This window comes from Arachis hypogaea, chromosome 7 (assembly GCF_003086295.3).
Source record: "Arachis hypogaea cultivar Tifrunner chromosome 7, arahy.Tifrunner.gnm2.J5K5, whole genome shotgun sequence".
NCBI lineage: Eukaryota > Viridiplantae > Streptophyta > Magnoliopsida > Fabales > Fabaceae > Arachis > Arachis hypogaea.
In genome coordinates this window covers 2634169-2701033 of record NC_092042.1, presented here as the reverse complement: position 1 = coordinate 2701033, position 66865 = coordinate 2634169, and the positions used below count along the sequence as shown (strand labels likewise).

At 31.5% G+C, this 66865-nt stretch overlaps 9 protein-coding genes and 1 non-coding gene across 12 annotated transcripts in view; 6 read left to right on the top strand and 4 right to left on the bottom strand.

Moving 5' to 3' along the window:
* Positions 1-1716, top strand: part of LOC112701952 (uncharacterized) — a 1740-nt gene extending 24 nt beyond the window's left edge. The window contains exons 1-3 of the mRNA XM_025752777.3: positions 1-123; positions 280-345; positions 795-1716. The exon at positions 1-123 is cut by the window's left edge and continues 24 nt beyond it. Of these exons, the coding sequence (XP_025608562.1) occupies positions 838-1434 (597 nt within the window). The 5' untranslated portion in view covers positions 1-123; positions 280-345; positions 795-837 and the 3' untranslated portion in view covers positions 1435-1716. The remainder of the gene's footprint in view (positions 124-279; positions 346-794) is intronic.
* A 7154-nt stretch (positions 1717-8870) lies between these two features.
* Positions 8871-10085, bottom strand: LOC112701951 (heterodimeric geranylgeranyl pyrophosphate synthase small subunit 2, chloroplastic). Its single transcript, XM_025752776.3, has one exon. It carries the CDS (start codon positions 9927-9929, stop codon positions 8982-8984), a length of 948 nt encoding a protein of 315 aa, XP_025608561.1. The 5' UTR covers positions 9930-10085; the 3' UTR covers positions 8871-8981.
* A 9263-nt stretch (positions 10086-19348) lies between these two features.
* LOC112701950 (uncharacterized) lies at positions 19349-22395 on the top strand. Its single transcript, XM_025752775.3, has 6 exons — positions 19349-19693; positions 20283-20410; positions 20710-20879; positions 21010-21087; positions 21493-21637; positions 21747-22395. Exons 1-6 carry the CDS (start codon positions 19576-19578, stop codon positions 22161-22163), a joined length of 1056 nt encoding a protein of 351 aa, XP_025608560.1. The 5' UTR covers positions 19349-19575; the 3' UTR covers positions 22164-22395.
* Positions 22396-23356: 961 nt separating this feature from the next.
* On the top strand, positions 23357-25406 carry LOC112701944 (uncharacterized protein At2g39795, mitochondrial). The gene is made up of 3 exons (XM_025752768.3): positions 23357-23609; positions 23692-24035; positions 25125-25406. Exons 1-3 carry the CDS (start codon positions 23424-23426, stop codon positions 25306-25308), a joined length of 714 nt encoding a protein of 237 aa, XP_025608553.1. The 5' UTR covers positions 23357-23423; the 3' UTR covers positions 25309-25406.
* A 535-nt stretch (positions 25407-25941) lies between these two features.
* Positions 25942-27053, bottom strand: LOC112701947 (LOB domain-containing protein 23-like). Its single transcript, XM_025752773.2, has 2 exons — positions 26901-27053; positions 25942-26229 (listed from the first exon to the last, which is right to left on the bottom strand). Exons 1-2 carry the CDS (start codon positions 27051-27053, stop codon positions 25942-25944), a joined length of 441 nt encoding a protein of 146 aa, XP_025608558.1.
* Positions 27054-28588: 1535 nt separating this feature from the next.
* LOC112701939 (pentatricopeptide repeat-containing protein At2g37310) lies at positions 28589-33404 on the top strand. Of its 2 annotated transcripts, none has more exons than XM_025752762.3 (2): positions 28589-28962; positions 30716-33404. In XM_025752762.3, exon 2 carries the CDS (start codon positions 31087-31089, stop codon positions 33061-33063), a length of 1977 nt encoding a protein of 658 aa, XP_025608547.1. In that variant the 5' UTR covers positions 28589-28962; positions 30716-31086; the 3' UTR covers positions 33064-33404. The 2 variants fall into 2 exon arrangements, with proteins under 2 accessions (XP_025608547.1, XP_072055061.1); XM_072198960.1 differs by having other exon boundaries at positions 28590-28962; positions 30679-33404.
* A 13569-nt stretch (positions 33405-46973) lies between these two features.
* LOC112701943 (GDSL esterase/lipase At5g55050) lies at positions 46974-49714 on the top strand. The gene is made up of 5 exons (XM_025752767.3): positions 46974-47699; positions 48044-48186; positions 48397-48630; positions 48718-48964; positions 49068-49714. The coding sequence occupies exons 1-5, from the start codon at positions 47456-47458 to the stop codon at positions 49286-49288; spliced, it is 1089 nt and encodes a 362-aa protein (XP_025608552.1). The 5' UTR covers positions 46974-47455; the 3' UTR covers positions 49289-49714.
* On the bottom strand, positions 48284-48356 carry TRNAF-GAA (transfer RNA phenylalanine (anticodon GAA)). The gene has a single exon. It is a non-coding gene; the product is annotated as a tRNA-Phe (tRNA).
* On the bottom strand, positions 49330-58261 carry LOC112701937 (DNA mismatch repair protein MSH5). The gene is made up of 33 exons (XM_025752758.3): positions 58143-58261; positions 57791-57822; positions 57333-57427; positions 57055-57135; positions 56907-56979; positions 56528-56591; positions 56116-56270; positions 55842-55943; positions 55736-55763; positions 55628-55659; positions 55482-55539; positions 55207-55293; positions 54748-54804; positions 54374-54475; positions 54243-54287; positions 53799-53876; positions 53485-53535; positions 53321-53402; positions 52831-52904; positions 52650-52749; positions 52450-52546; positions 52206-52295; positions 52056-52120; positions 51813-51948; positions 51404-51490; positions 51097-51158; positions 50928-50989; positions 50551-50604; positions 50379-50464; positions 49997-50028; positions 49896-49919; positions 49705-49820; positions 49330-49585 (listed from the first exon to the last, which is right to left on the bottom strand). The coding sequence occupies exons 1-33, from the start codon at positions 58182-58184 to the stop codon at positions 49493-49495; spliced, it is 2442 nt and encodes an 813-aa protein (XP_025608543.1). The 5' UTR covers positions 58185-58261; the 3' UTR covers positions 49330-49492.
* Positions 58262-59182: 921 nt separating this feature from the next.
* On the top strand, positions 59183-65059 carry LOC112701938 (uncharacterized). Of its 2 annotated transcripts, none has more exons than XM_025752759.3 (14): positions 59183-59490; positions 59663-59724; positions 59925-60125; positions 60317-60414; positions 60659-60834; positions 60932-61110; positions 61437-61781; positions 61863-61927; positions 62089-62137; positions 62247-62403; positions 63118-63202; positions 63284-63353; positions 63940-64080; positions 64528-65059. In XM_025752759.3, the coding sequence occupies exons 1-14, from the start codon at positions 59391-59393 to the stop codon at positions 64861-64863; spliced, it is 2064 nt and encodes a 687-aa protein (XP_025608544.1). In that variant the 5' UTR covers positions 59183-59390; the 3' UTR covers positions 64864-65059. The 2 variants fall into 2 exon arrangements, with proteins under 2 accessions (XP_025608544.1, XP_025608546.1); XM_025752761.3 differs by having other exon boundaries at positions 59237-59490; positions 59928-60125.
* Positions 65060-66865: the final 1806 nt, after the last annotated feature.

The following is a 66865-nucleotide window of genomic DNA, read 5'->3' as shown; positions in this document are numbered from 1 at the left end:
ATAAATGGTGTCTTATTATTGGAGCTTGGGAACTTGTGCTGCCATTTATTTCATTCATTCACTCCCTCTTCTTCTTCTTCTTTTCCACCATTTTCTTCTGCCAACACTCTCTCATCTACTAAGGTAAGAACTAAGAACAACCTTTTTCTACTCAAAATATATATAGCATCATGATCCTTAATTAATAATTATCAGTTTCAATTTATTATTTTCGATATATAGTTACTTATATACCTCTAAATTAATTTTCTTAATTTTTCTTTGCTTTGCATATTCCAGAAAGGAAATTAAATTAAAACACCAATTTGGAGAAGCTTCTGAGTCCCCCCTCCCACCCCAAAAAAGGTAGATTTAAGAAGATTCTTGCTTTCCTTATAAAATTTCTCCATTATTTTTTATCTGATTTTTTTTAAAATTTTGTGGTTTCAAAAAAAAGTCACAATATCTGAATCAAGATCAATAGAGAAAAATAGATTTGGATTCTCTAAAGTTTGAATTTCACTTTAGAGAGTAAAATGTGAATCTTTTACCTTTGAATAATTTCTCTTTCATATTTATTATTGGTCTTACCTATGAAATTAATGGTAAGAGATCACACTTTACTCTCTAAAATAAAATTCAAATTTTAGAGGATCTAAATCCAAGAAAAATATTGATGTTCCAGTAATTTTAGCTGGTGATCTTAATCATATACATGATTAAAATTAACGTTAAAATTACTGAAATATAGAATATCATACTTTAAAATTTTCCAAAAGTTAGATTCTGATTTTAGATTTGTGTGGTGTTTGTAGGAAAATACTAAGGTTTTTTGTGTTGGTGACTTAACTAAGAAAGATGGAAGGAAAGTATGGATTAGTTAGGGAACATAGTGGGATATGGAAATCATTGAGAGATGGTGACTTTGATGAAGAAGATGTTTGGTGTGTCCTTAACAAGGACACACATAACTCTGATGCCCTTAAAATTAAGGAGTCTTCTCCTATTCCTGTCCCTAGATCAAGAATGATTCCAAGGCCTAATAGCACAAATAACATTAATAATAATAATAATAATAATAATAATAATAATAATAATAATAATAATAATAAAAATAATAATTCCTCTAGTGAAGCAAAATTTCATCAATTTCTTCAGCAATCAGCACCGGTCAACATTCCTGATTGGTTAAAGATGTATAATTCAGGTGATTATGTTGAAGATTATGGTAGTGATGAGGATTTATTAGATGAAGATTATGATGAATATGATGTTAATAATAAGAATAATAAAATGTTGCTACCACCACATGAGTTTATTGCTAGGAGGCTAGCAAGGAGTCAAATATCATCATTCTCAGTGTTGGAAGGTGTTGGAAGAACACTCAAAGGTAGAGATCTTAGCAAAGTGAGGAATGCTGTTCTTACAAAAACTGGTTTTCTTGAATCACTATGAATATTTAATTAATAACATTATTATTATTATTGTTGTTGTTATTGTTAAATATTGTTATAGATACTAGTATAGACTATATTATTATTATTATTATTATTAGTCATTATAGCTAGTATAGTGGTTTTTAATAGGGGATGGAGAATTTTTTTTTTTCATGATTAATTATTGGGTTGTGATTGTGAAGGATTTGTTGTTCTAGCCATTTACCATGTAGAAACTTAAAAAAAAATATCAATGAATTAGATTTTGGTTTTCATCACAATATCTAGTGATGATTATTTATGTCTTTTATTTTATTTATCTGTTTAATTTTCTTTGTAATTTCCTGATTGAGTTTAATTTCCTTAGTCTAGCAGCATTTTATTTTAAAAAATACAGATAGTATGGTGAAAAGTTAATTTATGTATTAGCTTTTATTGAAGTTGTTTTAGATATAAAAATATATTATTTGTACTTGCAATTTTGGCATTGTTGAGAGATAGCACATGAACTACAAAGTGGGAAAGCACCCACATCTCTTTTTTTTTTTTCAATTTGTTTTTTTTTTAATCTAATATAATTTCAGATCCAAGTGATGGGCATCAATCTTATGTTAAGCTTTTTTTTTATGTGAAACAAACTTTATTCTTACATGAATTAATTCTTTAGTAGTGGGGAAAAAATTACTTAATTGTTGATTAGATCACGAGTGCTTTGTTTGTATCCTCCACCTAATTAAAAAAAAAATAGCTAGTACTATTATTTGGATGAGTTGATTGCTTATCTGAAGTATAAATTAAATGATTTAATATGGAATAAATTACTTCCAATTGGGTTATTATTAAACTAAAACAACACTTTAGTGTTAATCCCAATTAAGAAGAGACAAGAATTTGTGAATATTGAAATAAGGTGACTCTAGTGTTGGACCTAAGCAATATAGTACCAAAATTATTAAATAATGGTGGGAGAAATTGAAAATGACATTCCACCGACTTCACCTCTTTGTCTTTAAGTTATAGAAAAATAACCACTTAAAAAAATATAGGAAATTTTTTGTCTTTAAATTTTATTTTAAAAAATTTTATTTATATTAAATATATTTTTAACGACTAATTTTTTAAAAAATTTAAGATAAATTTGACAACAATGTTATAAAAACAACCTTTAACACAAGCAAATCAAGCATAATTTTATGCATTATTATTAGATTTGTCTTAATTTTTTTGAAAATTTAACCGTCGAAAGTATATTTGATGCAAATAAAAAATTTTTGAAATAAAATTGAAATAAAATAAAATTTAATAATATTTTAAAATTTTTTGTCAAACTTTAGTAAGAAAAATATACTTTACCTAATAATATTTAATAATGCATGACACTATGAATAAAAAATTACTTGTTAATCTAAAAGGGTGTGTATTACTTGAATTTAATCATATAAATCAATTTTACTGTGAGCAAAAGAAATCATGTTAAATGATTATTTTATCTCTATATTAAATATCCGTTAGATATATACTTGGGTGTTGAAACAAACAAAAAAAAATCCTTGTAGGCTGCTTTGAGAGCTCATAACTTTGGATTTAATAAAAATAAAGCTTAATTATTTTATTAATCTTTATAATTTAAAGTTTTTATCAAATTTTTATGATTGAGTTTTATATTAGATAAAAATTTATAATTATATTTTTATTAATTATTATTTTTCATAAAATATAATAATATTCTAGAATATTTATTTTTAAAGTATTTTATAATTTATCTTATATAAAACAAAAAAAGTTTATACTTTTTAATAAAATAATTAGAAAAAATTAAATTACAATTTTTTACCTAATATAATGATTTAATTATTAAACTATAAAAACATGATTAAAAAAATTAATTAAACTATAAAGACATACTAATTAAGCCTAAAAACAACATTATTCAAGATCTAAAATATTACTAAAGGCTTATTCCTCCAAAGAGTTTTATTCAATAAATTTGTTGAGTCAAAATTGTTGGAGTAATATATAATACAAAGAAAAATAAAATAATAGTATTTAGGTTTTTTTTTTTTTTTTTGTCATGGGTCAAGGACTCAAGGCTGATAGTATTTAGTTTGTTTCATAAATCATACCCATAGATTATTGAGAATTACTTCTCTCACACCTTTTTTTTTGGACGAATAAACTTCCCTCTAACGTTTTATTATATATTCATTTTTTTTTTGGACTTGATTATATATTCGTTTATCGTATTAGGATATGGGCTTTGGGAGAAACCTATCACAAGGGCCCAACAAAAAGATTATATCATTAATAACCAGAAATTTCTTGACAAAAAAAAAACCAGAAATTTAATATTTTAATTTAATACTTATCCTCCATTCATTTGTATTTGTCATTTTGACTAAAATAATACTTGAAGTCAAGAGCAATAACAAATATTATAAGAATTTTCAATAAATACTTGTATAGATTAACAGTATAATTGATAATTTGGACAGATGAAACAATCAACCTAGCAAGGTCCTATAATAATTAATAAGTGGGAACTAATCACAATCAAGAAGAATTTTGGGGTTAAGCATGGTCCATAAAAAAGATGGCTAGGATGGCAAATAGGTTTCCACCGTGTGTGTCATATAATTTTATGCCTCTAATATTTATAATTACAAATTTATTCTATCTAAAATTATTTAATTATTTCAAAAATAATTAAAAAATATAAAAAATTAATTTGAGTTTATCAAATAGTTAGTTCACATTGTCACATGTCTATTTAAACAAATTTTAGAGTTTAAATTTTATTTTGTATATATAATAATGTACTGATCATTAATATAAATTCTTAAATAATAAAATTTAGATCTACAACGAATTTATTATTTTTTAATTAAGTAAGAGGATATCGTAAAAAATTAAAAAATAAAAATAAAATAACATTAAATTATTTTAGACTAATTTTTTATTCCCAAACATCTATGAAATACAATTATAATTTATAAATATATATGCCAATGTAATGCAAAGAAAAAATGAGATAGCCATAAAACAAACATATATGTACTTTTTCCTCTGATGATAATCCTCTAATTGCTAGATTTATTAAAATTCTGAATCCTTTATATATTTTTAAGTGGAGTCTTTCACTTTATTAATGTATGTGTATAATATTATTGTAAAAAAATCATCAATAACCGAAATAATCTATTTTTTGAAGAAGAAAACGTTTCGGATCTCAGTGCGTGGCAGGGATAAAGGATGAAATATGGAGGTATGAGTCATGCATGGATACAAATAGTACATGCATCAAATATATATAATAATATCTGATATATAATCTTATTATAAAATGGTGTAAATAAATTATTGAACTGATCGTGCATGTGTTACTGATCAGTACTACATATATACATACATATACACACATGAATATGAATCACATGTATATGTTTAATTTGTGTACCCTTTCTATAGTTTGATATACAGACTTTTTAAGTAAACTACCTTATTTTAGTCAAGTAAATTAGAAGAAAACGATGAATTAATAATATATTAATTAACGATAAAATTTTAAATAAAATTTATATTTATGACAAATTAATCATTAGTAAATTAGAAGAAAATAAAATACTGATAAAAAAATGTATATATATGAATTAATACTCAATTTAATTCTTGAAATTTAAGGTTAAATTTAAATTGATTCTTAAAAATACAATCGACTTATTATTTCGATCTCCAAAATTTGTAATAATAACTCATGTTAGTTGCTGAGTTGATTTTATAAATTGTGTGTTAATTTTGTACGTTAACTTATTAAGATTTGGACTCATCATATAAATTTTATATGCCTAAAACTTATTAGACTTCCTAGAAACTTGATTCACTGTCCAATATTCTCATAAAGACGATAATTATAAGTTTAATTTAAAAATTTTGTAATTCTAGAAGCAACAATCAAATTTCTAGAGTTCTAATAATCTTGATCGCGTAGAATCTAAGTGAGAAATTTAAATCACAATAAATTGATACATTAAATCAATACGTCGTTAAAAAAGATTAGTTCAAAGCTTAATATGAGTTATAATTATATATTTTAGAATCTAATTTGAATCCATTAAAATTTAAAAAATTTAATTAAATGCGATAAAAAGTATATAGAATCGAAAGGTTATCAGACAAAAATTAAACAAAACCACATTAATTTATATTAATAATTAATTTTAATTTTTTTAAATTTAAAATTTAAAAAATTTAAAATTAATTAAATAAACCTAATTAAAACCTATAAAAGCCTTCTTCTACTCTCTCACGTTTACCTACCCACCTAACAATCACACACACAAACCTCTCTCTCTCACCAATGCTGCTGGAAGCGCCGACGACTTCCATGCTCTCCGCGACGCCTTCAACAAGCGCATCCAAAACAATTGCGCCGTCACTCGCAAGAATGCGTTCGATTCCCTTATCACCCTCAACTTTCGGTGTTGCCGAGTGTTTCTGTTTTCTGTCATGGATCCAAACTGCGTTAGGAACACCGATTACATAACGCATACGGATTCGGCGACGATGGTGGTGCTTTGCTTTCAGATTTCAACGATTAGGATCTACACGGACAATACAATCACCCTTTCGATTTAACTCCAAGTAATGCTTTTGATTGGTTTGACGCCGACACATTTAACTTGCATGCACATGCGGTTTCGAATTCCGGAAGCTCGGAGCCGTTTGTTCCACCCTCTTCTGCGAGCCGTGTGGAAAAATCCATGCTGGGTTCAGCTTTTGGGGCTGTGGCTTCTATGCCGGATCCTTCCGTGGAAGACACGGACTTTTTTTGAGAATTATAGCACATGCAAGGCTTATCCTCAAAATTCTCTTCCAAGGATTATTAAAAAAAAATATTTATTTAATATAAAAAAAATATTCTAATACTTAACAAAAGAAATATCCAATTATATTTTAATAAAAATAATTAAATATCTATAAAATTTAAAAATAATATGAAATTCTTAAAGAAATAGAGACATTCACATTTGCAATACAAAAAAATTTGAAAAATATATAAAAGAACATCTATTTAGTACGAAAAAGAAATACTCTGATACTTAACAGAAGAAACATCTATATATATTAACTCGTAGAGATTTTAGATTCATCCAAAAATATTTGATTAATTTTTGACTAGTACTCTTTTGATTCTCTAATTTTCAAAAGATAAATTAAGTATTAACTCGTACATATTAAGTTAATAATGTAAGTATATCCATGTACTGTTTGCACGTGAATCACAAGGTACCATAAAACTAGTAGTTTATATACATAGTGCAACACCTAACACTCCACTAAAATTGCTTTTTATTTGGATGGATCGAGAGAGATGAATAATGATGGAGAAACAGTGTAAGACCTAATAAACTTTTCCTGGAAAAAGATTGAGAATTACTACTTTATCCGTTCAACAATCAATTTTTTTTTCCTTTTAAAATTTTGTTTATATGTCTCTGCTCCCACAACTCACTTTCCTTTGTCAGACATATCCGATGATGTAGTATGAATTAGGATGCTCCCGGTGTTGTTTAGATCGGTTTGAGGGAATAAAAATTTAATTTAAATACTAATTTGATTTGTGGTGTGATTTAAATTTAATATTTTTTTTAGAGAATTTGATTTAATTTTAAGTAATTTGAATTAGATTAAATTTGTGGTTTTATAAATTAAAAAAATAAAGTATATTTTTTATTTTTGATGTTTGACAAAAAATTTTAAAATATTTTTAATTTTTATTTTATTTTAATTTTGTCTTATAAATTTTTTATTTGTATCAAATATATTTCCAATAGTTAATTTAAAAAAAATTAAAACTAATTTAATAATAATTTCATAACAACAACCTTTAACATAAGTAAATTAAGTATAATTTTTATGTATTATTATTAGATTGGTTTTAAATTTTTTAAAAATTTTGTTGCCAAGAGTATATTTGATGCAAATAAAATTTTTTTTAGACAAAATTAAAACAAAATAAAACTTAAGAGTATTTTTAAAATTTCAAAGATAAAAAATATACTTTACTCTTAAAAAATCAAATATATAACAAATTTCAATATCAATTTTTAAATAACCAATAATATCATAACAAGTCTCGGTAATATTTTAAAAAATTAATAATAACATAATAATAGAAATAAAATTATAAATTAATTAAAATAAATAAATAAATTTTAAATTCATAAAAATTTACTAAATAATAATAATACATGATAACATAAATATTTATAACAGATTGAACATATTATGTTATAACAAAAATTTTAAATATAATAATACAATAATAATAATATTATAGTATATTATAAAATTTAGATTGAATTGGATCGATTTTGATAAATAAATTTAAAATTTAATTAATTTAATTTATATAATTTGTCAAAAAAATTTATTTAAATTTAAATTAATACAATTTTAATGGATTATCGATTTATATTAAATTACATAAACGATTTAGTTTGAATCGATTTGGATTTGGATAGGAATACCTGAAATAAATTAATCCCATAAGATTAATTATATTACCTCGTTCTCATCATCAAATAGAGTTGATTTGCTCTCCTACTACTTAATTAAGCATATATCTAATTTTATATAAAGCACATATATGCGCATATATAATTATACACTTTATTTTCTCATACAAAACATAGATTCTTATTATTAGTACTATGGATTAAAAGATGATTGAAACGGAATAACCAAATTTAAATTGCGGTTAATATAATTTCTAGTTACAACTGATAGACCACGTTTACAAAGGTAATTCATGTACTTCGTTCAAAAAATAATATATAAGGCTGCGTTTGTTTCTGAGAACAGGACAGGACAAGACATTAAGAATATGATAGAACAAGACATTGATGGACAGAGACACAAAATTTTGTGTTCTTGTATTTTGTTTGGTGATAAACTAGAACAAATTATGAGAATCTAATTTATTCTCATCTTTTTCATTCAAAAAATTTGAGATGAAAAATATAGTAATAAAAAAATACAATTATAAAAAGTTAACAAAAAATAATGAAAAAAGAATGAAAATAAGTTGTGTCTCTTGTTAGTGTCTCTGTGTCCTTCCTGTCAGGATGAACACAAAATACACTAATTCAGTGTCTCTGGACACACTGTCTCTGTCCATGTCTCTTCTGCCAAACATAATTTTGTGTCTCTGTGTTCATGTCTCAGTGTCCTGTCTCTGTAAACAAACGCAGCCTAATGGATATGAAAATTTCTTGCATGCTGTGAGAGAAACAAATATTGTTGCTATATATTATTTATTTTGCTTCATTTTAATTTTTATTTTATATATTAACATATATTTTTTTATTAAATCTAAATTTGAGAATAATATAGTGAATCTATATTACTAATAACCTGAAAAGTAATTAAAGTATGAACGAGAACCTACAAATTGAGTTGTTTTCGAAAAACCTAAAATTATATAGTAAATACATCTTAATATATCTTACATCTTACATAATTATAACACCACCTAAAATACAATTAAGATAATATACATATTTTTTTCTAAACATGAATAATGAAGCTAGAAATTGCATCAACATCTCTATTATTATCCTTGAAATATTGCAATTCCTTGAATGCCAAATCTTTTACCACTTCCACTTCTTCCCAAAATCCCTCATTAACCATTCCTTGGATCATTCCAACATAAAATCCAAATTTTCTTAACCTTTCAATTTCCTCTTCACTCCCACCACCCAACACTGCTCCACATGAAGCCCCACATGCATGCAACCCACCCTCATTTTTCTCCATAATGTCCATGATTCTCTCCACGTGGCATGACTCCCCACCGTCCGATTCACTCAATAATTTTTTTTTGTACTGGGCATCTATCAGTCCTTTTGATCCCACGGCGCGTGATATCTCAATCATCACGCGCAAGACCCGGTCCGAATTTTCTTGAACCGAGTCACAGGATCTAGACAACAACTCGAACCCAAAAGGTATTAGACCATCTCCCGTCATAAGTTCAATGCCAGGACTAAAAGCCCGAAAACTCATAGTATTGGATTTGGGCCTGGACATGGGCTTGGGCTTGGGCTTGCTTGGAATTTGCTCATGTGTGTGATTAGCTGCAAGGAGGAGTACCAAAGCAGAAGCCGCCGCCATGGCTTGGTGGCGATCACCACTGAGAAGCTCGCCAGCGGCGAGGCAAAGAGCCGGCACGGTGGTTCGAGGGGCCGAGAAGACGAGATGGTGCATGGGCTCGAATACCACAAGTGGATCTTTATAGGGCATGACATGTTTGAGATGGGCTTCAATGTCGGCCTGCAAAGAAGCCCAATAAGGTTGAAGGATAGAGGGAGCAGTAGTAATAGTAGTAGTAGTAATTGTTGTCATTTTAACCGCCGTGGGCTTAGGTATGTATGATGGACGATCATGATTTGATTTGCATGAAAAATGGACGGTTGGCTTGCCATTTATGTGGAGCATAGAACCAACTACCATGGTAGAATGAAGAAGAAAAAAGAGAAATTGAAAGAGCTTATAGGCCTAGGGAGAATTAATAGGAAGAAAAGCTATGAAGAGAGAGTGGAGGGCCTATGCTATATTTAGATATGCTTCCTTAAATCATTAAATGAGTGACTGCTGCCAACCAGCCTTAGCTTAGACGGCATTCCACTCTTTTTCTATTTCAAATATCTCGAGTTTAATCAATAATGTTTAATAGTATGAGATTGATGTGAGATTTTATTCAATAATTTAATTTTTTTTTTGATTATATACTGACTAAAATTTAATAAAATTGTTGTCCATAAACTTTTACATTTCTACCAATTACAACCAAAAAGAAAAAAAACTTATACTTTATTTTATTCTAAACTTATATTCATAAAAAAAACTTTTATTTTATTCTTTTATGATAATTTATTTCGATTATAATTTTATTTTAAGAGTTATATTTTATATTCTATAAAAATACAAATATTTTTGTGATCATTAATAATTTATGATTTGTTTTCGAGTTTTTGAAATTAAAAATATATAACAACTTTTTAATTAAATATACCAAAAAATATTGGTATCTTATAATTTTATAAAATATTATTAATATTGTTATATTTTTTTATATAATTCTCATACCAAAAATAAAATTACTAAAAAAATCTATGTTTTATATATATTGATAAAATCATAAAAAAATTCAGTAATTACATATCATACATAAATTATTTGTATGTAATAAAAAAATAATACAAAAAAATTAAAAAATTATATAAAATTCAACTTCTACATATCAAAATTTTTAGATTTGTCTATGTTTACCAACATATTCTTTTTCTTTTAAAATAAGTGTTTCTTCTTAAAAGTTATTAACGAAAACTTTTATGTGTATTTAATTAATATATTACATGTATTTTTGTATTTTTAAATATATTTTTACTTTTAATATTAAAAGTGATGCATGAGAAATGAATAAAAATAGAAGTTTAGCTTTCACATCATAAAAATCTACACAAAAGTGTAAAAAATGTTATAAACATGATTTTTTTTATTAGATTGAGATATGCTAGTTTTTAATATTTTTCAAAAGAAATTCAAAAAGACATCTCTCTTAAGAGGAAAAAAGTATATAGATAATGATGGTAGTAGACATAAATGGCCAAATGGGGCCACTGATGGGTCATAGTGACAGGAGTAGTTGAAGCCACATAAATATAGGTGACTGCTAATTACTAGCTAGTGCTCAATTATTTATTAAAAATACTATTCATACATTAATATTAAAATTAGTTGCTATCATTAATTATTAATATATTTATATATAAATATTTATATAATTTAATTTATTTTTTATATATTTTATATTAATAACTAATTTTAGTATATATTTAATATAATCGATTATTCATGTAGGTAATATTAATGGATATTTGTCTTTGCGATGCGAATTTTTTAAGTTTTTATTTTTAGTTGTGGACCATTATCAAAAGAGGGAAAACATGGATAAATTAAAATAACACACGTGAGTCCATAATAATACTATAACAATCATGATATTTTGTCTTTTTTTTTTCGTGCCTAATACAACATGACAATCTCATGTTTGTTAACCTATATATTTAGTTGGATCTTGATTATATTATAAGTTTTTTTAATATGATAAATTTGAAAATTAGATATGGGAGGATGTAGTAGTATTCCTTAACCGAATCCTCTAGTAATTTGAAGTTTCGTAAAAAAAAAATAACGAATCTCGTTTTTCTATTAAAGAAGGCACTCTAGTTATTTTGACTAATTCAAGAAGATAGTAGCAGCCTAGCAGGTGAAAAATAATAAAAATTTCAGTTCAATTCAATGAATTTTAAGTTGGGTCAAGTCATTTGGGAAAAACTGAAACAAAGAAAACTGTTTAGAGTTCGTAGAATTAAATATGATAGAGAATTAGAGATGGATACACACATACATACATACATCTGATTCTTATCAAGTTGTTTTTGTTTATAGTTTCTGTTAGCATGATTTTAATTTTATATTTAATTTTTTTTGTTTTTTATAAGGATCAGTTATTTTGCAAAATATTTCAACTATTAATCCCAATTTCATATTCTCAGATATGACTTTATTCTTTTAGATTTTATAAACTCTTTCTCAACTTAAAAAATATAGTCATCGTTTACATTATTTTATCGATTATTTTAAAATATAAAAAAAGTTTTTTTAAATCAGTTTTATCATATTTATAATTTTTTAATATTTATTTTAGTCTTTTATATTTTAATATTGATTTAATTTTTTTATATTTTTTTCATATCGTTTGTAATGCATGTTCTAATTAACAAATTCATAATTCATGATTTTTTGTTTAAATAATTATTAGTAATAGTGGTTAGCTTTCTCAAACTTCTGAACATTATAATTAGGATTAATAGAAATTCAATTTACTAGAATACATAACAATTTTTTTGTTTATCTATTTCTTCTTTTGTTTATGAACCGTCGCTGCTCCTTCTTTATTTGTTCTTTATGTTTCTGGAATCAATTTTATCACTTGTTTTTCTTGAATTTGTTAAAATCTCCTATTAAGGTTTACTTTATTATAATACTCTCTTTTGCAGTAAGAGACAAGATATTTTCTTTGTTCTTGAATTTTTATACGAAGTCTCTATATCTGACAAGGCTGAATGGCAATGGATGCCGATAGAGAAGATCCAAATAGGTATGTTGCTGAGTATTAGAGAAGATGTTTTCTTTGCTACATTTTCAATTCTATTGAAATCTCATCTACTTTTCCATTCAATATATTCCATATTAACTTGTGAAAATTTTAATGTCAATTAAATATCGATGTTATGCCGTCTATAGTTTTTTTAAATTCTTTCTCATATATTTTTCATGTTGTAATTTTAATTTTATTGACTTTTCATTTATATGTAGGTCAGATTTCATAAGTTGTGGTAATCTGTAAAATATGTTGTATAGTAATTTTTCAAAGTGATTTTTTGAGTATTTTTCATATATATGCTTTTAATTTGTTACTTTTTTTTGTATATTTAGTTAGTTGGTTTCTTGGTTAAAATCCCCAGTCTTAGATTCTAATCATACCATTATATGCTAATAGGAGGTTTTTAGCAACCCAGCATTATTGGCCCAACGAAAAAGAACGGATTTTTAGATTTCGTCTTTTTAGTAACCAGGTAACCAAATATATTATGGAGTATTATATCATGCATGTTAACCGATTAAAGAAGTGGGCTAAATCTTTAACTTTGAATGGTTTGTTTTTAATTTATATTCAGTTAGTGGTCTTTTTTACTTTCCTCCTCCTGATAGTTTCTATTCCCTGTTAGATAAGTTTGATTACCTAACTCTGAGTTTCTGATCTTTCTAATCTGAAATGGGTGTAGAGTACAACAACTCTAAAAAGATTAGTTTTGATAAATTATCAATGTCTATTCAAAATAAATAATATAATGTTTACTAATCATACATATAATGATAGTAACTTTAAAAATTAAGCATTTATTAATATGTGAAAAGATGATTCGATGTTTATGTACATGATTTGGTTTTAGAATCCATCGAGATAACAACAATTTCTTTTTCATTCTTTCTTTCAAAATTTCAGTATTTTTTTCTGGACATTCAAAAAGACCTTATACGTGTTTCTTACTTAGTTACCTATTTTTGTCATGCTCATTATAAGTAGAGTTCATTTACGTGATTATTGTTCTCTTGTGTTGTTCAGTTGATAATAATGGTAGATTTAAATGTATATATATCTCTCTTTGCTAAATAATTACATAATATTATGTGATACATTTTTACCATGTTTTGTTAGACATGAATTAACTTTAGGAAGAAATTTGAATATAGGGTGAGAGAGCTCTTCCCCTAACTTTTGTTGAGACTCATGGTGAAGAATTAGAAACAATGTTCTATGTCATTGACGAGCTAGATAATTGTTTAGTGTTGAAATTGACAAAAAACAATCATCAGTTGCTCATAACTAACTACTCATTTAAACAGATTAGAACTTTCTATTTAATCAATAGAGGGGCATCTGTTCAATTTAGGTATGTCGGTTTTGGAATTTTTTTTATTTTATCGTGGAATCATGACAACCAACCCATCCAAGTTCACCTTGATCCTCACTCATATGTGCATGAGTTAATGGATCCAGAGACACTTAATAATGTATCAAGAGTGTTTCACATAAAGTATACCAGAATTGATGAGGACTCATCACCTGATGTGATGGTTCTATCTGGGTCTGAACCATCTGATAAGGAGTTTTCATCAGACGGTGATGAAAACAATGATCAAGATGGGATACTGGTAGGGGATAATCTGCATAATCCGATAGATTTATCTGGTGGAAGCAGTTTATCAATGGAGCGCAACGAACAAAGTAACAAGACAAATGAATTGTCTGATCATAGGTAATGCTAAATATAACTTTTTTTCCTTGTGTTTTGGATTTTAATTTCATGGTATAGATCGACATTTTTTAATGTGGTAACTAACATGTTTAAATTATCTTGAACTAGATATACTCCAGAGATTTATTATGAAAAGACCATCACATCTTCGGATTTGGGTCAATCTATACTAGTAAGTTGATCTCAAAAGAGTGATTTCTTTTATGTTTTTTTTCTTGTAAGCTTATTAAATATTTTTCCTAAATCTATCATTCATCGTGTATGAAAATATTATGTTTATCTTAACTATGAATTATTCATTGCAGTATTTGTCTTCTAAATTTGATGCGTATCTTATTCTATCTGGAGATGGTTCAATTTGGACGATCACTGGTCCATGTTCCAATGTAGAGAATAATGCGTTCTTTTTCCACTTACTGAAGAGTGGAGGAAGAGGTGGAGAATGGAAGTTTGGGGTCGGGTGAAATGAATGTTGTAAAGTATACAATTTAAAGGAGGGGGATATCATTACCTTGAAACTCGACTCGATACCTAACCGCCAGATAGAGTTGTCGATTCAGCGATGTTAGGCTTCCTATGTATAACTCTATTTGATAGATATTTTGAACTATATGTTAAGTTGTTTTGGACATATTTTATTTTTTTTATTAATGAACAAATTTATATATGCTGTAAATATTTTATTTTGTTATCAATAGGTATCTTGACAATCTATGTTTTTAAGATTATGCAAAATAAAAAATTACATCTTTGTTGGACTTTTTTTTTCTATTTTTTAGTGTCTAATAATTTTTTATTATATTTTATTATCTTACAAAACATGTTATACTGTTCATTGACATATTAAATAATTGTTGTATTCTATTGTTTTATTTTAATATAATAATAATTTTATTATTATCCAAATTTAATACAACATATTTATTTTTATAGAATATATTTTAGTTATATTTTTAATATTTTTTAAAAAATTTTAGATTACATAAAGTCCGTGCATTACATGGATTATCACGTTAATTTTGACTAATTCAAAAAGATAGTAGCAGCCTAGCATTAAAAATAATAAAAATTTCAGTTCAATTCAATGAATTTTAAGTTGGGTCAAGTCATTTGGGAAAAACTGAAACAAAGAAAACTGTTTAGAGTTGGTAGAATTAAATATGATAGAGAATTAGAGATGGCTACTTGGAAAAACTTTGGTCTTGCAAACATAATTCTTGCCATCTCTATTTAATTACTAAATATAAATGAGATAATATATACACACATACAAAATTAGTTATTAAATTAATTTTTATATATTTGTATATTTACTTTATATGCATTGTTGTATATATTTTATATATTCTGATATCTAAATCAAATATGAAGATTTTTATTACAAATATCTAATTTATAATATTTTTTTAATATTTTTAAATTATTTTACATTACTTTTTATGTTTTTATATATATTCATACTTTTCTAAAATGTTCTATGACTTTTTAAATTTTTCTAAAACCTTTTAAAATATTATTCTAAAACATTTTGAAATTATTTAGAACATTCTTAATTAAATATTCTAAAATACTATACAAACATTATTAAATATAATATATTAAGATTTACCGTGACAACCCGTTTTAAATTTAAATTCAAAATTAAAAAATCGAAAATACCACTGGAGAAAAAAAATTTCTGAAATCGATCGAATAAAAAAGATTTTTGATATTATAGTTTGGATATTGCCGACAATATAACCAGCATCAAAGTTAAATTGGCATGTGGATTTCATGAATTTGAGGAGTCTGTATATAGGTCCCATTTGTACGTGATGATGACAAAAATGACAACGAAATTTAACTGACAAAGTTCTATACAGTATGCAAATTACTAGCTAGTACATTATTATTATTATTTCTCTATATATTTGAAGAAAATGTGCACATTTCCATGATATAGTTGTCGCAAACTTGAGCAATTTTCAGCTTTTGTTTAACATTAATAGTTGAAATAATTATGTAATTTAGAATTAGTTTTGAACAGTTAAACAATGTCTCTTCCAAACCACAATTTCGGAATTTAATATTTATGAAAAAAGAAGATAATAAAATCACACACAATTATGTTAAATGGATATTATAATCAACTAGTAAAATTAGTTACTAATGTAAAATATTTATTAAAATATAAAATATACAATAAAAATGAATTTAATTATATATATTTATATATAAATACATAATATTTAGTTTGATGACTAATTTTTAACGTGCACTTAGTATTTTTATATTACAAATCAAAATGTAACTCGATTATTTTCTTATATATTTTTTTTTCTATTGGAATATAAATGATTTTGGGCTAAGTTGAGCTGAAGCCTTGCGAAATTAAAAAAGTGATACAAGTTTTTGGCTAAACAAAAGGAGAGGCATATAGCTAAGTGAGGCCTAATTTTTTATTGACCCAAAATTATGAAACCACAGTCCCACTTACTTGATTTAGTAGACCCACATATAATATTTGTTTAATACTTTGGGCTCAACAGAAGGAATTGTTATGTTTCTGTTAAAAAATTACCTAATTTGGGTCAATACCAAAAAATAAAAAAATTCCAATTTGATTTAGGTACTATAAACATTAAAAGGTGATGTATACTGTTTTAGTCTATAAAATTCTTATTATACTAATTTAATTCCTGATATATGAAAAAAGGCAATTATTCTACAATTTTATTACATTACCAACAGTATTTTTGTCAAATTCTGCCAATTCTTATTTATAATTGTATTTAATAAAAGTGTCTTTGTGGATATGTCTAATAAAAATGTCTTTTTTATGACTGTATCTAATGAAAATGTCTTTATAAATATATTTTCTGGATGTGTCTCTTTATACATATATTTAAAATATAATAATTAATTATTATTGGTAATAAGTTAGCAGATAATATATTAGTACCCTATACTTTTTTATTATTCTAATAAAAATATCAAAAATATCTTTTTATGATAATTTTTATTTAAAAAATGACTTATTTATTTAACTACACTTTAAAAAAAATAACATTTTTATAACATATAAAAATTAAGCACTATATTTTTATCCAATAGTTAAAACAAAGTATCTTCACATAATGACAATTACAAAATTTTTATTAAAATACCTACTATGAAAAGATACACTTAATTACTATTAAGTCATATTTAACAAAAGAGAGAGACTAGGACTAATTTGATATGTTTTTTTAAATTGAGAGACTAAAGTAGCACCATTAGAATTTCATATACCAAATCGTCATTACCTTACATTGTTTAGTTTGTATTTAGTTTCTTTTTTCCTTTGACTTTAACCTTGTTTCAGCATAAAAAAAATTTATACGTTAAATAAATAACCATAGTTGTAAAAAATCAGACTGAATTGACCGATTCGATCAGAAAATCAACAAATCGGATATTATATCGGTCCGGTTTAGTATTCTGACCGTTTAAGAAAATGAACCGGTCAAAACTGGTACGAACCGATCAAACTGACACAGTTCAGAATCGAACTGATCCGGTCAACAACGCGGTCAATGATCAACCTGCGTGTCGATGACGTCATGCTAATGTCAGCATGCGGGTTGTGAAATAAATAACCATAGTTGTAAAAATCAGACCGAATTGACCGATTCGATCAAAAAACCAACAAACCGGATATTATACCGGTCTGATTTAGTATTCTGATCGTTTAAAGAAATGAACCGGTCAAAACCGGTACGAACCGATCAAACCAACACAGTTTAGAATTGAACCGGTCCGGTCAACAACGCAGTCAATGATCAACGTGCGTGCCATGACGTCATGCGAGTTGTGAAATTAGAAAAAATGTATTGCAAACAACGGGAGTCAAACTTGGCTCTCCTGAAATAAAGACCAAGTTGACAACCACTGCACTAACCCGTTTCTTTAACATTTTGAATGCTTTTTAAAATATATATATCAATTCTTTCTATATATATATATATATATATATATATATATATATATATATATATATATAAACATGGAAATACTTAACTCATTTTTAATTGAAGTACAAATTAATTAATGTTAAAATAAAAAATGATAATGAATAAAAAAATAAAATAAAAATTACTTATTCTGAAAAGAAAAAATTATATAATTATTTAATTATATAAAAATATTTAGACCTTGAAATTATTCTTTGGATATAATTCATAAATTGTTATTCTTATTGTATCTAATTAAGATACTATATAGTAGTATGAACTAATTATATGTTTATCTTTGTATTAGTTATTTATAGAATTTGACTTAACTGTTCTTAAAATGTTAGTAAAAATATGTATTTCAAATTTTAATTTTAAGTTTTTTACTATTTTTTATTTTTTATTTATGTGAGAACAATTTTACCAGTTGAACCGGTAACTTATTGGTTGAACTAATAAACTAGTAAACCAGTAACCTCATCAGTTCGATTATCGGTTCGATTTTGACAACTATGTAAATAACAGACAATTTTATCAAATAGCGAATTTATTCGTTGACTTAAATAAAGTATTGGAATTTATATTTTGTTTTTTATATATATTAATCACTTATTTTTTTAAAGTTAAAAATGAGATTTGAATTCAAAATCTCAAAATAAAGATAAAAAAATTATATTATTTAAAATATAGTTCGTTGGTATGCATCAGTCACTCATTAAAAATTAAATTTTCGATAAATTAATCCATTTAACTTATCAAAATAGAGAATATAATAAAGAAAAATATACACACATACCCAAAAACTATGTTAAAATTATCAAAATTTTATTTATGGAAGGAAAATAAAAAAGGTTATTTTTGTTGGATATTTAAAAAAAATAAGAAAATTAAAATTCAGTTAAATGTGTTCAACTCGCATTCTTCTCTTCTTTTCTTTCCATGGTTTGTTAAGAAAAAACCAATATTAATATATATATATATATATATATATATATATATTATAAATAAAATTAAATATATTATAATTGAATCAATTAATTAAAAATATATGAAAGGAACAGGAGGGTAAGTCAAGTCGGCATCGTGTGTTTCTATTTTTCTGAACATAAATAAACAAATTTTTTTTTAAATCCCTAAATACTAAGAACCTCTTTCTGGGCAATTGTATTGTATTGTGTGTGTTTGATTCAATCGTGGTTGCACATACTTGTCTCTGTTTTTTGCTGTTTGATTTTTTTGATGGATAAAGGTAAAGCTTCCAAGGAATTAGAAACCTCTCTGCAAAACCTCGATTTGAATCCCCAATCCAACGTCAAGAACAAAACTTCCATTGCAACTAACCACCATCAATTTCAAGGTAATTTGGTTTTGTATGTAATCAATTTTATTTTTTTCTGAGGTGGGGTGTTTTGTTTTTGTTTGTTTATTGGTAAAGCTTCAAACTTTCTGAGCTCTATGATGAATTGCACTTGCTTTGTTTTTGGGGTATGGTCAATGGAAATTAGAAGAAAAAAGAGGGAGGGGGGTTGGACAATTAATTAGCTTGTGTGACAATTTCAGATTCAGTTCCAATTTACAGAAAATTTGGGAATGGTGAATAAAATTCATTTGGAGCTTTTATTGAAGTTTGATTCCATATGATTATATACCTGTTTTGATTATGGTAGCTGATGTTGTGAAAGTAGCAGATTGTATACTTAGGGATTTTCCTTTGAGGCTTAGAATCTGTGTTTGTTTATTGTGACTTGTGCTAATGATATTCAAGGAAGTTTAGTTTGAGTTTTGCACCTTAATAGGATTGTTAAAATGTGTTTTGCATTCTTTGATGGAGCCAGTATGTATGTCTTTGGTTGTCTTGAGGTTTAGGTAGTTAATTCGCGGATCATAGGTTTTGAGCCGTGCCGGCGCCTTAATATGGTTCAATTTTGGGATAAAATTATATGCAGGACTACTGCCTAAGAAGATGAAGCCTCCAAGTTTGGTTAGCCTATGCATTGGAGTTATCGGAAAACATTTGGAGGATATTATTACGGATTTGGCGGAGATTGCTATCGGGTTGCCAGCTGAGATAAAGGTAGTTTTCTATAGAATGATTCTACCTGTTAAATCTATTGATTAGTCATTTGTTCATGCATATGTTTCTGTAAAGAAAAATTTCGAAGTTGTAGCCTGCGCAATGCGAATGCACCGTAAGAAATGTTTGTAAACTTTTTCTCTAGGAGAGCCTTTTTGTGGGTTAAAAAAAAAAACTGCTTTATTGCTTAATTTCATGAACAGCTTTATTCTTAAGAATCTTTTATTGCGCTTTGTACGGAAAAAGAGGTCATGCATAAGATGCATTCTTACGGTTAAAGAATTAATTCTAAATGATAGACGGCAGTGCCAGCTATTGCGAGACGGAGAAAGTTGTTGAATGATGATGTCCTGATTGCATTAGCTGATACTTCTTGGGAATACCTTGATGTCTCTGGATCAGATGTTTCCGACGTTGGTTTGATTAAAGCAGCCGAAGTATGCAGATCAATTAAAGCTCTGGATATAAGGTATAGGATTATGATTCTGTCGAAACAATTACCAAGCAAACACGTTTGCCGCCGTGTCTAGTGTGCTTTTTTTTATATTATACTTCTCTCTCTTTTTCAGAGTCACTTGATATATTGAGACTATTTGCAGCCGATGTACCAAAATCACTGCTACTGGTATATCCGAACTTGTGAAGCACTGCCGTTTATTAGAGACATTGAGATGCGGGTACGTATCTCTCATCATCCATTGTTAGTCATATTTCTATGTTATAAATTTTGCCTATTTTCAATGCTCAGAAGTTGAAAACCAGAAATTTTCTTAAATGGCCCATTTTAGTGTCATGTTCATATGCCGGATTTCAATAGTTCGTATAAGTAAATTGAATTCTTTAAAAATGATCAAGATTCATGACATTGTTACTTGCTTTTCTGTTCATAATGTCAAGATTTGACTTTGGTGCTTGATTTCTCCTCACAATGGTAACATTCTCTAAACTGGTGACTGGTGAGAGTTGTAGATAGCGGAAAAGTTTTCTGTTAACCTTTTTAAAAAATAAAGTATATTTAGAAAGTGGGAAATTTTTTTTATGTAATTGAAGATTTAAGACAAGATTATTGGATAATGTCGCAGAGGGTGTCCGAGGAGCGATCATACAGCTCGGAGGTGCTTGAGTATATTTAAACCGAGGCTGGACTATGTCGAGGAGGATTCCTGGGAGGAGCTCGATACGAAAGAAATTTCAAGCGGCGCGCAATCACTCAGGTGGCTAGTATGGGTATGAAACTATTAAATCTTTCTCTTTTTTAATTGAATGCAGATCTTTGTCCTCACAAATGCATGAGTCATGACTCATGAGACGCTTAATTTTATGGTTTTTTTTGCAGCCAAACATCGACAATAATTCGTTAGACGAGATATCTACCGAGTGTCCGCGGATCATAGTGAACCCGAAGTCATCTCTGTTCGGGTTTATGGGAACTCAGGTTCCTTGGGAAGCGTTACAAAATACCGTGTTGGATGATGTGGCTGTGAAGGATATTGATCCCAAGACATGGAGAGGGCGTGGTTTTGCAGTGAAGCACACTTCGCCCTCTCCTTCAACCTCCCCCGAATTATCAGTGGCCGAGAAATTCCGGCTCGCCTTTGAGGAAAGGGACAACCGGTTAGCTCCAAAGCGAGCGAAAAATGCACGACAACACCAGCGTCGCGCGGTGCGAGAGTTAATGTTGATGAGCACAAGGGCTAAGGCAATGGTCTTGGCCTCACAAGCAAGCAAGTCTCTTCACAGCAGAAGCTCATAAAATTATCAGATCATGTGGTGTTTTATTACTTTGTATATATGTAAGAAATTTCAATTGTTCTTCACTAAATCTTTAGAAAATTTCCTTCAACAAGTTGGAAACATCACAGGCTTGAGATGAATGGAGGTTTGAGGTTTTGACAGAAGTGCAAATTTATTTGCATGCTGCCTGGTTTTGATGAAATTGATAAATTTAAGATGAAATCTAAACAGAGTACTCTTAGATAATTCAATATCCATTCTCTAGAGACTATTAACATTTTTCTTTTAATGTCAAATTTAAAGTAATAAATAAGCAAATGCTTGGTTTATATTCTTGTTATGGAGTTGTAAAAGCAAGATCAAACATGACAACACAAAATATCATACAGTATTTGTACATAATAATAATATGAGAAATATAAAAATAAAAAAATATTGAGTTCAATCGCATATTTATTTTTATTTCTTTCAGTATTTTTTAATTTGGTATTAGACTGCTTTTGTTTCTAAGAATATGATAAGACAAACACTAAGAACAAGATATAAAAAACAGAAATACAAAATTTTGTGTTATTCTATTTAGTGATAAATTAGAACAAATGATGAAAATTTAATTTATTCTCATTTTTTTATTCAAAAAATTTAAGACAAAAATATAATTATGAAAAATTAACAAGAATAATGAAAGAAAAAATAAAAAATAAGTTGTGTTTTTTGTTTGTGTCTCTGTGTCTTTTCTGTCATTGACACAAAATATACTAATTCAGTGTCTTTGGACATATTGTTTTTATCTATGTTTCTTTTATCAAACTGTTATCAAACACAATTTTGTGTCTAGTGTCCTGTCTCGGTCAACAAACGCAGCCATAATGACTAGTTTATTGTAAATTTGAATTTTATTTAAGAGTATATTACTGTTCAATAAATAAATTAATTATTTAACTAACTCAAATTGGTTGAATTATAGAGACAAAACTACGTATTCATATATTAATACAATAATAAAAATAATATTTTATGTAATGATGCCCTAAAAAATAAAATTTAATTGAAAAAATCGTTAAAAATGTTTACAAATGACAAAATTAAACTCAAAAAATATAATCACCTAGTTGTGAAGGCAGTATAAATTTAAAATTTTTAATTTTTGTAAACTAATATTTTTTTTTCAATTACTAGTTAATATTAGTCACCAAAAAAAGTTACTAGTTAATATTAAGCTGAAGCTTAGAAGCAAGCAGAGCAGTAGAGTAGTAGTAGTAACTAGAAACACACCAAGATGTGGAAGAGAGCCTTCGTCGGCGCCGCCACGGCCGCCGCCGCCCTCCGCCGTCCATTCCCCTCGTTAATCCGCGACGCCACCAGCAGTTCATCGTCCAACTCAATCTCTTCTGCCGTAAACTCGATGCTCCTCCGCTCCCTCAAAGACCACTATCTCGAAGTCGCCAAAATGAACATGCCCCCGGTAATGCTCTCTTCTTAAACCCTAAACCTCTCAAATTAGGTTTTATTTATTTATTTATTTTCTGATTCGTTATTTGTCGCAGAAAGTTGGACCTCCATCGCCGTTCACGATCGTAAAAGGCGCACTCGATTCTAACGGCCCCGTGCTGAAGCGGAACTACGGCGACGAAGAGATCACAATCTACGTCATGCGCTTGGCCGCCAACGACGACGAAGACGGCGACGGCGGCGGCGGTGGCGGAGTCATTGATCAACTGTTCATTCACGTGGATGTGTCGAAACCAAATCAGAACGAATGCTTGATGTTTCTGTGCGGATTATACGAAGATGCTTTGGGGATTCACTCAGTTTCAATGAGACCTAAGCTTCAAGAATCTGGTGGCGGTTACCTCCTCGTTCCTTCGCAATACGCTGGTCCATCTTTTGCGTAAGTTCACAATTTTTTTTTTAAGTTTTATACCTTAAAAGTTTGTGTTTTTGGTTCATTTCCGTTGTTAGGGCATGAAATGATGCAGCTAATTGGTTAATGATGTTAGTTTAAGCTCATTAGGAAGGTAATCAAACTCTGGTGTTCACAGGAACTGGAAAATTGAATTGCTGAACTCAAATTGTAAGCTCTTAAGAGTTTACTAGTAAAATTGTTACCTTGATTTGGGGACCTAAGCTTGTTATCAGTTTGATAAGCTTGCTAATTAGGGTTGGTTTTAGGTGGCAAATTAACAATTTTACCTTTTAGTGAAAATCGTAGGCAGCCTTTCATCTACTTGGATAAATGTTGAAGAGTTTCTAGTCTAAGATAACAGAGAAACTTAAGTATTAGTCTTCTAAAAGAAAAAGGGTGCCTATTTTCTTGTTACTATGCCCTAAGGCAAGGAGGAGTTTGGTCGAATTGGAAGGGATGAAGCTTGTGTAGTGCGATGCATTAGTGGCGTTGTAAAGCTTAGACAAAGATTGTTTAATGTCTTTTGCCAGAGTAACACTGGATTCCAAAACATGCCAACTCATTACCCCGTTCACAGAGATAATTCCAGGGGCAAACGTGAGTCACAATTGCATATTTGGGGGACTAGATTAGGTAAATTGAAATTTGGGGGTTGAAAATGAGGCCGGGCTCTAATTTCACGGGGGCCAAAATGGGTATTAACTCGCCACATAGAAGAAGCATTCATTTTGGTTTAGAGTTTGTATGGTCTTATTCCATATAGTTTAGGGCAAATTACATTTACATGATCACCTCCTCTAAGGATTCACAAAATTCGACTGGATTCTCCTCTATTTATGAAGACCTGTGCTAATTTCCCTCCAAGACTTAAGAAAATAATGTAGTTCTAACTAAAACACAAACCAGAGCTAGGTGGAAATCAATGGCACTTGAACGAATAGGAGAGTCGGGTTGAATTTTAGCAAACCTCAAGAAAGATTAATGCAAATGTAAATTTTGAAATTTTATATTTTGATGTTTGTAAGTGAGAATGGTTCATGCTATATTTGACTGATGAACTGTGTGAACTGACAGAGACTTAGATGAATCCATGAGGGATGCATTTCACAGTTACATAGAGGAGAGAGGAATAAACGATAGCCTCTTCAAGTTTCTACAAGCATGGCTCTATGTTAAAGAACATCGAAATCTATTGCGTTGGTTCAAAACCATGGGCTTGTTCATTGATGGCAAGAAGCCTCCTACACCTTCCTCCTAATCCTCTCTGTTAGAGCATGTATTTTTGAAATTGACTCGTATAGTATTCAGTTTTCACAATATTAAATTATGAATTTAGAACTTGTTGAGTTTTGATTATATCTTATTTTTTATTTAGAGGCTCTAAAGTTTCTTAGTGGACTATTTGAACTAATTATTTATTTTGGAGGCACTCTAAACAAATATAGTTACATGATTCATTGATCATACTACTAATAATAACAAGTAGTACATCAAATTAAAAAAATGAACCCTTTATATGACAATAATATTCAAAATCTCGAGGTAATTTATTATTATTATTATTATAGTTTATAAAAAATTCATGGAAACTAATAAGGGAATTGTTGAAGCATTTTGTTAACTTGATAATTTAATCGCATGATGTTAATGTTTTGTAAATTTATCACTAGTGTATATCTATAAATGGTATACTAATTCTTAAAATTTAGAATGATTGAGAACAGAAAAAAATATCAAATTAAAAGGAACATGGTTAACATTTGGAATTTAAAATTGTCCAAAAAGATATAAAGTAAGCACCAAATTAAACATCATTTATTATTAGTAATTAAGATACCAATCATTGGCCTCTTTCAACAATTATTCAAAGTTTGCCAAAAAAAAAAATATTTCAATTGAACCAAGAAGCTATAGTTGGATTGTCCCACTCAAACTGCTCCATATTGCTGCTTTGTGATTGCAAAACCTCCGAATTTGGTTCGGCTTCAACATGTTGGGTTTGGAGCTTGTAGAAAGTAATCTGAGTTTGAATTTTTGCTAGTTCAATTTCTGCATTTTTAATTTGTTCATACAATGAAGAGATAATGCCAACAGACCCATAAACAGGGTCATGAATCCTCCATTTTGCTTCTAAATACAATGCATTTGCAGTTTGTTCTCTTAGATAGGTTGGGATTCCCTGCAATAGTTTACAAAAAAAATTATTGCAATTATTCGATAGATTCTATAAGGATACCCAATGAAGGAAAATTGCAGATAACTAGTGGTATAGGTTGAGAAAATTTGTTGAGGTCAAAGAATTTTTAACACAAAATATATAATGATGGTAAAATTAAACTAAAGTTTGGTTAAGAATATCTATTAATCTTTTTCATTCAATAATAAATGTATTAAAAATTAATTTTTAATTCTTTATAATAGGTTTTTTCTTTAAAATGTTTTCTAACCATGACATGTTTTTAAAAGGCTCCCCTCAACATTAAGCAACACTCATCCACCAGAGTTTACATTGTAGATACAAAAGCAAAAAATAACTATAACAAACAACATAAACGAAATGTTTTGTACAATATATATATATATATATATATATATATATATATATATATATATATATTTAAAAAATATATATTTTTTTTTAAAAAAATCTCAAGAGACTACAATATTGTTTATTAAAACAAATCATGTTCTTAATTCAATATTAAACATTTTCATCATTTGCTAACATTAAAATAATAATATTTTGTATTAATACTCACATTCACTATTAAGGTTAAGATAGTGTATAGTACTTTTTTTTTTATAAGATAGTATATATTACTAAATATTATTATGTTGAGGTAAAATAACCTGAAGCATTTTTCCAACATTACTGCCACCATAGATTTTGTGGACACAAGCAAACTTTTGAGGATCATTGGCAGGAAAATATGGAGAGAAAATGCAATCAGAAGGGCATTTTCTTCTTTGATTCTTGCAAGCAGCACATCTTCCAGAAATCATGATATGATATCTATATAAAGAGATATAAGATCTAGGTAAGAAAATCTCTTACCCTACACACAAAAGATTTCTTCTTCTCTAGATTATTGGTCTTAGTGAGAAGAAGAAAATCTAGACAAAATTTGATGTAATTTACTAAAATGAGATGATTTATATACTTTTACCTTTGCTTAGATCATGGTTAGGTTTGTTGTTGATAGTTAATTAGTTATAATCTTAACGGCTAAATTTTTTAATTGCATTGTATTATGGAGGAAAGTTTTTAAATAAATGAGGTAGAAAAGGAAAGCTTTTATGATGGTTTAATAATATATTGAACAATTGAATATGCACACTAATAAATGGACCCTAATATATATGGATAGATAATACATTTTTTCAAGTGAGTTCACATTCTTGTACAGTAGCTCTTAAACCAAGGAGGAATTTTTTTATTTTTTATTTTTTGAGAATTTAAAATACTATTAACATGTGCATTTACTCACAGCACATATTTATTCATCATCATCTTAAAAAAAATGAGAATATAAACTGGATCATTGATTTTCATCTTAATACAAAATATACATGGAAAATTTTTAGCTTAAATCTAATATTATTTTGTCTAGACTCCTAGTAGATTATTATTATTATTATTATTTTTATTATTATTATTATTATTATTATTATTATTATTATTATGAGGAGAGAAAAAACTAATGACATTTGATGCTGTAAATTAACAGATGACAACATTAACAATTTGTCAAATGGTTCATAATCGTTACAAATCCATTATCCATATATATTAGCAAGACTCAAACAAATTAAAAACTTAACTTGCAAATATTTTATATTTATAAAATTAATTTTGTTTATATATTTTTTTAAAAAAATCAACAACATTATAATCTAAAAAATAGGTAAAATTATTTTTATATACATTTAATTATATATATATATATTAATCATTATAATGTTAATTCATAGTTATTAAAACATTTAAGATCAACATACTCATAATTGATCATAAACAAAAATCTAAATCAAAATTGATGAATGATATGAACACACGTAAAATGAAAGCCAGCCACAATGTCACTCTAGTAGTCTAGTCTAATAACACGGTTTGATTCTACAATAAAAAATTAATAAACTGTTTGACTTATATATATGAACTTAATTTCTTCCTCAGGGAAAGTAAACTTTGTGTCAAACGGTGCCGGCCAAAATATTTGACCAAACACGTGTTTTTTTTCTACACATTAAGTATTTATTTCAACTGCCAATATTATTATAGAAATTTTGAGCAGCAATGTTTTGTACTTTTTTTATTATTTAATTTGTATAAATATTAAATTGTTTTAAAAAATATAAATATAAACGGTATTAATTTATGTACATAATTTTAATAAATATAGATATAAATGATATATTTATTGTGTACAAAATTTTTATAAATATAGAGTAAAATTATTAAATAGAAGAAAAAATATATGATACTAATTAATAATAATAATAATAAGAATAAACATAGGCACCTATATATATACACACATTTGAGGTTTATTGCTTGCTTTGATATATTTTTTCACTTCTCAATTCCATTAACAATGGCTTTGTATATTTCAAACCTCTTTGGGTGCTTCTCTGAGTCTTCATCATCAGAATCAAAAAGATACAAATGTGATGGAAATGTTTGTGTTCTAAGAAATCCAAAGGAAGAAATTTCCAGTACCAAAAGATCATCATCATCCATCAACAGGAACATCAAGCCATCAAAGCGAAACTTTTGGACTTCATCATTTTCTTTGCTTTCTCCAAAAGGGTCTCAAGTTTAGAGAGAGAAGACAGAGATCACTCTTCTGAATCATGGATTTCAAGAAGCTTACATGATCATCAATGAGTTTTGGTTCATTGAGAATATAATGTAAGCCGTTTTTTGTTCAATACTCAAAATTTTTGTTGTTGTTGTTTTATATACGGTGAAAACTCAGGTGAAGTTGACTTTACGTGAAGTTAAAACCTAAGAGCTGTTGGATGAAAATTTAGTCAAATTATCTAACGACTCTCAAATATCAACTTCAGGTGAAGTCGACTTCACCTGAGTTTTCAATATATATATATATATATATATATATATATATATATATATATATATTTATTTATTGTGATCGATAAAGTTGAATATTAATTTTTTGAGGCTACAAACTTGGAAGTGCTTGTTGATTATTTGATATACAAAGTTTCTGCCTATTAACCTAAATGTTTTTACATATTTGACGACGAACACAATAATTTTATAACTCCTTTGAGCTCATCATGAAAATAATTTTAAGTATATGTTAAATAATTGTGTTATAATAAATTTATAATCTTATCGCTTATTAACTCACTTCTCGTGGATACTGTAATTCGTTAATTTCAGACATAATAATAAGTTCTCTTATTTTCTTTATCCAAGTCTAATTTGTGGACTTGAATTTATTTGGTTAAATTTTTAAGAACATAAATGAATGAAGTTCTATTCATTAGAAAAGGTAGTGTCTACCAGTATTTATGTTGTTTATACTCTGTTGCTTTTTAATTTTGGTCATTTGAATCTTAAAAGAAAACATAAATTTGGAGAAAATTATAGTTTTCTTTCAAGACATAATTTTTTTGTATTAAAAAAATAAAAATATAAAGACAAAAGAAAATAGTTTCTTTTATCCCAACCAAATAATGCTTAGGTAACCAAGTTGGGTTGGTCTAGTGGTTAGCTCACTAGTCCGCTTAAGCAAGTGTCGGGGGTTCGAATCTCGCCTTGTGCATGCAGCAACCCATTGGCCAGCGGCAAACCCTTAAATGGAGCTCAGTACCGCGACGGATTAGTCCTTGACCTGCCGGGTTGGGGGATACCGTGGGAAACAAAAAAAAAAAAAAAAAAAAAAAAAAAATAATGCTTAGGTATCACATGAGTCAAGTGTTATTAATATATGAATAGACAGTTGTATAAAAAAATATGAAAAAATCGTTAGTATAAAGTCTTTATAAAAGTAAAATTTTTTCATTAATACAATAGATATATTTTTTTCAAAAAAAAATATTATACTAATTATTTTTCTGTATTTTTTATACAACTATAATACGAATTATTTTTTTATATTTTTTATACAACGGTCATAAGTTAGTTTCATACAATACCCACTAAACTGGCAGTACGGTTTTTTTTTTTCGAAATAAAATAAAAAAATTAATATCTTTTTAAATATTATTTTTAAAATTTAATTTTTTAAATATGATTTTTTTAGAATAAATTTGTCGTACCCGATAAATTTTATAAAAACAATAATGCTAGGGAACCAACTCTATATAAGTCAAGAATCAGCTAACAGATAAATTAGAGGCACCGATGACTTTAATCGGATGTTGCCACTGATAGGCACATGGATGTTCCTTTTTTTTGTAAATTTGATGGTTTTGGATATGATTTCTATGTTTCATGTATTACTCATTATAAAAACATAATTAATTATATGGAACCAACTAATGAATGATCAAAGCATCTGTTCCATGATTCTCTCCTAACACTAGCGTATCTTCAATAATTTAACAAACAAATTAAATTATAAATTAATAAAACTAATTATAATTAATTATGTAGCACTCATTGTGGAAAAGATGGTTGAATCGCGTCTCAGGTGATTTGGACATGTGAGAAGAAGACTGGTAGAACATCAAGTCAGGATGGTGGATGAGATGGAAGATGGACAAAGGGCGAAAGGCAGAGAAAGATCTAAGAAGACCATCCATGATAGAGCATAATACATGTAAACGGTCTTTCTGTAGACATAATACATGACAGAGCACAATAACGTCGTTTGATTCATGTAGCCGACCCCACTTAGTGGAACAAGACTTTATAATTATTGTTATTAGTTGTTCCATATACTTTTCCTTATAAAAATGATAGAATTTGCGAGGTACAACAAACTTATTCTAAATTAAAAAAATTCTATTTAAAGAATTAAAGTTCAAAAATAATGTTTTAAGCTCTTTACGAAACAAATGAATGAGGTTCAGTAACCGTTTGGCGCTCCCTCTGACCAATCAAACTCACTTCGCCGCCATCCGACAAACACTCCGCCATAATGGCCTCGACATTGCCGCCTATGGCTCCGCCATACAGCGCTGTGCCGACCGCCGCCTCCTACGCCAGGGCAAGCAGCTCCACGCGCGCCTCTTCCTGTTCTCCATCACACCCAATAACTTCCTCGGCTCAAAGCTTGTTACGTTCTACGCCAAATGCAACCTCATGCACCATGCACGCAAGGTGTTCGACGAAATACCCAGCAAGAACTCCTTCTCCTGGAACGCAATGCTCATGGGCTACTCATTCAACGGCATGTTCCATAAAACGATAGACCTCTTTTACACCTTTTCTTTTACCCAAACCATGTGCATTGATAATTTCACCATATCGTGCGTTTTGAAGGCGCTTTCTTCGTTGTTTTGTAGCTCAAATTCGGCGAAAGAGGTTCACTGCTTTGTTATTAGAGGCGGTTTGGACAGAGATGTTTTTGTTATGAATGCTTTGGTTACGTGTTACTCGAGGTGCGATCAGATTGTACTTGCGCGGATGGTGTTTGACGGAATGCCGGAGAGAGATACTGTGTCGTGGAACTCAATGATTTCGGGGTATTCGCAAGGAGGGTTCTATGAAGAGTGTAAGAGGCTGTATTTGGAGATGTTGGGTGTGCCAGATACAGCGACCATTGCGAGTGTGATGCAGGCTTGCGGACAGTCTGGGGATCTTGTGTTTGGAATGGAGGTTCACCAAATGGTGAATGACAGTGGAATGGAGATGGACATGTTGCTTTACAATGCTGTGATTGCCATGTATGCTAAATGCGGTAGTTTAGATTATGCTCAAGAATTGTTTGATGAAATGAGTGAGAAGGATGAGGTTACTTATGGCTCAATGATTTCAGGGTACATGGTTTATGGGTTTGTTGACAAAGCCATGGCTGTTTTCAGAGAAATGGCAAGGCCTGCGTTGAGTAATTGGAATGCTGTGATTTCAGGTATGGTTCAGAATAACCAGTATGAAAGGGTATTGGATTTGGTACAAGAAATGCAGGCTTCTGGTTCAAGGCCGAACGCTGTCACGCTTGCTAGCGTTCTTCCATCTTTTTCATACTTCTCAAACCTGCGAGGAGGGAAAGAGGTGCATGCTTATGCTATTAGAAGAAGTTATGTTCAAAATATATATGTTGCAACTGCAATTATTGATACTTATGGAAAGCTAGGGTTTATTCATGGGGCACAGAAGGTTTTTGATCAATCACAAGGTAGGAGCTTAATAATTTGGACCGCAATTATAACAGCTTATGCTGCTCATGGAGATGCTAGTTTGGCGCTTGGCCTCTATGCTCGGATGCTAGATGAAGGAATTAAGCCTGATCCAGTTACAATAACTGCTGTATTGACTGCTTGTGCTCATTCTGGATTAGTAGATGAAGCTTGGGATATCTTCAATTCAATGCCATCAAATTGTGGAATTCAGCCATTGATGGAACAATATGCTTGTATGGTGAGTGTTCTTAGTCGAGCTGGGAAGCTCTCAGAGGCAGCAGATTTCATTTCCAAAATGGAAGTTGAGCCAAGTGCTAAAGTCTGGGGTGCATTGTTACATGGGGCTTCTGTTTATGGTGACGTAGAAATGGGCAAGTTTGTGTGTGATCATTTGTTTGAGATTGAACCAGAAAATACTGGAAATTACATAATTATGGCGAATCTATATTCACGTTATGGGAGATGGGAGGAAGCTGATAATGTCAGGGAAAAACTGAAAGGAATTGGGTTACAGAAGATCCGTGGAAGTAGCTGGATTGAAACAAGTAGAGGACTAATAAGCTTCATTGCGAAGGATGTATCAAATGAAAGATCTGGTGAGATCTATGCATTGCTGGAAGGGTTGCTTGGTTTGATGAGGGAAGAAGGATATGCTCTGCAGGATGAATTAGATTCTGAGACTTCTTTTGGTTAACAATTGAATATTAATTTGTGGTGAAATAGATTAGTGCAGAAACTAAACAGTACTTGTCTACCCAGAAAAAAAAAGTAATGCTTTCCTGAGTTCTCTAGATGAGGATTTACTCTCCTTTCCATGAATTGTTAGTGGAAAATTTATGGCTGCTAAGTACTTCCTGTACACCTCACACCTAAAAAGACGAACAGGGATTAGAATGCTAGAATCACTGAGCACCAGCATAGCTATTTAGTGTACAAAGAGGTTAAAGGTCTTATCTTTGATTCATATATTCATAGTTCTTCACTTAATATTTAAGATTTCATTTATAAAAAAAAAAAAAAAAAGCATTATACTAGCTATCCTTACCTTTCCTCATATTCTATGTACAACTATCATTTACTAGTGTCACACAATACCCACTAAGTTGGAAGTACTAGTAGTGCTACTCATACATTAATAAGTGTTTGGATAAAAGGAAGATTTTAAAGTTACATAGGCATGAATTAATTTAATTTAATTCATTTTTTTTTAATGAATAAAAACCCAGTGTAAATTTTGGAATTTTATATTTTGATGTTTGTAAGTGAAAATGATTCATGCTATGTTTGACTGATGAACGTGTTAATTGACAGAACCTAGATGAATCTACCAGGAATTCATTTCAATTTTCAGTTACATAGAGGAGAGAGGAATAAACGAGAGCCTCTTCAAGTTTCTACAAGCATGGCTCTATGTTAAAGAACATTGAAATCTATTGTCTTGGTTCAAAACCATGGGCTTGTTTATTCATGGCAAGAAGCCCCCTACGCCTTCCTCCTAATCCTCTCTGTTAGAGCATGTATTTTTAAATTGACTCACATAGTGTTCAGTTTTCACTTTTCACAATATGAAATTATAAATTTAAAAACTGTTGAGTTTTGATTATATCTTATTTTTTATTTATAGGCCCTAAAATTTCATAGCGGAATATTTGAGTTAATTATTTACATTGGAGACACTCTACACAAATATAGTTACAGGATTCATTCATCATACTACTAATAATCCCGAGTTAATTTTTTATTTTATTATTTGTTCAAGTTATGAACATTGCATTATAATTTATAAAAAATTCATGGGAACTAATAAGGGAAATTGTTGAAGCATTTTATTAACTTGATAATTTAATCACATGATGTTAATGTTTTGTAATATATGGTATACTAATTCTTAAAATTTAGAATATTGAGAACGGAAATAAAATCAAATTAAAAGGAACATGGTTTACATTTGGAATTTAAAATTGTTCAAAAGATATAAAGTAAGCACCAAATTAAGCATCATTTATTATTAGTAATTAAGATACCAATCATTGGCCTTTTTCAACAATTATTCAAAGCTTGCCAAAAATTTTTTTCAATTGAACCAAGAAGTTATAGTTGGATTGTCCGACTCAAACTGCTCCATATTGATGCTTTGTGATTGCAAAACCTCCAAATTTGGTTCAGCTTCAACATGTTGGATTTGGAGTTTATAGAAAGCAACCTGAGTTTGAATTTTTGCTAGCTCAATTTCTGCATTTTGAATTTGTTCATAGAATGAAGAGATAATGCTAACACATCCATAAACAGGGTCATCAATCCTCCATTTTGCTTCTAAATACAATGCATTTGCAGCTTGTTCTCTTAGATAGGTTGGGACTCCCTGCAATATAGTTTACAAAAATTATTGAAATTATTTGATAGATTATATAAGGATACCCAATAAAGAAAATTGCAAATAACTAGTGGTATAGGTTGAGAAAATTTCTGAGGTCAAAGAATTTTTTAATATAATATATACAATGATAGTAAAATTAAACTAAAGTTTGGTTAAGAATATTTATTAATCTTTTTCATTCAATAAATACATTAAAAATTAATTTTTAATTCTTTAATAATAGGTTTTTCTTTAAAATGTTTTCTAAGCATGACATATTTTTAAAAGGCTCCCCTCAACATTAAGCAACACTCATCAACCAGAATAAAACAAAAAATAACTATAACAAATAATAGTACTCCAATAATAGCTTCTCAATATAACTTTTAGAATAGAATATAATAAAGCATAGAAATTAAATGACTTATTTATAGCATAATATGACATTGTAAACATAAAAAAAAATGTTTTGTATGAAATATATATATTTAAAAATCTAAAGAACTACACTTGTTTATCAAAACAAATCATGTTCTTAATTCAATATTAACTATTTTCATCATTTGCTAACATTAAAATAATAATATTTTGTATTGATACTCACATTAACTATTAAGGTTAAGATAGTGTATAGTATTTTTTTTTTTAAGATAGTATATATTACTAAATATTATATATTATGTTGAGGTAAAATAACCTGAAGCATTCTTCCAACATTACTGCCACCATAGATTTTGTGGACACAAGCAAATTTTTGAGGATCATTGGCAGGAAAATATGGAGAAAAAATACAATCAGAGGGGCATTTTCTTCTTTGATTTTTGCAAGCAGCACATCTTCCAGAAATCATGATATGAAGAGATTTAAGATCTAGGTAAGAAAATCTCTTACCCAAACAAAAGATTTCTTCTTCCCTATATATATATATATATATATATATATATATATATATATATATATATATATTTTTTTTTGTCTTAGTGTGAAGAAGAAAATCTAGACAAAATTTGATGTAATTTACTTTAAGGAAAGGATTTATATACTTTTACCTTAGCTTAGATCATGGTTAGGTTTGTTGTTGATAGTTAGTTAGTTATAATCTTAACGGCTAAAATTTTTAATTGCATTGTATTATGAAGGAAAGTTTTCAAATAAATGAGGTAGAAAAGGAAAGCTTTTATAATGGTTTAATAATATATTGAACAATTGAATATGCACGCTAATAAATAGACCCTAATATATATGGATAGATAATACATTTTTTCAAGTGAGTTCACATTCATATATAGTAGCTCTTATACCAAAGAAGAATTTTTTATTCTTTTGATAATTTAAAATACTATTAACATGTGCATTCACTGGCAGCACATATTTATTCATCATCATCTTTAAAAGAAATGAGAATATAAATTGGATCATCAATCATCGTCTTAATAAAAAAATATACATAAAAGATTTTTAGCTTAAATCTAATATTCTTTTGTCTAGACTCCTAGTAGATGGTGGGAATTATTATTATTATTATTATTATTATTATTATTATTATTATTAAAGAAATTTCCACTTCCCTCTCCTACGAGATGTTAAAATGGCACTCCCCTCCCCTTTATTTTATAAATGTACATTCTCCTTTTTTCTAACTTTTAAAAAACCTCCTCTTTAATCCATTTAAAATATTTTGTATTAACTAATGTTAATTTTGTCCATTTTTTAAAAAAATACCCATTAACAAAATTTTTATTTTTTATCATTAAATTTTGCTTACTAAAATATTTTTTAATAAATTATTCTTTTATTGATTAAATTGTATTTTTAAAAAAATTTAATAATTATATTATTTTTTTCTAAAATATCCTTCAATAATTTTTTAATTATTAAATTATAATTTTACCAAAACTTTCGTTAACAATTTTTTTATATTTTACTATTAATTTTTGATATCTATATATATTATTTTAACATTAAATAAAATATTTTAGTAAGATTATTTTTTAATATCAATATATATTAATTGTTATACATATTAATAGTGGTACGATTTTTTTATTTAATGTTAAAATAATATATATTGATATTAAAAAATTAATAGTAAATATAAAAATAATTATTAACAAAGTAAAATTACAATTTAATAATTAAAAAATTATTGAAGAGAAAAAATAATTTAATTAATAATTTTTTTGAAAATATTTTAATAAAAATACAATTTAATTAATAAAAGAATAATTTTTTAAAGGATATTTTGGTAAGTAAAATTTAATGATAAAAAAATAAAATTTTTGTTAATGGGTATTTTTTCTTAAAAAATGGATAAAGTTAATATTAGTTAACACAAAAAATTTAAAATAGATTAAAGATGAGGTTTTTTAAAAGTTAGAAGGGAGGAGAATATACATTTATAAAATAAAATGGAGGGAAGTATCATTTTAGCATCTCGCACGAGAGAGGAGTGGAATTTTCTCTTATTATTATTATTATTATTATTATTATTATTATTATTATTATTATTATTATTATTATTATTATTATTATTATTATTATTATTATTATAGGTTTCGAGGAGAGGAAAAACTAATGACATTTGATGCTGTAAACTAACAGATGACAACATTAACAATTTTTCAAATGGTTCATAATTGTTACAAATCTATTATCCATACATATTAGCAAGACTCAAACAAATTAAAAACTTGACGTTATTACATCGCTGCAAGTTGCAAATGTTTATAAAATTAATTTTATTTAAAAAAATATCAACAAGATTATAATCTAAAAAATAGGTAACGTTATTTTTATATACATTTAATTTTAAATGTTATATATATATATTAAAGAAATTTAAGATTTAGGTAAAAAAATCTTTTACCCAGTACAAAAAGTTTCTTCTTCTCAGAGAAGAAGAAAATCTACACAAAATTTGATGTAATTTACTAGAAGGAGAGGATTTTCCCTTGGCTTAGATCATGGTTTGGCTAAATTTTTTAATTGCATTATGTTATGGAAGAAAGTTTTCAAATAAATGAGGTAGAAAAGGAAAGATTTTATGATGGTTTAATAATATATTGAACAATTGAATATGCACAAAAATGGACCCTAATATATGGGTAGATAATACACTTTTTTTGAGTGAGTTCACATTCATATATAGTAGCTCTTAAACCAAGGAGGAATTTTATATTTTTTGATAATTTAAAATACTATTAACATGTGTATTTGCTCATCTACTGTTTCTAGTGTCACACAATATCCACTAAGTTGAGAGTACTAATAATATTCATACATTGGCAAGTGTTTGGACAAAAAGAAGATTTTAAAGCTACATAGGCTTGAATTAATTTAATTTAATTCATTATTAATTATTTTTTCATGAATAAAACTCAATATAGCTCACGAACTAGTAGAATAACGTATTGACTTAATTTGTATGTGAATTTTTGTTGTATATCTTGGTAGCGGAGATTTTGTGGTATGTTGTATTTTACAAAATTTATAATTTATAGTTGATCTTTAATTGACAATATTGAAATAAATTAATTATAAATAAAAAATTACTCTTCTTTTTAAATTGAGATTAATAAGAATAATCTAAAAAAATATCATCATCTTTATTTTATCAACAAAGTGACCACAATTGTCAACTACACTTAATAATTATCGGAAAAGAAAAAAGAAAAAAGAAAGAAAAGTAGTAAAGCAAACAGCAAGTATTAAATTACTTTTTCATCTTAGTCTATGACAATAATAAAAAAATTTTATGGCCCATAAATTCAGCCCAATATAATACATAAATTTAATTACAATTTTTTTTAATAAGAGAAAATTATTATTATTGTCAAAATTAAATTTGTTAATCATACAATGGGATAAATTCAACCACGGCCAAAAAAAAATTTAGAATCTAAATATATTTGATATTAAATAAAATTTAGAGTCTTGTTCATCTTTTAATTATGTAAATCTAATTAAGGAATTTAATGTGTCTAATTCTAACTTTTTTGGCTTGGTCATGTTTCCTTAATTGAAAATAAGGACGCAAACTTTTGACACCAATTCTACATGGACGAAGAGTATCTGAATAAGGAATAAAACGAATAAATGTAGAGTCACACTCATGGTCACAAATTTTCGAGAGCACCATGTATTTGTCATTAGTTAAACCATATGCATAGACGTTCTTCACCATTCAAAACGGTAAAGCCTCTGATCTCAGGGTTCTGTTCCACTAAACCCATTCCTTTCACTCTCACCTTCAAGATTCTTCTCCACGAACTCGATTCATAGTTCGTTAGAATCCAAACTGTAAACACACGCTTTCTCAATCTCACTAAGCAAATAGTTTGATGGCCAGCAACTGCTCCCCATTTAAAAATATTCATATGGCAACTGTCATCATGGGAGCCCCTTCTTGCTTCTTTAGGAACCCTTAATAACTTGGTTTCAACACTTCCATCTTTATCGTCATTTGTGATTTCATAAGACATGATATAAGGCCTAAAATGAGTGCTATCTTTAGCAAGATAACTGAAGCAATCCGAGATGAAGTGAATGGCGCCATTGCAAATCACATGCATGTTAAATTTCAAATCCCTAGATCTAGCAAAAAAACGGTTCTTCCTTAAGTTCCAAGCACCTTGTTTATAACTATAAACATGGCAATCAAAATGTGAACTCCATTCTTCATTGTCAAAAAGAATCAACCTGTAATCCTCAGAGTCGCATTCCAGCATCATGGACAAACTATGAAGATTCCCTCGCTGCTGCAAGTGGTTGGGGAGGGGAATGTGTAAAAGGTAACAAGTTACTGGATTGATGATAAACAATTCTGTTCGATGAAGACAAAAGAGTAAACTATTGCTTGAGCTTAGAATTTTGAGCCGCGAGCTTGCGATGAATTGTAGCATGTTTTCAGGGATGCCGAAGGAGAGTTCTCCCGGCAAATGATGCAACTCGACGTAGTCGTTGTGATTCAGAATGTTATCTCTTTGAATGAAGAAGCATGAAAGACGATCTTTTTTCAATGAGTTTTTTGCTTATTTTGCTACAAAGTATGGAGTTTTTGGAAGTTCTGAAAAGAGTTTTGAAGAAAATTTGAGTTTGTGGATTGCTTTTGCAGGTAACCAAGATAAAAAAAATAGTTTTCTAATTGATTGAACAATGAGGGAGAGAGAGGCTGTGAGAGGTGAGTACTCTAGGGGAGGGAGTACGTTAGGAATACAGTCAACAGCAAAGGATACCAGAATTTGGAATAGGGATACATATCATCGCTTGGAAAATTCTTCGTTCTCTGTATTCGTGGACAACCTACCGGATGATATCTCTAGGAGAGAATTACATCACTTGTTTTGTTGGACAGGAAGAATTAACGACATATATCTTGCCCGGAAACGAAAGAGTGGATCGATTTACCTGTTTGCTTTTGTTCGTTACACGACAAAAGGGGGCGCCCTCAAGGCGATTGCAGAAATGAACCACTGGAGATTACGGGGAAAGGTAATTACCGTTGGAGAAGCGAAGTATAGAAGACAATCTCAAGCGATGGGTGGATCAGTGAGGAAGGAAATCGTACGTAAGAATGGAGGCGTAGCAGGGGCGTCTTATCATGGGAACGGGGTTGCGGCTGACAAATCCTTTGGGGAACAGCCAGTGCGAGAACATCAGACTGCCACAAAGGGGAGTGGACATATGAAAAGAATTGATGTGCCAATAGTTGAACCAAATATGGCATGGTTGGCGAGGAGTTTAGTGGGACAAACATTGCACCCAGTGGACCTCTGCTCAGTGAAGAGGGTGGTCTCTAAAAATATACCTCAAATTGTGGATGTCCGGGAGATCGGGGCGTGCAAAGTCCTGTTAATATTTGATACTGTGCAGCATGCGGAGGGTGTGTTTACGTTCAAGATGGATACTTTGCTGCAAGTCTTTCATAGGATCTCGCGTTGGGAGGAATCGGAACGTTGTACTACTCGACGAACGTGGCTGGAGTGCTACGGAATTCCTTTGCATGCATAGTCGCCGGAAACGTTCAAGAAAATAGGAGGGCAGTGGGGCAATGTGCTTCAGTGTGATGTAATTACTGGGGAAAAAGCCTCCTTCACAGTGGGAAGGATTCAAGTTGAGACGGGGGTGTTCGATGCAATCAGTGAATGGATGCAAATTGTTGTTGGGAAGACAGCATTTGGGATTTTTGTGAAGGAGGTAGACTACCAGGAGGATGCTGCGGTCAGTATGGAGAGAAGCAGAAGTGGCTATGATGAGAATGCAGCTTCTAGCGCCGCTGGCACGGCCCTGGAAAAGGGGGTGGGTAACTGGGATCCGGCGACAGATTTGGTTTCCGACATGCTTACAGAGGCTGCGCAAGGAGAGGGCAGAATAGTAACTTCTGATGTCTTTTTGAATGATGTGAACGTTGAGTATTTGAATTTCAAAAAAGATACGGTTGTACCAGATTCAGATAGTACCAAGGAAGGTGGAGTAGCAGATTCTAAGGGGTGTGAGGTGGTTCATGAGGGGGAGTCGGAGAATACGGTTACGCAGGTTTGTGGAGGTGTGAGAGGAGATCATGTGGAATGGGCTGGTACTTATGGTATGTATGACGAGGCCCATCAGGTGTGTTACAAGGCTGGGGCGTGTGTGGGTTATTGTAGAGGGGTGGGCTGGTCTTCAGTTGGCCCAATAGCAAATCAGGGGGTAGATGGGAGGTTGACTGTGTACGAAACACGCCTGCAAAGGGAGCCAGCTGTTGGGCTGGGCCAGGCTAGTCTACTGCAGGCAACGGTCCATGGACCTCTCTCCATTGGGGGCAAGGCCGGGTCGGGTAGTCTTATGATCTGGCAGGTCCCACGAGATCTGGGTGATGCGGCGCAAATGGTAGGTTTGCGAGAGAGGTTGGGGTGCCAAGAGGAGGGGGAACTTGAGGAGGGAGAGGTGAGGCACACAGCTAGGGGCTCGTTGGAGGATAGGATCCAGGTTTTGGAAGAGAAGGTGGAGGGAGTAGGGCCGACTGAGGAGGCTGGTGTTGAGTTGGATTGTGGCGGTGTAGCACATGAGGGGACGAGGGTGGGGGAAGCAAATCGCCGGCAGATACAAGGGGCGCAGCACGGTGGTGGTGAGACCGGTCTCCACGATGATGGTTCCCAAACGAGTCTAAGCCGAAAAACGAGGAAGGGTGAAACCTCAGAAGCTAAAGGCAACACAGAGGGAGACATACTGGGGGTGGCTGCTAAAAGCGACGCCTGGGGGGTGGAGCAGGGAATGAGCTGGGCCCAGGTGGTCATGTAGAAGGGGAGGAGTACAAGGGGACGCAGGGAGTACAGAGCCAGGAAAACCAAGCAACCTGGGCACTGGCTGTGGAATCGGGAGCGGTTTTATACGATGAGGAAGAAGACATTATGGCAATTTTACAAGCACAAAATGAGAAAATAGCGGCAAAGAGAAGGCTAGCGAAGCAGAAGGAAAAGGCGAGAAGGAGTCGGCCAAAAAATAAACAAAAGGTGAGCAAAACTTTATTTAAATGATTGTGGGCAGTTGGAATATTAGGGGGTGGAGGGGGGACGGTAAAATGAGCATGCTGAAGTCTTTGAAAAGTAAATATAAATTGAACATGTTGGGGTTGGTTGAAACAAAAAAAGAAGTGATTACTAAATATGAGGTTGCAAGGCTTTGGGGATCTAGTAATGCTGGTTGGGATTTTGTGGAAGCTGTAGGAACAGCGGGGGGTCTGTTATTAATTTGGGATGATGGAGTGTTTCAAGTCCGTCACAGATATAAAGGTGAGAGGTGGCTGTGTATTGAAGGCATCTTAACAAGGACAAACTTTTACTGTGCTTTTTGTTTGGTGTACGGGGCGCATGGGAGGGAGGCAAAGAGGGGGGTGTGGGAGGAACTGAGTTATGTGGCAGGGCTGTGTCAGGTTCCGTTCTATTTTATGGGGGATTTTAATGAAATTTTACAAGTTGAGGAGCGTAAAGGAGTTACTAGCTTGCCGGCATCATCGGAAGAGTTTAAGGGATGGGTGCATGACATGCAGTTGATTGATTTGCCTCTTACGGATAGGAAGTTTACATGGTTTAGGGGGCGGTCTTGTAGTTGGATTGATAGAGTGATGGTGACTATTGAATGGACTGAGCAGTTTCTGGATATTAGGATAAAGGGTGGCCCAAGGGGGCTATCCGATCACTGTCCATTGATATTGGACGGGACAAGATTCGGAGGGGCACCTCGACCGTTCAGAAGTCTGGATTCCTGGTTTACGCATGAGGGGTTTCTGAGAATGGTGAAGGATGAATGGCAAAGCCTCGGAGAAGCGCAGTTCACGTGCAAACTGAGGGCTTTAACAGAACCATTGCGGAAATGGCACAAGGAGAACTTCAGGGACATGGATAAGAGACTTATGAGGTTTGAGGAGGAGCTTACCAGGCTAGACAATTTAGTCAGTGATGGAATTTATGATGGTACAACAGAGGCTCGACGGAAGGCGCTTGTAAGCTTTTGTTCAAAATGGTACATTAGAAAGGAATTGCACTGGAAACAGATGTCTCGATCTAAGCATGCTGCAAACATGGATAAGAATACCAGATACTTTCATAACATTGCCTCAGCCAGAAGACGGAATAACAGGATCGACGCACTAATGATACATGGAAGACTTGTGCGGAATCAGGCGAGAATAAAAGGTGCGATTCGAGGATTCTATAAGGAGTTATATAGACAAGAATATGTTCCGAGGATTGGAATCAGGGATGGCTTAGTAAAGTGTATCCATAGGGCTGAGGCTGAAGCTTTAGAAGCAATGCCAACGGAGGAGGAAATCAAGGAGGCTGTGTGGGACTGCGAATCTTCCAAGGCCCCAGGGAGTGATGGGTATAACATGAACTTCATAAAGAAATGCTGGGAGGACATTGGGCGGGATTTCATTGCTGCGGTATTGGGGTTCTTTCAAAGTGCGAAGATGCCAACAGATGCCAATGTCACTTGGGTGACACTAGCTCCAAAGTTTGAAGGTGCAAAGGAGGTGAAGGATTTTCGGCCAATTAGTATGGTGGGGTGTGTGTATAAAGTGATTTCGAAGGTGTTGGTGAGAAGAATGCGAGCTGTGATGTCGGGGTTGGTCGGAGAGACTCAGACTGCGTTTGTTAAAGGAAGGAAAATTCATGATGGCGCCCTCATAGCCTGCGAGACGGTTCATTGGTTGAAGACCCGGAAAAAGACAGCAGCCATTATCAAACTGGATTTTCAAAAGGCCTATGACAGAGTGCGATGGAGTTTTGTTGACATTGTGCTCCAGAAAATGGGCTTTGGCCAAAGATGGAGGAGTTGGGTGAAGGAGGGTGTTACTACGGCTACCATGGCAGTCTTGGTGAATGGGTCACCGTCTAAGCCATTCAAGATGGAGAGGGGACTAAGACAAGGGGACCCGCTCTCTCCACTGCTGTTCGTTTTAGTGGTTGATGTTTTGCATCGGATGTTGGGGGAAGCTGTCAGGAACGGACGCATTGCTCCACTGCTGGTAGGGGGAGATCATATTGAACTGTCACACTTACAGTTTGCGGATGACACTATCTTGTTCTGTCCGCCGGAGACTGAAACAATTGTCAACTATAAGAGACTGTTGCGGTGCTTTGAGTTGATGTCGGGGCTGAGCATCAATTTTGAAAAATCAAATCTGATATCGGTGAACTGTGAGCAAAGATGGATTGATCAGGCATGTGGAATACTGGGATGCCAGCAAGCTGCTCTACCGGTAAGATACTTGGGAATTTCTTTAGGTGCAAATCCGCGGCTAGTAAAGACTTGGAAACCAATCATTGATAAGGTGGAACAGAAGCTTAGCTTGTGGAAAGCGAAGGTGTTGAATAAATCAGGGAAGCTGGTCCTTATCAAGTCGGTACTGAATAGTCTTCCCATATATTATCTTAGTCTGTACAAGATGCCGAAAGCCGTGGCAGACAAGCTGATCACTCTACAACGGAACTTTATGTGGTGCAAGGAGAATGGTAACTCTGGTATACCTATGGTTAAGTGGGAGCTAGTACATGCTCCAAAAAAGGTGGGGGGCTTGGGGGTTGGTGATGCAATGCTAAGGAACACAGCGCTCCTGTTTAAGTGGTGGTGGCGGTTTTCAAAGGAGGATTGCCCGCTGTGGAAGAAGATTATTTGTTCGTGTAACAAGTTGAACCCGAATGTAATGTTGGCAACTCAGCCTTTACAAGTAAAAGGAGGGTCTTGGAGGGACATCTGTCAGCTGAATATAAAAGAACCGCGGATTCGGGATAAAATGGTAAGTGGACTGGCAATGGAAATAGGCAATGGTATGCAAACCCGATTTTGGGAAGATAACTGGATTCAAGAGGGTGTTCTCAAAGGGAGTTATCCGAGACTATACTCTATCTCAAGCCAGCAAGGACTTCTAATTGGGGACTGTGGCTTTTGGGATGGGCTTGATTGGATTTGGAATTTCCAATGGAGAAGGGAGTTGTTCCAATGGGAGCTAGAACTTGTCAATCAGCTGCATGAGAGGTTAAGGCCAGTGAGGTTGTCATCAGGTCGGGAGGACAGCGTGGTGTGGAAGTTTGACAATAAAGGTGTTTTCTCTACTCGTTCTGTGATACAGGCTATACAAGCGGAGACTCTTTCGGCTGAAATAACGAGTTATAGTTTCACGAGCTCCGTTTGGAAAGGTTTTGTTCCTCCGAGGATTGAGCTATTTGGGTGGTTTGTGCTAGTTGATCGAGTTAACACCAAGGAGCGGCTGGGTAAAATAGGAGTCAACATTCTGGGGGATAGTTTGTGTGTAATGTGTACTAAGGAATTAGAATCTGGTGCATTTATTCCTTAGGTGTGAGGTAGCTTGGCAGGTGTGGTGTAAGTGGTTGAGGTCACTAGGTAGAGAGTGGGTGATCCCTGGAACCATTAGGGAAATGTTTGAAAGCTGGCATGGCTTGCATAATAGACAATAAGGGCAGCAGATGTGGATGACAGTGTTCTTTGCAGTTATTTGGAACATCTGGTTGGAACGGAATGCACGAATCTTTAATAATACAAGAGCAAGCCTGGAGGTAATCCACACAAAGACGGTGATGAGCTATACAGAATGGCGTGGTGGTGATTCTGGGGGAGGCTGTTGATAGGTCTGGGGTGTTAGGTGTTGGTTTGGTTGGTAGCTCGTTGTGTGTCTTCTTCTTTATTTTATGCTCCACTTTAATGTGTTGAGCTTTCTATGTTTCAAAAAAAAAATATAGAGCATTGTTCTATGAAAGATAAAAGCAAATAAAGATAAGATAAGAACAACTAAAGATAAGATAAAGATAAGATAATAAATACTAAAATTGTAATTGAATTTATGTATTCTGTTGGATTAAATTTGTGGGTCACAAAACTTTTTTATTATTGTCATGGACTAAAATGAAAGAGTAATTTAATAGCAAGATATATATTTTGAGCTAAGACAAATTAAAAGGCTTTATTTCCTGAGCCTTTTAAAAAATGTACCAACAAAAAATGTTAGACACATGAGTTTTAATTTTTTTTCTCATTTAGTATTCGGATAATTTAAACTCTATTCGAATGGTACACCTGATTATAATAAATAAGTCGATCTGTTTAATCAAATCAAAATTATTTATCACTAAGATCAATCTCATTGTGACACGAACTTTTATTTTTGTAATTAATGTACACTTTCTTAGTTTTGGCTAAACTACTAGGACCACTATTGGTTTCTCAAATTAATAATGCTCTATGCAAAATTGGATTTAGATATATATGTATATATAGTGCAGCTTTTTAAGGCCATATTATTATATAGTACTGCATTCTGAAAGTTATGATTTAAAGATCTAGCGTAGATAACAGTGTCTTGTTAGTAATAAATTAAAAATGTCATATATAAATATATGAAAAAATATATATTAAAAAGTAATTATTAAATCAGTTATTATATATTTATTTATAATCATCAATTTAGAATAGAATAATCAAAGATAAGACATATAATCAAATTTATTTATAATTGATTTTTAATGTACCCAGAAACATGATCGATAACTTTCGGTAAAGTACAGCTTGATATGTTGGTTGATTCCATATTTCCATTATGCTTAGAAATTTCTAATTAAATAGGAATATGTAAAAGCATAATATATAAGTGGGAGCAACATGGTGGGGTGGCAATGGTGCAGCGAATCCGAATCACAGACCTTTTTTTTTTGGCATTGGACTCATCAAAAAGTGGGTTGAAGCTTGCTTTCAATAGTGAAATTGCATTATTATGTGTGAAAAATTGAAATTTCTATACAGTTTCTTTCTATAGCTTTAAAAAATGAAATATATATATTAATTCGCCCCACTAATAGTAGATTGAAAATGAGGTAATATTTTTTATATATAGAATATAGGTGGTGTTAATTATTTGTGCTGATGAATGAAATCTTAGCTTGTCATATAATTTTGATGTGACTTTGAAGGTTAATTTATCATCATCAGCCACATAAGATCATATCACCTTCATGTTACTATTTCATAAATCATGATAACTAATAAAATATATAAAATATAATTATCTGTGGGTTTAGTTCTGGAGAGTGCTTTAATTTGTTCCACTTTCAATCAAATCTCTCTTTTCATTATTTTATTTTCTTCTTTTCACACTTAAACGTGTACCCTTTATCTAATTTTGGAATATATATAATAACTAATCAACTCTATTTTGCTCCACACACATAAAAAATCCAAGATGAGTTATGGTACTAGAGTTTTGATTTTCATTTTCCTTGTTATTAGATGTGGATTTTCAAAGGGTGAACAAACGGTGGTTCCAGCAGTTTATGTGTTTGGAGACTCACTTGTTGATGTTGGCAACAACAATTACTTGAGAATCTCTGTTGCAAGAGCTGATCACCCTTACTATGGAATTGATTTTCCAACTCATAAACCCAATGGCAGATTCAGCAATGGCAAGAATGCTGCTGATTTCATTTGTAAGTATATATAGTAGTCATCTTCTATGATTCCATTACTGTTAGCTTTACAATCATTTGTTGATTACACACATATGGGATTTATATATATAAAAAGGGACACCAACATGGGATTTAGATGTAGAAGACGTCAAACTTAAGGAAACTATATTATTAAGGTTTCTTATTAGCCCCTTAGACCAATAAATTCTATATACTGTTCCAAGTTCCAACTCTTATGCCATTTTGACTTCAAGCTAATATTGAAAATTGTTATATTTTAGTTATACATTGCTTGTAGATAGATTTTTATTTTTATTGCCATAATAGTTTAATAGTATTTGGTTGATATGGATGGGTGGCAGCTGAGAAATTGGGATTGGCAACTTCGCCACCTTACCTGTCCCTAACTGCAAAATCAAATGCCAACAAAAACAATGTGTCCTTGGATGGTGTTAGCTTTGCATCCTCAGGTGCTGGAATATTCAATGGCACAGATGAACGTTTTGTAAGTTCCATTTTTCATTTCTCCACTATTATTTTATTTTGGCCAACATTTTATTTTTCTACCAAAATGGGTATAGGGAAAAAGATTGGATTAAAAATGCGGTGAGCGTGGATCGAACACGCGACCTTCAGATCTTCAGTCTGACGCTCTCCCAACTGAGCTATCCCCGCAAGTTGTAATGGATTTTGCTATGCACAATTTTATTTGCAGAGACAGGCAATACCGTTGACAAAGCAAGTGACTTACTACTCAGTTGTGTATGAGGATATGAAACGAGAAGCAGGAGATGCTGCTCTACAAAAGCGCCTCTCAAAATCAATTTTCGCAGTGGTGATTGGCAGCAATGATCTCTTCGGCTACTTACAATCATCAAATCTTCGTAAGAAAATCACTCCACAGCAGTATTTGGATTCCATGGTTTTCTCACTCAAAGTACAACTACAGGTTAGTCAAGCTAATATATACGGTATAATAATCACTTTTACAGTGCCTAGTTATCTTGTTAACTTTCTTTTTATCTATTTCTGGCAGCGATTATACAATCTTGGTGCTCGTAAATTTGAGATAGCTGGCATTGGGGCACTTGGATGTACTCCTGTATTTAGGGTCAGGAACAAAACGGAGTGCATTACAGATGGCAATTATTGGCCAATTAAATATAACGAAGGCCTTCAATCCATGCTTAAGGAATGGCAATTTGAGAATAGGGACATTACTTACTCCTTCTTTGACACTTATGCTGCTCATATGGACCTCATTCAGAATCCAGCTTTCTATGGTACTATTAATTATCATATGATATTCTCTCCTATGCATATCATTTTTGGTGTTTTAGATTGTTATACGTAACGATCATGATAAACTTTTTTTTCTCCTTTAAGGATTTAGAGAGATCAAAGCTGCTTGTTGTGGATTCGGGGAACTGAATGCAAGGGGTCTTTGCTTACCACTGTCAAATCTTTGTTCCAATAGACAAGACCACATCTTCTGGGATTTGTTCCATCCTACAGAGGCAGCTAATCGTATCTTTGTCGACAAAATGTTTGATGGTTCTTCAAAGTACACGTCTCCTATTAACATGAGACAGCTAGTTGCAGCCTGAAGTTAATTTTCGCCAATAATTTGTCTGGTTGGACAACATTCTTTTGTTCAATTCGTTGTCAATGGGGCAATGAAGATGACAGAAATAAGAGAAAACAGAACCGGATTCGTTACAAGGTTAGAAGTTAGAACACCACTATACTTGACCAATCTATTATCTTAGTTAACCTAATGGTAGATGGAGAAACTACCAACTAGACTTTGATCATGAATTAAGAGATAGAGAAAATACATCATCAAAAAATTGGTTTAAATCGCCTTTGTCAATATCGAATTCCAACAACTTCTCTATGGCATTCTGCATCAAAGTCCAGAAACATAAACATGTCTAAATGCTGAGGACAAGGAAACACTAAGCAAATGTCATGTTCAAAATGTTATCCCTGTAATTTTTGACTCTGGAAATTTAAATGATACCTTGTACTGATGATCTCGTGCCGTGATGTTATCATTGCATAGACGCTCAACACACTTGTTATTTGCAACAGCATCCAACACAACTGCAGCTCTTTTTATAATTTCATGTGGCACACCTGCATGAGCAATGTAGTTTGCGTCAGAATATAGAAAGTTGAAAAAAATATATTTAGATCATAGCATAATTTCACCTGCAAGCAGTGCACAGTGCAGTCCTGGATGATACACCAAAATCCCACGTTATTTTCATTAGTTTTTCAACAGACATTATATTACTAAAGCAAAAGAATACCGTAGCTATGATGCGCATGTCCTGGAACAAGCCTGCATACAAATATCATAATAGCAAGGCTGAAAACTCCTTAGAAAACAGAATTACTTCAATTTTTACTTAGTAATTTCAATAACCAATACTCACAAGAAAACCATTATAATTGATTGAATCAAATATTATCATTTAGTGCAGATTATTCTAACTGAAACATATGCATGCTCAAGTGTTTATATTTTGGTGTTCAGTGTGCCGTCTCCAGAGGACAAAGAGATTGCATTTATTAGGTTTAGTAAACATGCATGTTAGCAAAATTTATCTGTTAATTTGGTTGGCATAAGTGATCATATGATGGTTAATGTAATTCTTAGCATACTGAATGGCAGAATTAAGAAAAAGATACCTATATAAAAATACAATGTCTTCAAGACATGTGGAATTATCGTCGGGCTTCAGTATACTCATTGTATGAAAGCTAATCTGCTGAGACTGAAACAATTCAAAGATATTATGTTCACAATGACTCAGCTGAAACCTTGAAAACTTAAACTCCACTATGATGCACAAGCAATAACCTTGGTCAAAGAATGCCCTTGCAACAAATCCATGAGATGAGTGCATATGAAGACCTGCAAAAATCACAACAAATGAGCCATTGGAGTCTCCCATGAGGAAATCCTCAGTTACAGAAAGAGAACAAACAATTAATTGCCATATATTCATTTAACCAGTTTTGTATAAATTTGAAATGCAATTTGACTCGTAGAGTTTCAGGTAACATTCCTCAATGTCATTTCTGAAATTGTTCTCACTAAGTAATATGTCTTTCTTTTTAAGAGACAAGTAAATTTGAATTATTAAAAATTAAGCTGAACTGCGTATTACAAATACTGCAAGTTCAATTTGGCTTCAAGCAAAGAGGTGAAGGTAAACCATAATGAAGTGCTTTAACCTTTGGTGGTTCATCATACGTTACAAAGTGATTTATGGTCCCAGCTAGCAGACCAATGCCATCTGAAACGGGATCAAAAACATTTATGGCCAAAACGAGCATGTGCAACAAATTCTGCGATCCACATATTTGTGAAATTAGATGCTTCATAAACACTGGAGATACTGACCTTCTGTGAGAGTCCCTTTTCCAAATTCATCTACCAGACATAGAGATCGTGAAGTAGCATGCCTGCAGGTTTTCCTCAAAATTAAAACAAAAACTAGTGTTATTTTAGTACACTACACTATATTCTCCTGGAACCCTTGATCCATTTTGTTGTCTTGATAAAATCATACTGAAGAACATCTGTGATTATGAAATGAATGGCTCATCATTCAAAGGTCAGATGCAAGGAGAAAAGATACCCTTTCTGCTTAGGGCCATGGCTAGATCAACGCATTGGCCTTACTCTAATCAAGTTTTTCTCGGTATACCTTAGCATCATTCCTATTTGATGAAGATCAATCATGAATGTTGATTGTTCTGCTGTCATCAGCCTGCTTCCCGTTGCACAAAATATTCTGCAGCATTGTAAAGATAAGAATGTAATAACTAGGATCAACAGATAAAATTGTTCCTCCTTTCACCTAAATTAAAGTCCTCCTTCTAGAGTGCTCTCTTTTGAAAAATATTAAAACCACTTAATTTTCTAAAAAATTATGTAAAATGACAAAGCTAATCGAATTTTGTTATACTAGATATATGTAAGATATTTTTTCCTTTAATTTTTTAATATATATTAACGACTGATAATTGATGAACATAGCAACACCCATCATAGTCGATATAAGCAAAGCCAGGATGTAGATGCTGTCTCAGACTTAGGTTATAAGAAATTCATACCTATCAGTCAGACCCACTGTTGCTGCATCTGCTGGCACGAAACTACCAATGTGGGATAGAAAAACAATTAAAGCCACCTGCTTTATATAGATACTCTTTCCAGAAAAATTAGGACCGGTGATGATATTAATTCTTCCTGATGTAAAGAACAAATGAATGTGGGTTAAACAATCAATTTGGTGAAACCAGGTTTATTGGACATAATATAGGCGATGATAATTATGTATGTCTACATCAGTTTACCATCACGAAGAATCTTGGTGTCATTAGGAATAAAAGTATCGACAGTCATTTCCTGCAGAACATGCCTACAAAAAGAATAAAGTTTCACCATCAATCATCTTAATAGTCATCCATTTTGGAGAGGTTCTTTTGAAGGCGGATTGTTTGAACCTTCCATTTTTTATATCGAGTAAGTTCTCTTCAGTCAACAAAGGCCTGATATAGTTGTTCTGCCGAGCAACCAATGCCATAGACAGAAAGCTGAAATAAAAATAATCAGGCAATAAAGTCAAGGAAAGTGACAAGGCACTATTGGCTTTGATTTATGTAACTAATTTCATTTAGTGGTCAAGACTTAGTTGTTATTAGAAATAAAAGTTAATCCCCAGTCATTATACAAGCAATTTTCTTTTACCAGTCCAGTTCAGCTGCAAATGTTGCCACCTTTGTCAAGTGGCTTGAGAACAGAACTATATGTGAAAACAAGTCTCTTGTGATCGCCCTCTCCATATCTTGAAAGATACAAATTAGAAATGAGATTTGCACCAGAGACCAAATATAACTACCCCAAAAATGAAAAACATCATGGAAATATGAAGTATATGATTTTAATACCTAAAATTTTATGATAGATATCTCCTAGAAGATTGTCCAGTTCTCTTGTTTTTGGTGTACGATAAAAGTATCTTTTTGTCTCTGCATCTGCGTCACAAAACTATATTTGAAATTAACGTTGTCCAAATAGAACATATCAGTTACATAAATTTGTTTACCGGGTGCAAACACATCAACATACTGTGTATTCCCAATCCACAAGCTTCTCCAGAGTGGTTTCTTCAAGTTTTTCTTCAAAGATACACATCAAATATCCTATATTGAACACAATTTTACAGTAACAAACAATAATCAAAGCTAAATTAAATTTCAATCACTAGTACAGGAGAATCTCCATCACAAAATATATTTAATTCTACATCAAATATAGCCACATCAAATCTGAAAAACTACAGGTGAAATTAGCCGTTAGACTGTGATTGGCGACTTTAAAGCATTAACATTTATTAGCTCTGTTCACTTTCTTTTACCATGATGCCCACAACTTTGGCTGCGGAATAGGTGAATTGGGTACTCTCTTTATAAAAAAGGATAAAACCAAAGGCAGGTTTTAGCAGGATTTGAACTCAAGACCCTGAAGAACTTAAAGACAAAACGACATGTACTAAGTGACCCATTGGACCATTACTTGCTTCTTAAGGATACAAATATAATGAATAAAATCAAAATACCTATCTGCTGTATGTAAACTATACAAGGAATAGGCTTGTCCTTGAATATAACAGGAAATTGTGCCAATTCTAATGATGAAACCTGCAAAAATATGTACCATGTTCATGATGAAGAAAAAATATAAATACTTGTTTTAACAAATTAAAGAATGCACCATAGCAACCTGTTGGAGAAATTCTGGCAGTTCCTCATATATTTGCCTCAACTCATCCAACTGCCCAAAAAAAAATGGAAACAAATTTATATCAAGTTCTAAAATTAAAATCTGACCACATAGAAACAAAGTTTAACCGTGAATGAAGAAGATTGCAGAATGGAATTATCTTGGATATCGATTTCTATGGATTAAGTCTTCTGTTAAAATCTTATCTAGTTACTAAATTAGATGAAACATGAAATTGAATTGGATGATCATATTACCTAAATTCTTTATATTGCTACTTAGTTGAAGAAAAGAACAAGTAAATTGGCTTTAACCTCATCACAGAAACCTTCTTTCACTATTGTTGCATATCCCTTCTCTTTAGTTCTGTTTACGTCAATAACACCAATTACCTGCAAAATACACTGCTTGTTAAAACTGGAATGCAAGTGAAGGAATACTCATCAAATTAAACAAGCCACCCCATTGCATTCACTTTTAGTTCTGATGAAACAGATGCCTCTCCATTCTGTATTCTCTGTCATGTAAAATGAGGTTCCATTTAAACATGCATCATTTTAGAAAACGAGTCATATTCTGCTGAGAATATGTAAACGCAGTGTTGAATATCGGAGTCCTTTGTTCAAAACAAAGTTAAAAAAATTAAACAGTAATTTATCCAAAATAAACAGAGATGTGAACAGTAAAATGCCATCTTTCATGTCCTGTGTGCATTTTCTTTTTTATAATTAGTAGGAAAGGAAACAAATAGAACCTACCAGCTCATAGACATAAGCAAGTTCCGTTGATATGGATGAACTTGCCTGCAATAATGTTACACCCAAAAGGTTATTTAGGCAAAGCCGCAAAGGACCCATGTAATTGCATTTCAAAAGAACAAAATATTTACCTTTTCAACAATATCCAGATTCAAGTATTTAAGTTCTTCTCGAAGACCTTCTGAAATCCCAACTTCAAATATCTTTCCCAAATGCAACAGCGCACAAATACTCTAAAAGATAAAGTGAACATTTAAAAGAAAATGCAAAAACTACAAAAGTGATGATCAAGGCATATTTCCACAATGATAGACATTTTTGAACAGCACAGGAAAATCGACTACTTTGTTCGAGCATAATAAGAACCTATGATGAAATACAATGGAGAGAGTCACGTAAATATAAATACAGAAGTCCAAAATATTGATTTCTTTTAACACAGAAGTAAAAAATAATACAAACAAGACAAGGAAGCAATACTAGAAAGCATTCTCTATTCATTTACCTTGAGAAGAGCTGTCCAATCAGAGCTGGTGCATATGGAGCTCGGAGAGTCAAATTTCTTCACTCATTGAAATTGAATATTCTAAAGTATTAGTATACCGAAACATCACATTTGAGGAATGAAAAGATGGATAAAACTTGGAAATTATATCGCAATTTATGACACTACCAAACAGCAATACTTATACACGTCATGGTCCAGCAAAGGAAAGAGAAACATCATGCTTATGGTACTTTCAAAGGAAAGAGAAATAACATGCTTCTAAAACTTATACAGTTCATTTCCACAGGGAAAGAAGATCTTGTAATTAACAAAAATTAAATGATCATATACTATAATCTATGAAAGAGGAGCTTCAAGAATAAACCATCTGAGAGTATAGTCAGGCTAGTACAAACCTATAAGGAGAAAAAGGAAATAAGATTTTTATTTTTTATTTATAAGAGAGCAACTTCATACCTTTAGCAAGTAGGGAATATCCTTCACAGATTTCAGGGTGTCACGTAAAGAAACGACCAATTCTTCTGAGCATAGAAAGAAAGATACCTATTTCCCGTCAAAGAAAATCAGCAACTTTCACTAACCAAATGAAGACATGTGATATTTGACTAAATAGCTATATCACCTATAAAAGGAAGAAAAAACAAGTAGAAATTTCTTCCACACTTAAGCCTATAATTCTGCTGATTATTATAATATAATTAGAACACATATACTGAGCTATAATTGGATACAGAATTTAAACGGTAGTTCAGAACTTCAAGATCAAGTATAGGCCTCATGAACCAGTTTCTGAAATGAGAAGATAGAAAAGAAATGTTACCAAAAGTTCTTAATTCCGAGTGATATACATGTTGTCAATCTCATTAATACTCCTTACCTCAAAAGACGTCTACCCATTGGAGTCACACACTGCATACAGAACAAAGGATTTGTCATTTCAGAAGAAACTGCTTCACTGAATTGAATTATAACAAATCCGTCAAACCTTATTCATCATTCCAAATACTGAAAACCTGCAACTAAGACATTTTGTTTCAGATATTTACATAATCTTCATTCAAAGTATAATATTTAAGAGTGAATATAATTACCCTTCTTTTGGTCTACCAATGCCCATGTGGCTAGGGTGCTTGTCCATTTGGAATATTTGTAAGGCTTCATGTGCTGCTACATCAAGTTTGAGAAACTTATGTCTGTATCTCTATTTTAAAGGAGGACATAATTTGAACTTGACATCATTCCCTTAAACGTAATATATATATATATATATATATATATATATATATATATATATATATATATATATATATATATATATATATATATATATATAAAAGAGAGAGAGTTGAATAAAGAAAAGGATACAATGAAATTTCTGCTACAGAATCTACTGTAATTGATGTGTTTCCAGATTCCATTTGCTCAAGAGTATCTACAATTCTTTCATTCTCTAATATTGCAAGAAGACCACCGCTAGCACGAACTTGTACTTCACTTCCCATGTCCATCATAGAACTCAACTGAAAGGGACAATAGTAAAAAAGAAGGGTGGCATTAGATATAAAGTTGTTCATGTTTATTATTCTAATAACTGGATACAGCGATGTCTCCCATAACAGACCAAATGCAAGCAACAAATTCACAAATAAAGCTTTGAATTAATGATCTAAGTGCATGCACTTAAAAGGCGACCATCCAAGGATCCTTGAACGATCCATTATTATGATAGCATGAAATAAAGATGCAAATGACTAACATCAATCATTTTCAAACTTACATAATAAACCCTCTCCTTTTCATTTAATCCTTCATCCATTCCCACCACTCGCAGGTAAATTAATCTGTAAAATCAGGAAATGGACCAAGCAATAGAGCTTTATCAAATTTTCATATCCAAAATACCATGGAATAAACAATATCTATGCAAATCAATGCCTATCAGTAAATATTTATATTATTGACAAGCACAATGGAAAAATATAAGGTGAAAACTCAGGTGCAATCAACTTCACATGAAGTTAATAGCTGAGAGCAGTTAAATAATTTAACTTATTTGACTAAATTTTCATCTAACTGCTCACGGTTATCAACTTCACATGAAGTTGACTGCACCTGAGTTTCCAAGTTTCTCATTAAGATCACAGCAGTATCAATACCTATGCCATGCTTGCTCATAACTGAATATTGAGCTTTTAACAAGCTTTACTTGAGGAGCCTCGGCTGCTTCATCTGCATCACTTCAATAGGTAAAAGGTATCCTAGAAACTAGTCTTTCATAAGTCAACTGCATGATGTGCATTTTACCACTTCGTTGCAGAGCAGATAAGAAGGATTCCTCACATTTAGAGCTTGTATAAATGATTACAGGGTTTGCTTGATATTTCACTGCACAAATAATTGAAGCCAAGAGATATTCATACACTACAATTTATACCAATAAAAGAAACCACTCAACCTCAAATCAAAACGGGTATATTAAGTGCAACAATGGAGCTTTTAGCGTAAAGATAACTCATCCATGACCCTGACAAGGAATATAGAAACTAAAACTAAACTTTAATATAACAAGAAAGAAAACATACCCATATCAATTACTGGATAAAGCTTGTCACCATCATCCCATACTTCAAGCACATAAAGTTGGCGAACACTGGAATCATAGTAAGAAACTCCTATTCTGGAATGAATGATTACGAAATCATCACAAGGTTTGAATTCAGGCACAAGTTTCCATTTCAAGAAGTAAGAAAAATCCTGGTGAATACGATTACGAGTAACAGGACAAGAGCAAGAACATTCAGCAACATATAACGTTTATAATCAATCATCTAACGGCTTTCTCCCAAAACATTAGCACATTGTGCATTATTTTTAATTTCCAATGTCTCTAAAATATTTTTCCACACAATTCAAGATGGCCTTCCTACTATAGTTCATTGCACAATTAAATTTCTAAGGCAAGACTAACTTTAGTTTTGCTTCTTTTACACAGAACAGTTTTAAGCAAGATTTGCAATATTGAGCTATTAAACAAGTTTACCTGTGACCGTGTAAGATGCAAGCCATGTAAACCTGCATTTTAACCGCAAAACCAGAATACTTGTCATTTCTTCAAAACTGTTTCGCAAAAATCCATTGCTACAATTAACAGTAATTTTAAAATTAAAGCTCATCAAAGTGTTATATTTCAGATCAACGATTTGAGTAAGAGCGCGATCTACAAAAAACAACTAATTATTAATCTCAGCAAATAATAGCGCCATTCAAGTTTTTCAGCTAAATTAAATGGAAACGAAATAGCAGAAGTAGAAAAAAAACTAGTGATTCGTTCAAAATTTTGTTTCATTTTCTCTGCGATCAACGAAACAGTGAAAATCGAAGAAGAGAGACACCTGAGGAACGGCTTCAACGTCCTCCACGTCGTTGTCGTCCATTTTGGCGCGCAATCTCGTTCGCGTTCTGCATTACCCGCAAAGCGAGCTGCGATTTTGATTTTTGAGTATAAAAAATTGTAAAATTACGCGGCTTTTTTTTACTATAAAAAATTAAAAACAAGTATCCTAACGAGTATGGGCTTTTTGAAGAAAGGGCCTTTTATAATCTTTTAGGCGAGAATCTTGGGCTTATTCCTTTAGTAATTGGCTCATAGGACCAAAACCTAAAAATATAGAAAGTATAATCCTTCATCGGTTAATTTAACTTAATTTGAAACAAAGTTGAGTTGATCTAGTGGTTAGTACTAGTCCGCTTAAGTAAGTGTCGGGATTTGAATCCTACCTTGTACATGCAGCAACCCATAGTAGATCCGTGTATTACAAATGAATGGTAGTATTTGGTAATTTTCTCAAATATCATTGTACTAATAATTTACTAGACGAATTATAAATAAAGGACACTCTTTTTTTTTTGTGTTTAGCATTTCACAAAATTCTCTATCATATCAAAAAAATTAGCTTAGTCGGGAGAAGATTTGAGTCTTGTGAATATTATTACATTAAAAGTTTGATTAATTCGCATTTAATAAAATATACTTATACCAATGAGTAATAACTCAAATAACATAATCTCTCCATACTCAATTAAGAGGTTGTGGGTTCGAATCTCTTATTTTTAGTAAAAAATAAAATAAAATGTACTTATAATTTTTGTTTTTATTGTATGGTGGTGCAAATAATCTCCTTATTTTACTTGCATCGTAATTATCATCTTTTCCAACAAGCTGCTCCACTTGGAAGCACACTACGAGCTGGTTCGAATCCTGATACTACAAGATATTTTGGATTTATTTGAGTCTAATAATCATAAATAAAAGTATATTATATTCAAAAGAGGTCAAACTAAAATTAAATCAATAAGTCAACTCCGTTGATATACATGACTACAACTTTGTCATAAAGTAATTAACTTAATTAACGTAATTAATTAATTAATTAACGTAACATCAAAGTGCATGGGAGTTATGGATAGTGATGCAGAGAAAGAAAGTGACAGAACCGGCGCGAATTTGAAGAAACGAATTTAACGCCGGCCATCTTCTTCTTCTTCTTCTTCTTCTAGCTATATATATGGCTGGTTCAGTAGCAATTGAGAAGGAGCGTGGGGTTAACGTGCGCACCTTCGGCGCGTGATAATATACGATAATGGAGGCACCACCAACCTTTGTGTATAGAGCGAGAATGGCGTTTCATTCCGCAGCTGCAAAAGCGGAGCGGATTCTCAGCGACTTCAAATTCGATCAAGGTTAGTTCTTCTCTCGCCACACACAATTTTAGCAAATCTTTCTTTTGTCTTAATTTTCTTTTCCGCTATTTTTAATTTCATTTACTATTATTTTTATTTTTCAGATTTTTACCTATTTTTGTGTAAGAGAATAGAAAATTAAGAGAATTGCATTGACTCAATTTGTTTATAGGAGAAGATCAAGAGAACAGCTTCACTAAGAATCTGGAATTTGAAATTGAATCTCCTCACAAGGTGAATCGCCATTACACTGTTTATTGTTCTGCTTTCTGGAATTTGTTTATTATCATTATCATTATCATGTAATTTGAAGTTTTGAACTAGTACTATACAAACTTTTTTTTTTTTTTTTTACTTTTGTTGTATATTTGAGTTTGATCATTATTATTCAGAGAAAATTGGAAAATGTTGAATTTTGTATTGGCATGGTGCAGCAGCTTTGCAGTGAGTTGAATAATATAAAGGGGAGGGAATCACCTCGTATAGGAAGGAAGAAGGATTGGAAAGAGAGATTCAAGAATATTCGAATTGGGAGAAAAGAATTTGAAGATAAAGTTGGGGATGCAAACATGGCAATTCCATTTTATGATGAAAATTTGTACATCCTGAATATGAAGAATGATCTTGAGGCCAAGGTGAAAAAGTAATTTAAAAAAATAAAATATAATATAATCCAGAATGCATGATGTGGTTGTCATGAGTTAGTAATGTTTACTTATTTATTATGAATCATATGTTTAAGGACACAACTGAGGTCTCTTTGACATTTCCAATTTAATTACACATTGATTTCTTTTATAATATATGACTGGAATTTTTTACATAGGCTGCAGAAGCAATTCCCTTGGTTGAAAGCTTAACTTCTGATACAAAAGATCCAATTCCTAAGTCATCTGTGCTGAAGCAACTGGCTATAGCTTTTGAGTAAGTTGTACTTACTTGCTGCAATTCTTTTACCTTTTTATTGCCCCTTTTTTCCTGAGTCTTCCCAGGAGATGCTCAAAGACCAATGATTGCTGCATCCTATTGCTCAAAGTTGGCACTCTCAATTGTTCACTGCAATTTTCTTTTTCAATATAACAAGATTATCATTTCTATCATGACAAAGATTTTCAGCTTAACGATATGACTAGCCTCTTCATTAAAATTTTTGTGAACATTTTAATAGGGCTGGAAGCACAACAAAGTCATTGAAAGATTTTACAGCTTCGCCAGTAAGTTCACCAGCCTTGAGTTTCTCAGCAGTGAAGGCTTTAGTGATGCGGGAAAAGGAAGACAAACTTACCTCTGAGTTTAGTGGCGATGAGAGAGTTGTGAATTTGATTAAAGCTCTGTTTGATCAGGGTATGTTGCATTACTAAACTTACAACATTTTTCTCTTTTACTCATTGTTCAGTGATGGTCTTTTACTCTCAATATAATATTTGCAATATATCCACAGAGGGAGATTTTCTCAGTCGAAAGATTGACTCCAATCCAGGGGAAACTTCCATAACATCTTTGTGGGGAGACATTCATGGTGCTCCTCCTGAAAGCTTTGTTGTTAAGCTAGCTGAAATCATTGGAAACTTCAAGTCCATTCGAAAAATGGTTCTTTTCTGGTTCAGGGTTGTTGCTGAAGTATGTTTAACTCATTTTGATATCATTAACCCTTTGTTATCAACCCAACCCAATATATTTAACATATCTATTAAGTAACTGTTAGTTATAAAGTGAATATCTTTTTAGTAAAATGCATCATTATTGGTAGAACTATATCTTTATTCTCTCTTAGGATAAATTGAGATCTACTTGTCCTTGAAAAAAGAAAGAAATCTTTGAAGCACTTCTGGTTTCAAACTTCTAACTAGAACTGAAGTAATATTCAGTATTGCCACTGCTTTATTTTGTTTCTTAATTACCAGCTGAAAATATAATATTTTGGTTTCATCTTCTTACTAATGCAGCTCAGAAAACATTGGTCTGAGGATCAATATTTACCTGGAGTGCCTCCGGATGATATTCCAGACCTGAAGGCATGTCTTCTGTATCAACAACTTCAAGTAATTAACTGTTGCATCTCTCGGAGAAGGCTCCGTGTTATTGCCACTGAGACTCTGGATTCTATGATGATGGAAGCTAGTTCAAACATAAAAGAACCAATCAATTCTGAAGTCAGAAGTCCCTCAAGTCCTGTTCTATATGCTAGAGTGAACACTGGGGATCTTGTTCTGCGACTTGGTGCAGTTCGACCAGCTAGAGATCTGACATTGTTGGAAACAGGCGAGCCTGTTTACTGTCCTGCTACCCAGGTTTGATAGATTTTTCATTTGTGCCATATAATATGATTAATACTCAAACTTACTCAAGAACTTTGTGTCTCTTTAATGTAGGAAGGGCCTTTGCTTACAGAAGATCTAATCAGAGAAACAGAGGAGTTTGTACTGCGGACAGGGAGGTATGTTCCCTAAATCAGATAGATTTGTATGATATTCAGCTTCAGTAAATTATGAATCCATTTTCTCATTTCATTTATGTGTGAATTATGTGCATGTGTACGTCATGGAAATGAGAGATAGTTCACATTTCTTGATAATTTTCCTTACCATTTATGTTCAGTGTTGGTGTTGGGTGTTCTCAACTCCTCTCCGACATGCAGGCTTTCAAGGTCAAGCTCTCCCTTGAAGGGAACTTTAAATTATTCTGCATGCTTCTGACTAATCTGAATGTTCTTAATGTACTTATCAACATTTCTTCTGTTGGTTACCATATTTTAGGCTGCAAATCCTGGATGTATTTTGGAGGATTTTGTAAGGTGGTACTCTCCTCCGGACTGGACACAAACTAAGGCAACTGCTGAGGATAGTGATGTTTTTGACGCTGGTGAATCACTTGATGGCAGAGGTTGCCTAAGTCGACGAATGCAAAAAGAAGGTGTACTAATGATCCTTTACATTGTATATTGCTACTTAAAATCAGCTGAAATGTGGTTGCTTGGTCTTTGTCTATACCGACATAAAATCATCACTTGATAAATTTGTTTAATACTATGCTTGGCACAAAAATATCTTGTTCACTGTATCCGGACACCAATTATGGGGAACCTTTTCCTGGATTCTTATAAATTTTATCATCATTTATATATTCATTATGGATCTAATTTCCGTGGAGGACATACTTTGATGCCTTGTGAGGAAGATATGCAGAATCCATACTGTATGGCGTAGATGGATGGTTGAACTATAATAGTAAGCTGTTCTGTTTTGGATTTAAAATGTCTGATGGCAGAACCGCAGAACTTGTTTAATAAATTCGTTGCTGGCCCAATGATGTTAGCATAGATATTAAGGTTTCATTCAGATATCTACCTTCCTTGAGGAAACCATCGAGTTGAGAATGTTGACATCGTAGTCTCAACCTTTATGACATTGTTATAAGATATATGATCCCTAAATTAAATGCCTTTTTCTAAACTGAATGCCTAAATTAAAAATGTCTGGAAAAACAAATTCAGAAAAGTGAGTCTCGCCAGTGTGGTGGTCTTAGTTTTGTTATAACATGTGAAAATTGGAGAAAAGATGGGCACTTGTGTTCTCTTGGTATCTGATCAGAAAACTTCTCTGAATTCCATTACTTTGTTGATGACAGGTAATTTGTGGCGTGAATTATGGGAAACATCCAAACCAGTCCCAGCTGTCAAGCAGGCACCCCTCTTTGATGAAGAATTGGCGGTGTAAGTCCAAATAATAGTTTTTGGGTTTATATTTTCCACTTAAATCCAATCACTTGAATGTCCTTTTACATTTTGCTGCAGGGAGGGCATCCTCAATGCATTTGAAAAGATCCATACTTTTGAGTTTTTTAGACAGCTATTTGTTTCTCTAGTAAGTTTTATTCTATATTTCAATTATTATTATCGCAACTGTTATGTTTCTCTAGTATAAATTTTAGGCATCTGTCATCACATCCCTGATGAATTTGCCATGCTCAAGTCTCAGCATATATCCTTGTTAGTTGTTATTTTCGATGTAGTAGACTGGAATTCACGAAGTGTAAATTTAGAGCTAAATATTTTGACTGTAATGTAGATCATAGGAAAGAAATTATTGAGTGTATCCATAGGTCCATCCATAGAGCCTATCTTGAACTCTAATATAGGTCTTCGGGTTATCTATGGTGGTTGTTGACAAAACTTCAGGTAGCACAGGTGTACTCTTATGTTTGATTATTTCATATCCTTTAAAAGGAAATAGAGTGTATTGGCCAAAATATTGCTCAAATTATGAATCACAATATGCACTCTTCTTGATTGAGGTTCTGCTTGTTCTCTCTTCTTTCTATAAGTTGTCTAGATTTCTCTAATAGCTTACTTATTCTCTATTCATCAACAGTTATACCATTTCTTGCCTTTCTAATATTTATCAACTCTTTTTGAAAGACATATGTCTAATCTTTGATCTGCTTATACAGCTTGGTTTAGGCATTGCGAATGCAGAACGTATGCTATCCAGTAACGGTGACTTCTCAAAGTTATTCTATGAGTGCAAGGAGTACATAGTTTCCACATGTCAAAGCAGCAAATTGAGTGAGCACATTGATGACCTTGTCCAGGTGGGTACTTTTAGAATAAGTGACTAATTATCATTAAACTAGCACCTCAAAACCTCCTCAGGAATCTCAAGTAGTGATTTATTGATGAACAAAAATGAAATGGTCAATATGACAATATGTAACCCAGCAGAAAACACCCTTGCTTTGTAATGTATGCAACTATGGGTCTGATCAGCCTGTTTGATTTCTTTTTTCCTTTTCTTTATTTTCTATTTTCAAGATTTTGCGAAGAGAAAAAGTGAAAACAATAAAGTTGCGTTTTTTGTTTTCATTTCTTTGTTTCGCATTTTCCTACAGCAGGAAATCAAAACTGAATTGAAGCAGAGCTTATAGTCTAATTCATTCACTATATAAGGTTATGAATCTGAGTGCATGATGGTAGTTTTTATTGCAACTATATGATAGCTATATTTGTCTCAAGAATGTATCAATCATATCCCCGTGTAGGTGTATCAAACAGTGGAGACAATGTTACTGAATCCTGAGGAAGCATTGAAAATGATGAAGCAGCCAGAAGAATCAGCTGTAGATGAACCAAAGAGCCGTCTTGCGAGGATTAGGCTTATCTTTAATGGCAAAGATAAACTGTTGAGGAGTCCTGTAACCAAAGATCAGATGAATTCTGAGGAAAAGCCAAAACAATCTTTCTCAAGTTTCTTTGAAGGCAAGTCATTGCTGTTTTCAAAGAAGTTACATAGTCCTCCATCTGGATGCCAATCGCCTGCTATCAAATCTTCGTCTCTCGACACAAATAACAGCTTCGCCGCGCCAGCACTTACTTAGGATAAGCATGCTACAACACCTTTTTTGGTTCTCACATTCTATAGCAGATAAATGTAAATTTTCTTTGTTCTTCTCCAAATACTTTACTGTTGAACTTTGTAGCAACTTAATATGAATGCCTTCTACATGTTTCATCAATATGAAGCTTTTGGCATCTTAGTTTTTTATCACAATAATGATTTATTTATTTTTTTCATCATGCATGGTATTATTGTTATATTGCATTTATATCTTCAACTTTCTGGTCTTCACTGTGCTTATTTAAATATTTAGGATAACCAACATCATTTTTTGGGTATTCATATTCGATAGCAAATAATGCCAAGTGTTACTTTAACCCTTCTCCAGTTCTCCTTCCTCAACATCTTTTTAAAAAAATTACTATATATTTAATTATCAATTTCAAATGTTTAAGTTACAAATTCAAAGAACTAGATCATTATAATTCATTAATAGACTATGTTCTTGCAGGATTCAACTTGCTTGCTTCCTGGTTTAGGTGTTACCATCATAGTATCATACCATGTTCGGAATATAATTTTTTTTTTTTCTCACGATATCCTCCAACCCGACAGGGCGACAGGCCAAACACTAATTCGCCGTGGGAGTCGCCGCTGGCCAATGGATTGCTGCTGTGTGCACAAAGTAAGATTCGAACTCCCGACACTTACTTAAGTGGGCCAGTGAACTAACCATAAAATTATTATTATTATTTAGCTGCAAGTCTGCAACTATTTTTTTATCTCCACATTAACGAAAAATGTTTACATATTAGACTCTCTTTTTTAAATTATTATTATTATTATTATTTGCTTTTACTCTCTCTCTCCCCTCCAAAACTCAAAACAAAGTAATAGTCTCGTACACAAATTTAAATTTTAAAAAGCTTCTTAAGTAAATTATTTCTATAAAGAAAATTACTTATCGATGTTTGATTTGCTAAATAACAAGTGAATAAATAACCAAATTGGGTTCATCTAGTGATTAGTTCATTAGTGAGCTTAAACAAGTGTTGGAAATTCGAATCCTGCCTTATGTATGTAGTAACTCATTGGTCAGCAACAAACTCTTAAATAAAGTTCAGTACTACATCAGATTAGTCTTTAGTCTATCGAATCAGAAAATACCGTGATAAATTAAAAAAAATAATAAGTGAATAAATGCTACTCTTTTATTATTATTATTATTATTATTATTATTATTATTATTATTATTATTATTATTATTATTATTATTATTATTATTATTATTATTATTATTATTATTATTATTATTATTCGTAGATAGTGAGACTAAATAATTTCTAAGGAGATATTTGAAGAAAGATACCAAATTTGTAAAAAGTAATATATACTTACTCTTGGTTAAAAATTATTCCAATTTCAATTTATATTATTTTTTTGGGAAAATGACACTCCCCTCTCCTGAGAGATACTAAAATGATACTCCCCTCCCCTCTGTTTGTAAAATGTACAGTTTAATCCATTTAGTTAAAAATCTTAACAGAATATTTCATTTAAAAAAATTAAATATTTTATTCAATAAAATTAATATTCTAATTTACCATACTATCCCTTTATATTTATTTACTAACTAAACTCAATTTCTGAGTTAGGATTCCAATTCCCTCACAATCGCGTTCCAGCGCTATTTCTCTTTCAATCTCTTAAATTTTCTTTGGTTGTCTCTGCCATCGCTACCTAGGTGCTGCCATTGCTGCATAGCTTTGTGTAATCATCGCCGTTATTATCAATTCAAGTAATAATGTTTGACATCCTTTTCTCAAACTCAACTAATTTACAAAAAAAATTCATATCATTGGCAATTCTGGATATATCCCTAAACCCTTCATTTTTGCTATCCCTAAATCCTTTTCTTCGTCGTTTCTGTTATAGTTATTCATTATTAATTATGCCAAAAAATTTTTCATATTAGGAAAATGTCTACCAATATTAAAGCTATATCTAGTGTTAATGAGTACGATGGAACTGAACCCCCTATT

Bases quoted from the DNA above. Each gene is read 5' to 3' on its own strand.
- LOC112701951 (XM_025752776.3), bottom strand. From the start codon at position 9,929: ATGGTAGTTGGTTCTATGCTCCACATAAATGGCAAGCCAACCGTCCAT.
- LOC112701950 (XM_025752775.3), top strand. From the start codon at position 19,576: ATGGATAAAGGTAAAGCTTCCAAGGAATTAGAAACCTCTCTGCAAAAC. The intron at 19,694-20,282 runs GTAATTTGGTTT...AATTATATGCAG, and splicing joins TAACCACCATCAATTTCAAG to GACTACTGCCTAAGAAGATG. The intron at 21,088-21,492 runs GTACGTATCTCT...ATAATGTCGCAG, and splicing joins TTAGAGACATTGAGATGCGG to AGGGTGTCCGAGGAGCGATC.
- LOC112701944 (XM_025752768.3), top strand. From the start codon at position 23,424: ATGTGGAAGAGAGCCTTCGTCGGCGCCGCCACGGCCGCCGCCGCCCTC. The intron at 23,610-23,691 runs GTAATGCTCTCT...TATTTGTCGCAG, and splicing joins CCAAAATGAACATGCCCCCG to AAAGTTGGACCTCCATCGCC. The intron at 24,036-25,124 runs GTAAGTTCACAA...GTGAACTGACAG, and splicing joins TACGCTGGTCCATCTTTTGC to AGACTTAGATGAATCCATGA.
- LOC112701947 (XM_025752773.2), bottom strand. From the start codon at position 27,053: ATGATTTCTGGAAGATGTGCTGCTTGCAAGAATCAAAGAAGAAAATGC. The intron at 26,230-26,900 runs GTTATTTTACCT...AAACTATTGCAG, and splicing joins ATGTTGGAAAAATGCTTCAG to GGAATCCCAACCTATCTAAG.
- LOC112701939 (XM_025752762.3), top strand. From the start codon at position 31,087: ATGAGGTTCAGTAACCGTTTGGCGCTCCCTCTGACCAATCAAACTCAC.
- LOC112701943 (XM_025752767.3), top strand. From the start codon at position 47,456: ATGAGTTATGGTACTAGAGTTTTGATTTTCATTTTCCTTGTTATTAGA. The intron at 47,700-48,043 runs GTAAGTATATAT...GATGGGTGGCAG, and splicing joins GAATGCTGCTGATTTCATTT to CTGAGAAATTGGGATTGGCA. The intron at 48,631-48,717 runs GTTAGTCAAGCT...TATTTCTGGCAG, and splicing joins CACTCAAAGTACAACTACAG to CGATTATACAATCTTGGTGC.
- LOC112701937 (XM_025752758.3), bottom strand. From the start codon at position 58,184: ATGGACGACAACGACGTGGAGGACGTTGAAGCCGTTCCTCAG. The intron at 55,540-55,627 runs GTAAGGAGTATT...TTCTCATTTCAG, and splicing joins ATGGGTAGACGTCTTTTGAG to AAACTGGTTCATGAGGCCTA. The intron at 51,159-51,403 runs GTATACCGAGAA...GAAAACCTGCAG, and splicing joins CAAATAGGAATGATGCTAAG to GCATGCTACTTCACGATCTC.
- LOC112701938 (XM_025752759.3), top strand. From the start codon at position 59,391: ATGGAGGCACCACCAACCTTTGTGTATAGAGCGAGAATGGCGTTTCAT. The intron at 63,354-63,939 runs GTAAGTTTTATT...CTGCTTATACAG, and splicing joins GACAGCTATTTGTTTCTCTA to CTTGGTTTAGGCATTGCGAA. The intron at 64,081-64,527 runs GTGGGTACTTTT...ATCCCCGTGTAG, and splicing joins ACATTGATGACCTTGTCCAG to GTGTATCAAACAGTGGAGAC.